A 72089-nucleotide genomic window follows, 5' to 3' on the forward strand; every position below is an offset into this window, starting at 1 on the left:
CCAACTTCAAAGCCAGCTTTAATTTTTAACTGAATTGGGACTACAAAACTATTTGCCTTAACTATCTGTAGATAACAGCAGAAACAAACATTTAGGAAGACTTATGAAATTCTGTCCTGTTGGAAATGTGGTATACCATTACGCCATTTTATTCTTTTTCTTCAGAGATTTTTTCTCTTGATGATTTGTCCTTCTTCAGATGTCTCATTTGTCCAGTAATCTTCAGGTTCCTTAGTTTGATAATTTTATTCTCCTAGAAAGAAAAAAACAAAACCCTGCCCCAACCCTAACTTTGGATGGTTTCTCTTTGAGGCAGGTTATGTTTGATCAAATGAAAGGCATTTGTTAGTCTTATAAGTTAGTTTAGATTGGATGACTACCCTGTCACTTCTCCTAATCAAGAGGTCTCTCCATTTCAAATCTAATCTTTATCAGTCTTGATGGTATCCATACATTTTCTTCTCCCATGGAAACAACAGTAAAACCTCTTCCCCAGTGTAACACATATCCTGATTTCCATTCTGAGGTCAACACATCTTTAAAATATCCTGGCTGATTTAATTCAACCATTTTTTTTCTATTATCCACTGACTCTCCATAGCTGTCATGCATTGCTCATTAGCATTTAAAAATCTAAGGTTAATAAAGCATTGTGTAATCTATTTCTGGCTGTCTTTATTACCCCTTAAGTATATCTTTTTAAAGTATATCTTTCTATAACTGCTTCTCCTGTAGGGATTGTATGGTATATCTGCAACTGTTTTATGTTGTAATATTCAAAAGGCTGCTTCATTTTACTAGCGACATATGCTGGTGCATTGTCAGTCTTAATTTGTACAGGTATTCCTATAATGACCATAACTTCTATTAAATGTTTAAGTACAGAATCAGACTTTTGAGAACTCAAAGCTGTTGCCTAATGAAATCATGAATATGTGTCAATGGTATAGTGCATATACTTCATTTTTACAATCCCTACAAAATGAAACACTTCTGTTTGCAAAATTTTATTTCTTTCAGTACCTTTAGGGTTACTTTCTATAGGTAATAGAATTTGGTTTTACAAAGAACAAGTAGGACATTTCCTTATCATTTCCTTGGCTTGTTACCAAGTAAAAGAAAAAATCTTTCTTCAACCCTTTGCTAGTAATATTGTGTTTCTTATGGAGTTCTGAGGCTTCTAGGAAATTTCCTACCAATAACTGATCAATTTCATCATTAGCTTGTGCTAGAGAGCGTAGAAGATCCATTAGGGATCTCATATGTGTTATATACAGGGGATGATTTCTATTTCTGATTATTTTTTGTAATTGAATAAATAACAAAGTTAATTCTGAGTCATCTGAAATAATCTCAGTGGTTTCAATCTATAAAACAACTCTTTCTGCATATTGAGAGTCAGTAAGTATAATCTCTCCCAAAAAATTACTGAAAGCTCTTTGCCAATATTCATTTTCTGTTCATGAGACAATTTCACATTAGAAAAGGGTACCACAATTTCTGTTGTGTTATAATATTGTTCCCCATTCTAATTGAGGGAAAACCTTTTATTTATAAAACTAGTTCCCCCCCTTAAGAATTCTCAGATGTCTCACCAGATCTGCTAATGAAGACAGTGTAGGTTAAGTTATGTGAGGGGAGCTAGCTGTAAGAGCATCACTCAGCTATGGGGAAGGGAGTGTTGCCCAGCCAACCAGGCTAGTGTGGCAGGAGATGAGGTCACAGTGGGCTGCCAGTGTGCTGCATAGTTGAACTGAGGGCACTTGCATCTGCTTGCATGTAGCTGTGGGCTGAGGGTGTGTAGTAGTGGCAGCAGCAGTAGAAAACGGGGTGTAAGCAGTTGTCAAGGCCTCCAAGCTGAAGCTATGATGGCCCAGGGAGGATGTCCAAGGAAAGCCCACAACCCATGCAGAGAGGGAGAAAGTTGCCTCAAATGAAGACACATGGAGGTGCAGAAAAAAACCCATATGATAGGAAGTGAGGGCATGGGGCCACCTGAACAACAGAGATGGCAGTAAGTGATGACTCAGTGGCAGCAAAGCAAGTGGTCATTGGGTGTTAGAATATAAATATAAATATAAGATTACTTATATTGTTCTCTTATTAAATAAAACTCAAGAATCAGATATTGGGGTAAAGTTCTGTTTGATCAGAGAAGTGGCAAGAAGTGACCAGTGACCTGCTCTTTCTGTCCTTCCTCAATCCAAAGGGGATTGAAAATCTTTCTAAGCCCCTTCTACTACTCCTTGTGTCTCTCAATATGCCCTACATCCTCCAAAACCTCCATGACTAATTCTGATCAACTAGCAGCTATCTCTGCCCTCTGATTCACAGTAAACTTTATTGTCAGTCTCAGGAGTGTCAGAGTGCAATCAAAATATACCACAACAGGGGGTGAACATTATTTTAAGTGGTTCCTCTTTTGGTAGTTTTCTGTTTAGCACTGTACCCCACTTTTTAAAATAGATTATTTAGTTTGTTCATATCTAGTTTCTTAAGTTCTTACATATTTTGGCAATTAGCCCTCTGACAGATGTGGAGTTAAAAATATTTTCTCATTCTGTGAGCTGCTGTTTTGTCCTACTAGTGCTGTCCTTTACCTTACAGAAGCTTTTCAGTTTCATCAGGTCCCATTTATGAATTGTCATCTTCACGTTTGAACTATTGGTTCAGGAAGTTGTCTCCTGTGCCAAATCTTTCAAGGCTTTTCCCCACTTCCTTTTGTATCAGATTCAATGTATGTGGTTTTATGCAGAGGTCTTTGATGCAAATGGAATTGAATTTTGTGCAGGTTGATATATATGAATCTATTTGCATTCATCTACATACAGATACCCAGTTAGACCAGCACCATTTCTGAAGATTATTTCTTTGTTCTATTTTATACTCCTGGATCCTTTATCTAAAAATCAGGTGTCCATAGGTGTCTGGACTTATGTCAGTGTCTTGGATTCAATTTTATTGATCAACCTGTTTGTTTTTATGCCAAATATCACTCAGTTTTTTATTAGTATAGCTTTGTAGTACAACTTGAAATCAGGGATGATAATACCTCCAGAAGTTCTTTTATTGTATAAGATTGTTTTAAATGTCCCAGGTTTTTGTTTTCCCATATGAACTTGAGTGTTGTTCTTTCAAGGTCTGTAAAAATTGTGTTGGAATTCTGATAAGGATTACAATGAATCTGTAGATTGCTTTTGATAGGATGGCCATTTTTCCTATATTAATCATACCAATCTATGAGCATGGGAGATCATTCCATCTCCTGGTATCTTCTCAGGTCACTTATGGAGTTGAAAATAGTTATAGTTACAGTTTTTCTGGTTACTAAATTCAAAAAGTAAACTCACAAAAGAGGTGTGAAGTTTATAAGTTTGAGAAACATAGAGCTTAACTCATTTATCTAAGAAAATGTTTTGAGGTCTAAAAAGATAGTTTTAGGTTGGTAATAACACAAGTTAGGATAGAAAGTGAGGATAGAATCCAGGTACAAAACTCTGGATTCACCAAGATAGGACAGATAATGGAGTATTTTCTCTGAATTTGCCAAATGCAAATGGACTAGACATTGTGAATATAATTCTTACCTGGTAATTGTTCTCATTGTATATAATTTTACTGTGTTAGAATGAAAACTTTCCAATTTTATTTAGGCAAAAATGAGATAAGATTTGGGATTTTTTTTTTTTTTTTTGGTTTTTCGAGACAGGGTTTCTCTGTGTAGCTTTGCACCTTTCCTGGAGCTCACTTGGTAGCCCAGGCTGGCCTCGAACTCACAGAGATCCGCCTGGCTCTGCCTCCCGAGTGCTGGGATTAAAGGCGTGCGCCATCAACGCCCGGCAAGATTTGGGATATTTTGATTGCAAACTAATGCTGCACCTGAGACTGACAATAAAGTTTGCTTTGAAGCAGAGTGCAGAGCTAGCTATTTGCTGACCAAATTATCCATAAAGGTTTTGGAGGACTGAGGAAAGATAGAGAGACACAGGAAGTAGTTGAGCAGGGCTTAGAGAGAGTCTCAGCCTTTTCTGGATCAAGAAATGAGACAGTGTAGATGGAAGTTTTTCTGTGCCCCTCCCAGTCTGGAACCACTCACACTCAAATAAACACTCAATCCTCAGGGGAGTCTTTGCCCTGGAGGAGATGGGAATGGGGGGTTGCCTGAGGGGAAGGCAGGGAGTGAGGGATTCAGGGGGTTGGAGGGAAGGGGAGAACAAGGGAATTCATGGCTGATATGTAAAATTAAATTTAATAAATAAAATTTAAAAATGAAAAAAAAGAAAAGTTGGTTATAATTTTAATAGGTCTGATTTTATATGTTGCTTGTATTTTTTCCTTGCAGCTTTTAGTATTCTTTCTTTGTTTTGTATGTTTAGTGTTTTGAATATTATGTGGTGAGGGGCTTTCTTTTCTGGGCCCATCTATTTGTTGTTCTGTAAGCTTCTTGTACCATTACATGCATCTCTTTTTCTGGTTCAGGAAAATTTTCTTCTATGATTTTGTTGAAAATATTTTCAGTGCCTTTGAGCTGGTAATCTTCTCCATTTCTATTATTCTTAGATGTGGTCATTTTATACTTTCCCAGATTTCCAGGATGTTTTGTGTCAGAACCTTTTTAGATTTAAAGTTTTCTTTTACTGATGTACCTATTTCTTCTACAATATCTCAACACCAAAGATTCTCTCTTCCATCTGTTGTATTCTGTTGGTAATGTTTGCATTTGTGGTTCCAGTTAACTTACCTAGATTTTTCATTTTCAGAATTCCCTCATTTTATGTTTTCTTTATTGCTTCTATTTCCATTTTCGGGTCTTGAATAGTTTTACTTTTTTTCCTTCAACTGTTTTTTTTAATTGACTTTCTTTAAAAGATATATTAATTTTCTCTTTAAGGACCTCACTAATCTTCATAAAGCTGGTTTTAAGGTTTTTCTTTCTTTCTTATGATTCTGTTGTGTTGGAATATTCAAGGTTTGCTCTATTTAAATATTTGTGTTCTGGTGGTGACATATTGCCTTGGCTACTATTGAGTGTGTTTTAATACTGGCCTCTAGGCATCTAGGTTTGGGGTAATTTTAGGTCGAGGTACCAATTTCTGAGAGTTTGTCTTCGTTGAATGAGTGTTTTATTTCTTGGCTTCTTTTTGCTCTCTGGTTTTCTGTTCTGTGTCCAGGGCTCTTCACAGTCTGTGTGGTCTGTGGTAGAGCAGGGAGTCTTTACCAAATTTGGAGGCTGGGACAAGGCAACTAAGAGCATGAAGGACAGGAGATAGTGGGGGGGGGGAGATAATGAGAGAGTGGGGGAATTTGGTGTGCGGGCAGTCTATCTAGACTACTCCCAGTCTGCTTGGTCTCTGGTAGGGTAGAGAGTGTCTGCTCCAGTTGGAAGCTGAGGCATAGCAAGTAGGAGGGAGTGGGGCTGGGTAGAGGGTAGGAAGAGGCTGAGATATTGAGAAAATGGGGAGTTTGGTAGGTGGACAGCCTACCTGAATTTTTCCCAGTCTGTGCAGTCTCTGTAGAGTGAAGAGTCTCCACCCCAGTTTGGGCCTGGGCTTTTGTTGGTCAGGGTGGTCCCTGATAGAGCGGAGTGTCTTCTCCCCAGTTGAGGGCTAAAGTGTGGTGAGTAGGAGGTTGGGAGACTGGGGATAAGGTGGGCAGAGGCCAAGAGAGTAGGGGAGTTTGCTGGGTGGGAATTTATCGGACTTTGCTGTCTGTGTGGTTTCTATGCAATTTTAAAGAAAGCCTTAAGTTAGAACTCATTTATAACGAGGCAACAGTGCCATCTACAGGCCTCTGATAAGCACTTCATGCACAATTTGACTTTGCTCAGTATTTTTAGGTTTATAGGGTAAAATTAATCAAAATTTAACGAGTAAATTTTCAAGTACATCCATTCCTTTGTTAGGCAATTTTTAACCACTGATCTCGTATCAATTGTCATGTACACATGTATCGTAAAAATATTAACCATAACATACAGTTTGCAGAATAGACATGGAATGAACACGGATGTCAAATCAAACAGAAGTAGATTTAAATTGAGACATCACTAACCAGTCATTGTAAGGCCATAAATAACTGCCTCAATTAGGAATAGTAGTATAGTCTATAATCTCAGCAATCATGAGTTAGAATCAAGAGGACAGCCACAAGTTTAAGACCATCTCAGGAAGCAGAGGCTGAGTGAAATATGTTTACCTGCTATACCAGTTATACATAATAGACAGTGGTTTTATTCACAGAATTTTCTATAAGGAGTTTAGAAAAATTTCTGTCTTGGGGGAGCTATCTGAAAAGCTACCTATATGGAAAGCAAACCTAAGTACAGCTGAATTGATAAATGAAAGACAAAGCCTTGACCTCCCTACTAAATCAATTAAAACTTGTTTTATGCCTCAATTACACTATGATCATAAACAGTACAGGCTGAGCTAGATAATATGTGATAAATGTGTTCTTTGTGAAAAATAATGGCAAGAAAATTGACAATTATATTGCCTACTGTTTCCAAAGAGTCCTGAATCAAATTAGCTTTTGCTAGCAATACACTCTGTTGATATGTATTCTTCATAGCAATATTGTCCAATGCCTCTATGCTACACATCAGACCACTTACTCAGTCCTTAGCTGAGAAATTACTAGCCCTATTTAGTAGATCTCCTGTGTGTACCCCTAAAGAGATCCCATATCTATGTCCATTACTGTTGAAATTATTTCCCCAGTTGTACCACAGAGCTATAATAATAAAATTAGCATGATATAGACACAAAATAGACATAATGGTCAATGAAATCAAATTAAAGAACCATACATAAATCTGAACACATGTGGACACCTGATTTCTTATATAAGGAAGTCAGAAATAGACCCTGGCAAAATAAGACAGCATCTTCAACAAATGATGCAGGTCAACCAGGATAGCTGTATATAGAATAATCCAAAAACATCCATACTTATCCCCCTGGAAAACCTCAACTGCAAATGTATCAAAGACCTCAATGTAAAACCAGATACACTGAACCTGATAGAAAAAAAGTGGGGAATATCCTTAAACTCATTGGCACAGGAAAATAACTTCTGAACAGAACATTTCTAGCACAGGCACTAAGATCAAAAATTAATAAATGGGACCTCATGAAATTGAAAGGCTCCTGCACAGCAAAAGACACCATTATTCAGACATAATGATAGCCTACAGAATGGGAAATATTGTTTTTAAAAACTACACAGCCAGTAGAAGGATAATATACAAAATATATAAAGAAATAAAAAACTAGATATTAAGTAAACAAATAACCCAGTTAAAATGGGGTACAGATTAAATAGAGAATGGTCAATAGAGGAAACTCAAATGGCACCTAAAGAAATATTCAACATCTTTAGACATCAAATCAAAACTATTTTGAGATTTTATCTTATAGCTGGCAAAGACACTTGTTCAACCATGTTCATTGCTGCTCTATTCATACTATACGGAAATTGGAAACAACCTAGATGTCCCTCAACAAAAGAGTGGATAAGTAAATGTAATACAATGCAGTATACTCAAACATTAAAAAATGAAATCCTGAAATTCTTAGACAAATACGGTATGCATTCACTTATATGTAAATATTAGCTGTTAAGTCAATAATAACCAAGCTACACTCTGTAGAACCACAGAAACTAGGCATACTGGGGAGTGGGAGTGACAGATATCCCTAGGAAAGGGAAATAGAATAAATAGTAACCAATGAGTGCAGGGGCTGGAACAAGAGAAACACATGGAGAGGAGGAAAAAGAGAGGGGTATGAATGGTGGAATATGGAGAGAGAAAGCTAAAATTAATGGCCTTTTGAAGGATAGTATGGAAACCTAATATAGTGCAAGCTTCTGAAAATGTACACATATACCAAGGTGATCTAAGTGAAATCACCAAAAACTTGGGGAGACAGAGCCCCAACTGGCCATCTCTTGTCGCCAAATGCATGTTTCAATACCAGGATTGGGTTACATCTAATTGAGTTGGCCAAAGAAGCCTTATGGAAATCCTCAAACAAACTATACTGTGGCCAAGATTATAGGCTGCTTTCTACAAACTGATGGCAAGGCCCCATGGTTGAAGACAATACCTACCCCACTCATTGAACATGGAGAAGTCAAGCCAGTGCCTACATAAAACTTTTACCCATATATTCTAGCATCTTTGGTACAGAAAGATATTCTGTATGTTACCAAAGAAGAAACATAAACACCAAGCCAGACCTAAACCATTTGATCTACAGTGGTGTTCTGCATGAAAAAAAAAATGCCAATGCAATGGTGGCATAATGCTTGTGGTAGTAACCAACCAATATCTGATTTTTCTGAAGGCCCACTACACTAGAGGGAGCTCATACCCAACACTGCTTGGGTGACCAAGTGACCAAGAACCTGAGATTTGGTAGCTCAGGGACCTAGCGTAAAACCAAATACTGTGTTAAAAAATAACAACATAAACCATAGCAATAAACTGACTCTTAATTTCATTCTGTTATACTTATAGATCATTGATCATTGTCTTCCTCAGCCATCATCAGAGAGCTTCCTCCTACAGCTTTTGGGAACAAATACAGATAAATTATATTTACTCATTAATTGCTCATTAGTATTAGCCATGAGATTAATGTTAGTGACTCAACAATGTGTACAGATCTATAGTAAATAAGGTATTTTTAAATGGAAACATACACAAAGCACTGTTACATATCTGTTGCTTCATAGAGATTATGTAACCACAGATTCACAGGCTAACCCTGTACTTCACTTGGGAACAAAAGTTTGGTTTTTTAGAACTCAGTGCTCATTGTGACTCTATATAATATTACTGTGAACAATGAGAGTCATTTTTCTTGCTACATTTACAAGAAAGGGAAATATTATGATTGGGTTTTTCTCTTTGAAATTTCCATATTTCTGTGGTATAGTCACAGTATTTGTGAGGCTTCAGCACAAGGATTGCTATAGGTTCATGGTCATTTGGGCTACACAGTAAATGCCTGCTGTGGAATAATGCTCTTGTACACTGTAAAGATTTGTCACTCGTATTGGTTTAATAAAATGTTGATTGGCCAGTAACCAGACAGGAAGTATATGCAGGGTGACCAGAGTAGGAGAATTCTGAGAGGAAGAAGGGCAGAGTTAGGAGTCACCAGCCAAATGGTGTTGTATTTGAATTGATTGACTGCTGGGGAAGGAGCAACAGCTATTAAGAAACATTTGATTATAAGTGTTGATGGATTAATCCAACCTATATATTTTGAAAATGCCTTGCTTCAAAATTTAAGTCAAAAGATATGTTACTTTGGAGAAGAAGTTATACTTTTATTTCGAAAGGAAATGAGAAGCTTTGGATTCATTCTGTGTTAAGAAAAATCAGATTTTATCCACCTGTCTGTTTTTATTTCAATACCATGCTGTTTTTATTAATATAGCTCTATAGTAGAGCTTGAAGTCAGGGATGGTGATACCTCCAGAGGTTCTTTTCTTGGATGGGATTGTTTTAGATATTCTGACTTTTTGTTTTTCCATGCGAACTTGAGTATTGTTATTTTGAGGTCTGGGAAGAATTGTGTTGGGATATTAATGATGATTGCACTGAACCTATAGATTGCTTTTAGTAAAATTGACATTTTTACTATGTTAAACCTACCAATCTAAGAGCATGGGAGATCTTTCCATCTTCTGATATCTTCAGTTACTTTCTTCAAAAAATTAAAGTTCTTGTCATACAAATCTTTCACTTGTTTGATTAGAGTTACCCCAAGATATTTTATATTATTCATGGTTATTGTAAAAGGTATTGTTTCCATGATTATTTTCTCATCCCATTTACCATTTATATATAGGAGGAATACTGATTTTTTTTTTAGTTAATCTTGTATCAAGCCATATCACTAAAGGATTTTCATCAGATGTAGGAGATTCCTGGTAGAATTTTGGGGTTATTTATAGATACTATCATATCATCTGCAAATAGCAAAAGTTTGACTTCTTCCCTTCAATTTGTAGTGCCTTGATCTCCTTCTCTTGTCTTATTGCTCTAGCTAGAACTTTGAGTACTATATTGAATAGATACAGAGAGAGTGGACAGCATTGTCTTGATCCTGATTTGCTTTGAATTTCTCTCCATTTAATTTGATGTTAGTTGTCACCTTGCTTTATATTGCTTTTTATTATGTTTAGGTATGTTCCTTGTATCCCTGATCTCTCCAAGACCTTTATCATGAAGGGGTGCTAGATTTTTGTCATAGGCTTTTCAGCATCTAATGAGATAATCATGTGGCGGGTTTTCTTTCAGTTTGTTTATATGGTGAATTACATTGACAGATTTTCATATGTTGACTCATATCTACATCTCTGGAATGAAGCCTTCTTGGTCATGGTGGATGCTTTTTTGATTTGTCCTTGGATTCAATTTGCCAGTATTTTATTGAGTATTTTTTGTGTTAATATTCATAAGGGAGCTTGCTCTATAATTCTCTTTCTTTGCTGCATCTTTGTGTTTGGGTATCAGAACAACTGTAGCATCATAAAAAGAATTTGGAAATATTCCTTCTTTTTCTATTGTGTGGAACAGTTTGAGAAGCATTGGTATTAGCTCTTCTTTAAAATTCTGGTAGAAATCTGCACAGCAACCATCTGGCCTTGGACTTTTTTTGGTTAGGAGACTTTTAATGACTGCTTCTATTTCCTTAAGGGTTATAGGTCTATTTAAATTGTTTATCTGGTCTTGATTTAATTTTGGTATGTGGTACCTATAAAGAAAATTGTTCATTTCTTTTAGATGTTCTAATTTTGTGGAGTACAGGTTTTTGAAGTATGACTTAATGATTGTCTGGATTTCCTCATTGTCTGTTGTTATGTGCCCCTTTTTGTTTCTGATTTTGTTAATTTGTATATTTTCTCTCTTTCTTTTAGTTAGTTTGAATAAGTGTTTTTTGTTTGTTTGTTTGTTTGTTTTCTTTGTTTCTATTTTATTGATTTCAGCCCTCTGGCTATTTCCTGCTATCTACTCCTCTTAAGAATGTATGCTTCTTTTTGTTCTAGAGCTTTCAGGTGTGCTATTATGTCACAAATTTCTTAAAATTCTTTATGTAGGCACTTAGTATTAAGAGCTTTCCTCTTACCACTGCTTTGACGGTGTCCCGTAAGTTTGGACATGTTTATGCATTCATTTTCATTAAATTCTAAGAAGTCTTTAATTTCTTTCTTAATTTCTTGCTTGACCCAGTGGTAATTCAGTTAAGAGCTGTTCAATTTCTATGACATTGTAGGCTTTTTATAGTTTGTGTTGTTGTTGAACTCTTAATTTTGACCCATGGTGATCTGATAAGACACAGGGGGTTGTTCCAATTTTTTGTGTCTGTTGAGATTTGCTTTGTGACCTAGTATGTGGTCAGATTTAGAGAAGGTTCCATGAGGTGCTAAGAAGGAGGTATATTCTTTTGTGTCTGGATGAAATGTTTTGTAGATGTCTGTTTAGTCCATTTGAATCATAACATCTGTTAGTTCCCTTATTTCTCTGTTAAATTTCTGTCTGGCAGACCTGTCCATTGGTGATAGTGGAGTGTTGAAGTCTTCCACTATTAATTTATGGGGTTTGATGTGTGATTTAAGCTTTGGTAATGTTTCTTTTACAAATGTGGGTACCTACAGGACAGAGGTGGTGCACGCCTTTAATCCCAATACTCAGGAGGCAGAGCCAGGCAGATCTTTATGAGTTTGTGTGGTGGTATTGTGTTCCCCAAAATATTGTGTACCTTAATAAACTTATCTGGGGTCAGAGAACAGAAAAGCCACTAGTTAGGCAGTGATAGTACACGCCTTTAATCCTAGCATTCCAGAGACAGAAATCCCTCTGGATCTCTGTGAATTCAAGGCCACATTGGAAACAGCCAGGCATGGTGACTCACACCTTTAATCCCAGGAAGCAAGCCTTTAATCCTAGGGAGTGATGGTAGAAAGCAGAAAGGTATATAAGGTGTGAGGACCAGAAACTAGAAGCATTTGGCTGGTTAAGCATTTGACTGGTTAAGCATTCAGGCTTTTGAGCAGTAATTCAGCTGAGACCCATTCCGGAGGAGGACTCAGAGGCCTCCAGGCTGAGGAAACAAGACCAACTGAGAAGTTGACCAGAACTTTTAAGATTCCTGCTACAAGTGTGAGGTCAGCCTGGTTTACAGAGTGAGATCCAGGCCAGGCACCAAAGCTACACAGAGAAACCCTGTCTTGAGAAACAAAACAACAACAACAAAAAATGTGGGTGCCTTTGTGTTTGGGGCATAAATGTTCAGAACTGAGACTTCATCTTAATGGATTTTTTTCTGTGATAAATAAGAAATGTCTGTTTCCATCTCTTTTTATTAACTTTAGCTTGAAGTCTATTTTGTTAGGTATTAGGATAGCTACCCTGGTTTGCTTCTTAGGTCTATTTAATTGGAAAATCTTCTCCCAAACCTCTACTCTGAGGTAATGTCTGTCTTTGAAGTTGAGGTGTTTCTTGTATTCAGCAGAAGAATGGATCCTGTTTTCATTCCAATACTGTTAGCCTGTGTCTTTTTATTGGCAAATAGAGTCCATTGATACTAAGAGATATTAATGACCAGTGATTGTCAATTCCTGTTATTTTTTGGTTTTGGTGGTGGTGGTGGTGGTGGTGGTAGTGTGTGTGTGTGTGTGTGTGTGTGTGTGTGTGTGTGTGTGTGTGTGTATGTGTCCCTTCTTTGAGTTTTGCTGCTGTGAGATTATCTATTGCCTGTGTTTTCATGGGTGCAGCTAACTTTCTTGGGTTGGAGTTTTCCTTCTAGTTCTTTCTGTAGGACTGAATTCATGGATAGTATTGTTTAAATCTGATTTTGTCATGAAATATCTTGTTTTCTATGTCTATGGTGACTGAATGTTTTGCTGGTTATAATAGTCTGGGCTGGCAACTGAGGTCTCTTAGTGTCTGCAATACATCTGTCCAGGACCTTCCAGCTTTTAAAGTCTCTGTTGAAAAGCTGGGTATAGTTCTGATAGGTCTGCCTTTATAGGATACTTAGCCTTTTTCCTTTATAGCTCTTAATATTCTTTCTTTATTCTGTATGTTTAGTGTTTTGATTATTAGGTGGTGAAGGAACTTTTTTTTGGTCCAGGATATTTGGTGTTCTATAAGCTTCTTGTACCTTTATAGATATGTCCTTCTTTAGATTGGGAAATTTTTCTACTATGACATTTTTGAATATATTTTCTGTGCCTTTGATCTGGAATTCTTCTCCTTCTTCTGTCTCTGTTATTTTTGGGTTTAGTCCTTTCATGGTGTCCCAGATTTTCTGATTGTTTTGTGTTAGGAATCTTTTGAATTTAACATTTTCTTTGAACTATGAAACTATTTTCTTTATCATATCTTCAGTGCTTGTGATTCTGTCTTCCATCTCTTATACTCTGTTGGTGATGCTTCCATTGTAGTTCTTGTTTGCTTACCCAGATTTCCCATTTCTAAAATTCCTTCTGTTTGTGTTTTCTCTATTGCCTCTATTTCAATTTTCAAATCTTGAACTATTTTCTTCACCTGTTTGACTGTATTTTCTTGGCTTTCTTAAAGAAATTTATTGATTTCTTCCAATTTTTTGTTTGTCTTTTCCTCAACTTCTTTAAGGGAATTTTTCATTTCCTCTTTAAGGCCTCTATCATCTTCATATAGTTATTTTTTTTTAGTAAAACCAAAATTTATTATAAGCCACAGTCGTCCAAGGGGCCTCCATGCTATATATATAGCCTCCATGGTTCTATGGGTTATAGTCTGATTGTTCTTTACTTTATATCTAGAATCCACTTATGAATGAGTACATACCATAACTGTCTTTCTGGGTTTAGGTTACTTCACTCAGGATGATTTTTTTCTAGTTCCATCCATTTGCCTGCAAATTTCATGCTTTCGTTGTTTTTCTCTGCTGAGTAGTACTCCATTGTGCATATGTACCACATTTTTTTTTCATCCATTCTTCCATTCACAGGCATCTAGGTTGTTTCCAGGTTCTGACTATTACAAATAGTGCTGCTATGAATATAGCTGAGCATGTATCTTTATGGTATGAATCAGCATTCCTTAGGTATATGCCCAAGAGTGGGATGGCTGGATCTTGAGGTAGTTCGATTCCTAATTTTCTGAGAAACCACCATACTGATTTCCACAGTGGTTGTACAAGCTTACATTCCCACCAACATTGGAGGAGTGTTCCCTTTGCTCCACATCCTCTCCAACATTGACTGTCATTGGTTTTTTTTTTTTAAGGTATTTTTTTTAATTTATTTTACAACACCATTCAGTTCAACATAATAGCCACAGATTCCCCTGTTCTCCCCCTCTCACCCCCCTCCCCCTCCCCCCAGCCCACCCCCCATTCCCACCTCCTCCAGATCAAGGTCTCCCCGAGGACTGGGATCGACCTGGTAGACTCAGTCCAGGCAGGTCCAGTCCCCTCCTCCCAGACCGAGCCAAGCATCCCTGCATAAGTCCCAGGATTCAAACAGCCAACTCATGCAACTAGCCCAGGATCCGGCACCAACGCACAGCTGCCTCCCAAACAGATCAAGCCAATCGACTGTCTCACACATTCAGGGGGCCTGATCCAGTTGGGGGCCCCTCAGCCTTTGGTTCATAGATCCTGTGCTTCCATTCATTTGGTTATTTGTCCCTGTGCTTTATCCAACCTTGGCCTCAACAATTCTCGCTCATATAAACCCTCTTCTTTCTCACTAATTAGACTCCCAGTGCTCCACCAGGGGCCCAGCTGTGGATGTCTGCATCCAGATTCCTCAGTCCTTGGATGGGGTTTATGGCACAACTATCAGGGTGTCTGGCCATCCCATCACCAGAGTAGGTCAGTTCCTGCTGTCTCTCAACCATTGCCAGCAGTCTTTTGCAGGGGTATCTTTGTGGATCTCCATGGGTCTCCCTAGCTCTCTGCTTCCTCCCCTTCTCATGTGGTTTTCATTTACCATGGTCTCCTATTCCTTGTTCTCCCTCTTATTTCTTCATCCAGCTAGGATCTCCCACTCTCTTTCCCTCGACTGTCGCCCTTCATTGTTCCCACTCATGACCAGGCTGTTCATATAGATCTCATCCATTTCTCCGTGTCTTTTTTGGGGTCCCGTTTTCCAGGTAGCCTCACTGGTGATGTGAGTAGCAGTCCAGTCATCCTTGTTCCACATCTAGCATCTTCCTATGAGTGAGTACATACCATATTTGTCATTCTGAGTCTGGGTTACCTCACTCAGGATGATTTTTTCTAGATCCATCCATTTGCCTGCAAACCGTATGATGTCATTGTTTTTCTCTGCTGAGTAGTATTCCACTGTGTATATGTGCCACAATTTATTTATCCATTCTTCAGTTGAAGGGCATCTAGGTTGTTTCCAGGTTTTGGCTATTACAAACAATGCTGATATGAACATAGCTGAGCAAGTGCTCTTGTGGTATGATTGAGCATTTCTTGGGTATATGCCCAGGAGTGGTATAGCTGGATCTTGGGGGAGATTGATCCCCAATTTTCTAAAAAAGCACCATATTGATTTCCAAAGTGGTTGTATAAGCTTGCATTCCCACCAGCAGTGGAGGAGAGTTCCCCTAGTTCCACATCCTCTCCAGCATAAAGTGTTTTCAGTGTTTTTGATCTTAGCCACTCTGACAGGTGTAAGGTGGTATCTCAGAGTTGTTTTGATTTGCATTTCCCTGATGATTAGGGATGTTGAGCAATTCCTTAAATGTCTTTCAGCCATTTGGGTTTCCTCTGTTGAGAATTCTCTGTTTAGTTCTAAAGCCCATTTCTTAATTGGACTGTTGGTCGTTTTGATGTCTAATTTCTTGAGTTTCTTATATATTCTGGATATCAGTCCTCTGTCACATGTGGGGTTGGTGAAGATCTTTTCCCATTCTGTAGGTTGTCGCTTTGCCTTGTTGACCATATCCTTTGCTCTATAAAAGCTTCTCAGTTTCAAGAGGTCCCATTGATTGATTGTTTGTCTCAGTGTCTGCGCTACTGGTGTTATATTTAGGAAGTGATCTCCTATGCCAATGCGTTCAAGACTACTTCCTACTTTCTCTTCTAGCAGGTTCATGGATTTATGTTGAGGTCTTTGATCCACTTGCACTTAAGTTTTGTGCACGGTGACAGATATGGATCTATTTGCAGCCTTCTACATGTTGATATCCAGTTATGCCAGCACCAATTGTTGAAGATGCTTTCTTTCTTCCATTGTACACTTTTGGCTTCTTTGTCAAAAATTATATGTCCATAGGCGTGTGGGTTAATGTCAGGGTCTTCAATTTGATTCCATTGGTCCACATGTCAGTTTTTATGCCAATACCAAGCTGTTTTTATTACTGTAGCTCTATAGTAGAGCTTGAAGTCAGGGATTGTGATGCCTCCAGAAGAAGCAAAGTCTCCCGGGAAGAATAGATGCCAGGAAATTATCAAAGTGAGAGGTGAAATTAATAAATTAGAAACTAAGAGAATAATACAAAAAATTAATGAAACAAAGAGTTGGTTCTTTGAGAAAATCAACAAGATAGACAAGCCCTTATCCAAACTAACCAAAAGACAGAGAGAGAGAATCCAAATCAACAAAATCAGAAATGAAAAGGGGGACATAACAACAGACATTGAGGAAATCCAGAGAATTATCAGGTCATATTTCAAAAACCTCTACTCCACAAAACTGGAAAACCTAAAAGAAATGGATAATTTTCTGGGTAGGTACCACATACCTAAGTTAAATCAAGACCAGATAAACTATTTAAATAGCCCAATAACCCCTAAGGAAATAGAAACAGTCATTAAAAGTCTCCCAACCCAAAAAAGCCCAGGACCAGATGGTTTCAGCACAGAATTCTACCAGATCTTCAAAGAAGAGTTAATACCAATACTCTCTAAATTGTTCCACATAATAGAAACAGAAGGAACATTACCAAACTCCTTCTATGAGGCTACAATTACCCTGATTCCTAAACCAAACAAGGATGCAACAAAGAAAGAGAACTACAGACCGATCTCCCTCATGAACATTGAAGCAAAAATACTCAATAAAATACTGGCAAACAGACTCCAAGAACACATCAGAGCAATTATCCACCATGATCAAGTAGGCTTCATCCCAGGGATGCAAGGGTGGTTCAACATACGAAAGTCCATCAATGTAATACACCATATAAACAAACTCAAAGAAAAAAACCACATGATCATCTCACTAGATGCAGAAAAGGCATTTGACAAAATCCAACACCCCTTCATGATAAAAGTCTTGGAGCGATCAGGAATACAGGGAACATACCTAAACATAATAAAGGCAATATATAGCAAACCAACAGCCAACATCAAATTAAATGGAGAGAAACTCAAAGCAATTCCACTAAAATCAGGAATGAAGCAAGGCTGTCCACTCTCCCATACTTATTCAATATAGTACTTGAAGTTCTAGCCAGAGCAATAAGACAACATAAGGAGATTAAGGGGATACAAATTGGAAAGGAAGAAGTCAAGCTTTCCCTATTTGCAGATGACATGATAGTATACTTGAGTGACCCCAAAGATTCCACCAAGGAATTGATAAAGCTTATAAACACCTTCAGCAACATAGCAGGATACAAGATCAACTCAAAAAAATCAGTAGCCCTCCTATATACAATGGACAAAGAAGCTGAGAAGGCAATTAGAGATACATCACCCTTTACAATAGCCAAAAATGACATAAAATACCTTGGGGTAACACTAACCAAGCAAGTGAAGGACCTATATGACAAGAACTTTAAGTCCCTGAAAAAAGAAATTGAAGAAGATGTCAGAAAATGGAAAGATCTCCCATGCTCATGGATAGGCAGGGTTAACATAGTAAAAATGACAATCTTACCAAAAGCATTTTACAGATTCAATGCAATCCTCATCAAAATACCAACACAATTCTTCACAGACCTGGAAAGAATAATACTCAACTTCATATGGAAAAACAAAAAACCCAGGATAGCTAAAAGAAACCTGTACAATAAAACAACATCTGGAGGCATCATAATCATTGGTGGTTTTGATCATAGCCATTCTGACAGGTGTAAGGTGGTATCTCAGAGTAGTTTTGATTTGCATTTCTCTGATGATTAAGGATGTTGAGCATTTCTTTAAATGTCTTTCAGCCAATTTTGATTCTTGTTTTGTGAATTCTCTGTTTAGCTCTTTAGCCGACTTTTTTATTGGACTATTTAGTAGTTTGATGTCTAGTTTCTTGAGTTCTTTATATACTGTGGAGATCAATCCTCTGTCAGATGTGGGGTTGGTGAAGATCTTTTCACATTCTGTTGGCTGTCTTTTTGTCTTATTGACTATGTCTTTTGCCCTGGAAAAGCTTCTCAATTTCGAGAGGTCCCATTTATTAATTGTTGTGTTCAGGGTCTGTGCTGTTGGTGTTTTATTTAGGAAATGGTCTCCAGTGCCAATGCATTCAAGAGTGCTTCCTACTTTCTTTTCTATTAAGTTTAGTGTAACTGGATTTATGTTCAGGTCTTTGGTCCACTTGGACTTGAGTTTTGTGCATGGTGAAAGATATGGATCTATTTGTAATCTTTTACATATTGACATCAAGTTATGCCAGCACCATTTGTTGAAGATACTTTCTTTTTTCCATTGTATAGTTTTGGGTCCTTTGTCAAAAACCAGGTGTTCGTATGTTCATGGATTAATGTCAGGGTCTTCGATTCAATTCCATTGGTCCATATGTCGGTTTTTATACCAGTACCAAGCTGTTTTTATTACTATAGCTCTATAGTAGAGTTTGAGGTCAGGGATGGTGATGCCTCCAAAGGTTGCTTTATCATATAGGATTCTTTTAGCTATCCTGGGTCTTTCGTTTTTCCATATGAAGTTGAGTATTTTTCTTTCCAAGTCTGTGAAGAATTGTGTTGGGATTTTGATGGGGATTGCATTGAATCTGTAGATTGCTTTTGGTAAGATTGCCAATTTTACTATGTTAATCCTACCTATCCATGATCATGGGAGATCCTTCCATTTTCTGATATCTTCTTCAATTTCTTTCTTTAGAGATTTAAAGTTCTTATCAAAAAGGTCCTTCATTTGTTTAGTTAGTGTTATCCCAAGGTATTTTATATTATTTGTGGCTATTGTAAAGGGTGATGTTCTTCTGACTTCTTTCTCAGCCCTTTTATCATTTTGTGTATAGGGGGGCTACTGATTTTTTTGAGTTGATCTTGTATCCTGCCACTTTGCTGAAGGAGTTTATCAACTGTAGGAGTTCCCTGGTAGAGTTTTTGGGGGCACTTATGTATACTATCATATCATCTGCAAATAGTGAAAGTTTGTCTTCTTCCTTGCCAATTTGTATCTCTTTGATCTCCTTTTGTTGTCTTATTGCTCTAGCTAGAACTTCTAGTACTATATTGAATAAATATGGGGAGAGTGGATAGCCTTGTCTTGTTCCTGAACTTAGTGGTATCGCTTTGAGTTTCTCTCTGTTTAATTTGATGTTTGCTGTTGGCTTGCTACAAATTGCCTTTATTATGTTTAGAAATGTCCCTTGTATTCCTGATCTTTCTAAGACCATTATCATGAAGGGGTGTTGGATTTTATCAAAGGCTTTTTCAGCATCTAATGAGATGATCATGTGGTTTTTTTCTTTCAGTTTGTTTATATGGTGTATTACATTGACTGATTTTCGTATGTTGAACCATCCTCGCATCCCTGGGATGAATCCTACTTGGTCGTGATGGATAATTGTTTTGATGTATTCTTGAATTCGGTTTGCCAATATTTTGTTGAGTATTTTTGTATCAATATTCATAAGGGAGATTGGTCTGTAGTTTTCTTTCTTTGTTGCATCTTTGTGTGGTTTGGGTATCAGAGTAATTGTAGCCTCATAAAAAGAGTTTGGTAGTGTTCCTTCTGTTTCTATTGTGTGGAACACTTTGAAGAGAATTGGTATTAGTTCTTCTTTGAAAGTCTGGTAGAATTCTGCACTGAATCCATCTGGTCCTGGGCTTTTTTTTGGTTTGGAGACTTTTGATGACTAGTTCTATTTCTTTAGGGGTTATTGGTCTATTTAAGTGGTTTATCTGGTCTTGATTTAATTTTGATATGTGGTATTTATCCAGAAAATTGTCCATTTCTTCCTGGTTTTCCATTTTTGTGGAGTACAGGTTTTTTAAGTATGATCTGATGATTCTCTGGATTTCTTCGTTGTCTGTTGTTATGTCTCCCTTTTCATTTCTGATTTTGTTAATTTTGGTGCTCTCTCTTTGCCTTTTGGTTAATTTGGCTAGGGGTTTGTCTATCTTGGTGATTTTTTCAAAGAACCAACTCTTTGTTTCATTGATTTTTTTGTATTTTTCTCGTTTTTCTATTTCATTGATTTCAGCCCTCAATTTGATTATTTCCTGGCATCTATTTCTCCTGGGTGAGTTTGTTCTTTTTGTTCTGGAGCTTTCAGTTGTGCTGTTAATTCCTTGGTATGGGATTTCTCCATCTTCTTTATGTGTGCATTTAGAGCTATGAATTTTCTTCTTAGCACTGCTTTCATAGTGTCCCATAAGTTTGGGTATGTTGTACTTTCATTTTCATTGAATTTGAGGAAATCTTTAATTTCTTTCTTTATTTCTTCCTTGACCCATTGATGTTTCAGGTGGGCATTATTCAGTTTCCATGAGTTTGTGGGTTTTCTATAATTTTTGTTGTTGTTGAAGTCTAACTTTAAGGCATGGTGGTCTGATAAGATACAGGAGGTTATTCCAATTTTTTGTATCTGTTGAGATTTGTTTTGTGGCCAAGCGTGTGGTCAATTTTTGAGAAGGTTCCATGGGGTGCTGAGAAGAAGCACCCCATGTGCTTAGGATGGAATGTTCTGTAGATGTCTATTAATTCCATTTGAGTCGTAACATCTGTTAGGTCCTTTATTTCTTTGTTAAGTTTCAGTTTGGTAGATCTGTCTTTTGATGAGTGTGGTGTGTTAAAATCTCCCACTACTAATGTGTGTGGTTTGATGTGCGTTTTAAACTTTAGTAGTGTTTCTTTTATGAATGTGGGTGCTTTTGTATTTGGAGCATAAATGTTTAGAATCGAGACTTCCTCTTGGTGGATTTTTCCTGTGATAAATATGTAATGTCCATCCTGATCTCTTTTGATTGATTTTAGTTTGAAGTCTATTTTATTAGATATTAGGATAGCTACACCAGGTTGTGTCTTATGTCCATTTGCTTGGAAAGCCTTTTCCCAGTCCTTTACTCAGAGTTATTGTCTGTCTTTGAAGTTAAGGTGTGTTTCTTGTATGCAGCAGATGGATGGGTCCTGTTTTCTTATCCATTCTGTTACCCTGTGTCTTTTTATAGGTGAGTTGAGACCATTGATATTGATGGATATTAATGACCAGTGATTGTTAATTCCTGTTATTTTTTGTGGTTGTGTTGTGTTGTCCTTCTTTGGTGTATGTTGCTGTGGGATGATCTATTGCTTGATTTTTCATGGATATGTTTAGCTTCTTTGGATTGGATTTTCCCTTCTAGTGCTTTCATATAGTTATTTTTAAAGTCATTTTCTTGTGCTTCAGTTTTGTGAAAATGTTCAGGTCTTGCTGTTGTAGAATCATTGGATTCTGATGGTGATATGTTGCCCTTTCTGTTGTTGAATGTATTCTTACAGTGGCGTTAGGCATCTAGGTTTGGGATGATTATAGGTACAGGTGTCGATTCTTGTGTTGTCTTTGTTGAGTGGGTGTTTTGTTCCTTTATTATTTTTTTCCTTTATTATCTTCCTGAATGACCAAGTGTTCTGATGGTTGACAAATCTTCAGGTCCAATAGGGTTGTCTCACCTGAGTTTTGTGGGGGTTTGGGTGCCTAGATCCAGCATATCCTTCTATTCTTCTGGCTGGTATGGGCTGTACCTGTGCCTATGGAGTCTGTTCTTCCAATTGGTATGGGTTGTGCTTATGCCTGTAGAATCTTTTGAAGTTGTGGGGAATGGCTGGCCATAGAAAGGATGATGAGGTAGGTGGGGTTGGGCAGCAGATTGGGTCTTGGGGGAACAGAATCCATTGTGTGGCAGCACTGGTGATACACCCTGGAGGCAGATCTCTCACCTGGTAGGGACTGCACAGGGGAGAATTCCACTGCCCTGGAGCAGGGCCCAGCTGCCTTGCTGGGGCTCAGATGGAGGAGGAGGGGGCATAGATGTGACCTGGGGCTTAAGGTCTGGAGATTGGGGCATTTCAGCTGGGAGGCCAATGACTGAAATTTTTATTGACTTATATATTGTTACTATATTATTGGTTAATTCAATCAATTTGTTTTTTTCAACTCAACTACTGATTTCCATTTAATGAGAGTTTGGATATTGGAGAAAGATGCTAGAACTTATGCTCTGTTCTTTGGTTCTCTTCCTAGATACTCTAGAGTCTAGTGATCTAGTAACTGCATGAATGTTTTTTTAACTTGTTTAACTACCAACACTGATGTAATATTTCTTCAAAGAAATCTTATTTCTGTTACATTTACTCCATTTCTTAACTTTATTGATTATTTCTAAGGTAGATCTTTTGAAAATAACAGTTAAAATGCAGAATCAGTGCAATTGAAAGTCTCTAAGTCTAGTTTTGAAAAGAAATTCTTGTTAAAGTATCTTTAAATAATGAATGTGATAATAATACATTAAAATCTCAGAAACTTATTCTCAAAATAATAAAATGGCAGTTGACTCAACAGGAGAAACATCATATAAAAATATTTATTTAGAAGTACAAACACAATAGATCAAAGTGCTTTTAGGGACAAGATTCTTTGGATAGATGCCTAACTAAATAATCCCTGAGCAGTTTTCATTAACTAAAGCAAAGTAAGATATGTAGGATTTACAAAACAAAGAAATACTATAATTCTGATTTAATGTGAATTTATCCATAGAGGGATAGATGCCAGAAACAGACATTACAGCAGTTACTTGGAATGTCTTGCAGCTTAAAAGCCATTTTGTGCTATTTTCAGCAGTTGGGCACTAATCAACAAGTTTTCTTGGTAAGCTATTAAAACCTACTAATCTGTTTTCCCCTCTCAGGTTTTTCTTTTTTTTTTTTTTTTTTTTGTATGCATGGTAAACAGATTCTAAAGTCAACTAATTCAACAAGTCTGACTTGAGTCTGGGCTATTTCTGCTATTTTAGTTTTTCATAATTACATTTGCAAATTTAACAAATATTTGATTAGATGTTTAATTATAAAATAGCAATAAATTCCTATAACTTATACATGATTTTCTCTCCTCTCCTAAGTAGTGTTGCACTGTTGTACTGATTACAGCTAAGAAGGAACTTACTTTTGCCGAGTTTTCCAAACTAAATTCTTTGGGAAACCTGTTTAGAATTCTGTGTACTGAATCATGGTTTGAATAGCTTGGCCTGAGCAAAAGATATTCCACATAACCTTAAAAAAAAAGTTCTTGAGCATTCTCTATGCATCAAGTCTAAAATGTTATAAACTGCCCACAACTTTTTTATCAACCATAATAATATTACCTTCATATGATATAGGTGGTATCATAAAAATAGTTTATCTTTTCTTTCTCCCAGTTATATTCTCATTGTTTTGCTCACAGTGAATTAACATTAAGAAGGATATAGAAGGTGTTAACTCATCTATTTTTTCACTTCCAGGCAGTTATAGATACTAGAAGAATAGGCAAGGACCTTGTTGTCATCATTGTCCACAATAGTTGTTACTGAGTTTTATTTCACCATGCCATAACTATATTGTAACATGCTACACATATGGACACACAATTAACCTTTCTGTGTAAATTTAGGAAATTCTGCTTTTCACTTCTATAAATGTAAAATTAGTAAATTTAAAAAAGTTTGAAGTCATCATTATAAGGTTAATATTGAAACTTGAGGAAACAACTTTCCCCAGCTGTGACAAAATGCTGAGAAAATCAACTTTAAGGAAGAAAGATTTATTTTGCTTCACTGTTTCAGAGGTCTATCATAACTTGACTCTGGTGCTTTTAGACCTTTGGTAAGGCAGAACCATCATGACAGAAGAGCATAGAGCCTAAAAGCTGTTCATGTCATGGCAGCCAGAAAGAGATGTCCAAAGAGTCCAGAGACAATATAACACGCAAAAGCACTCCTCCAGTGACCTACTTCCTCAGACTAAGTTTTGCCTCCTGACAGCTCATTAAATTTGGACTCATCAATGATTTAAATAATTTATAAAAGTAGTACCTTCAGTATCCAATCACCTCTAAACTGTGCTACCAGTATAACTAAGCCTTCAACATGAGCATTTGGAGATCACTTTACAGCAAAACATATACAAAATTGCTATGGGATGATGCTTTTGTACACTGGTTTAATAAAATGGTGATTGCCAGTAACTAGGCAGGAAGTAGAGGTGGGGAGAGCAGACTAAAGGAATGCTGGGAAGAGGAAGAACAGAGTCAGTAGTCACCAGCCAGACACAGAGGAAGCAAGATGACAAGGTAGTACTGAGAAAAGGTACCAAGCCATGTGGCTAAACATAGATAAGAATTATGAGTTAATTTAAGTGTAAGAGCTAATCAGTAATAAGCCGAGCTAATGGCCAAACAGTAATAAATAATATAAGCCTCTATGTGTTTACTTGGGGGACACAAGTGGGAGAGATTTGTCCCTACCACTGGCCGGCTGGGACACAGGAAAACTTCCAACTATGCTAACTACTACACTAATTATTATTATTATATACCACCCTCTGTTAGAATTGAGAATATGTTGACTACTCAATCCAAAATAACTCTCTTGACAATTATTCTTAGAACAAAAGATACAAACTACTTATCATTCATTTATTTATTCATTCACTGATCCATCTATATGCTTTGTACTGTGCTAGACAATGCAGATGAAAGGCTAAATAAGAACCCCTAGCTCTTCTCCTACAAAAGTTGCCAGACTGTTTGGAGAAGACAAATCAATCACTTAGAATAATATAGCAAGTATTGTAACAGTGAAACAATGCATAATGTAACATATATCATATGTTGTATTTTTTGGTTACCTGGCTTTATTTTCTATCCCCTTACTAGGAAAATATTTGATGAAGGGAGGGACTTTATTATTCACCTCTCCCTCCCTCCCCTCTCTGTCTTCCTACCCTTGTGTGTATATGTGGGTTTTTTTTTTGTGTGTGTGTGATCATTTGTAGTTTACAAGTCTAATGATCATTCTTAGTTGATTTTTTGCTTTGTTTTCTTTTGTTTTTCTATACTGTAGAAATTCTGCTAGCACTGAATCACACCTAATGACTTCAGTCATGAAACTCCATAATCTCAATTCCCACTTCCAAAGATGGTCAAAATACTTTCTGCCAATAACAGTGACAGCAAAAACCTATTCTGTATAAATCTGGGAGCTCATACAGATCTCCAAATGTATTTTTTTAAAAAAAAAATCCTATTAATTGGAAAATTTAAGGCTCTACCATGACACCATACCCATTCTCTTGTCTGAAACACTTTAAAAGAATGACAGTGGTCTTCAATGTACTATTCATGAGCTCATAAATAACTATGATCACCAAACGAAGTAAATTCCTCAATGAGATAATCATATTTCTTGTCTACCTTTGGTGAGACATGACCTCACAATATAATCCTGGCTAGTTTCAAACATTCGATATAACTCAGACTAGCCTGAAACTCATAATGTTCCAGCTTCAGCTTCCTGAGTCCTAGAATTACACATATGCCTATCATTCCTATTTGAGTTTTGACACATTAGTAACAGGAAAGCATTTGGATGATAGGCTCAGAAAGGAATAGACTCTCTGAGATGAGGAAATGGATTTAAAATCTGCAGGAAAAAACTATAAGAAATTATTGAAAAGACTACAATAGAGAGCAAACCTTTAGAGATCTTATACAGTGTACCACTTGATAGTACCTGTTTCCATTAGCAAGAAAGAAAAAGAACAAAAGGAAAATATTTTTAATATTTATTAAAAGTTATTCATCTTTTATCTTATAAATGAATGTTTTCTTGAATGTATGTATATGTACCATATTTGTGCCTGGATCCCATAGACTTTAGAAGAGGAAATTAGATCCCCCAGAACTGGAGTTACAGATGGTTGTGAACCACCACATGTAGGCTGGGAATTGAACTCAGGTCCTCTTGAAAAGGAATAAGTCCTCTTAACTGCTGACCTATCTCTCCAGTCCTGATTTTTTTTTTAAAGAACAAAAGCTCCATGTTTCATGGACAATTTGGTTGAGTACACAAGAATCTCAGGAGAAATACAGTATTAGGAAAATTAATATTATGAGGACTACTCTATTTCCACCTAACAAATTGTTAAAGTAAAAGCCTTAAAGTTCAAACTGTTTTAAATAACACAAAGTCCCTGATAGAAGCACAGACCTATTTAAGGATTACAGATTAAACTCATAAACTAATGAAGTAAAAAATGAAATATCTGTCATCCAACCAAAACTTCTTAAACATATAAAGAACCGATAAAAATCAATAAATGGCGACCTAGAATTAATATGTTAATATTAGCATCTGGATACACTAAAATATTTACTATAATTGTATTTTATATACTCAAAAAAAAAAGAATTAGAGCATATATTCCTGATTAAAAATCCTCAATAGGGAGAAAAAATTCTTTAACTTGTAGAGCATATCTAGAAAAGAACAAGCTGACATTAGATATAGTGATGGAAGACTCAGTGCTTTGACCTTAAGGTCAAGAATAAAAAAGGGATGTCCTTTCTCATCACTATACTAGAGTTTCCAGTCAGTGCAATAAGACAATGAAACAAAAGGAATAAAAGACATTTGTAATGGAAAAGAAAAAGTAAATCTGTCTTTGTTTATAGAACAAGACTATCTGTGTGTACTCTGATGGAATCTACAAAAAGGGAATAAAAACTAATAAAATAGTTTCTAAAGAGTACAGGTCAAAAGATGAATACTTAAAAGTCAACTTTATTTCAGTACACTAGTATCCAATAAGCATAAATTCAAAATAAAAAGCAAGGTCATCTATAGTGTCCTAAAATATCTAGTAATTATTATTAAGTAATGCAGTTTTTGCTACAGTGACATATAGCAGGGCCACTGTCATCAGGAAAATTTCTAAGTGAAGAAACAAACAACAAATAATGAACATACACAAATCTGTTAACTTCTGTCTTCTGTTTGGTAATCCAGTTTTCTACTTGTAAGAAAGAGCTATCAATACAAAATTCTATAAACTGTATCAGCACCACCAAGATTTTTAATGCTACCAGAATAACTCTTTGATGCCTCCAGAAGAAAATTTTATTAGTTAAGTAATTTTAATCCGTATTTAAAATTCTTTCATATTATGAACCAGTTCTGTCACCCAGTTGGCAGGACCTGAAAACTTATAAGAGTACCACAGGCTTTTCATGGCTGAGCCACCATTAATCCAACAAGGCTGACTCAGAATCCGTTTTTAGTGATTTTCATGAATGTGACTCAAGAGCTGATTAATTAAAATCAAAGTATAATCAACACTTTAAGTAAGATATTTCAAATTCTTTAGTAGAAGAAAGCCAAATTCTTGAGCACTCATTTATAAACAAATTTTTTTCTTGCCTACTTAGTTTGTGAAAGCAATATTTCAGAGGCCTCTACTAACTACATTCAACAAACAAGTTTTGAGTACTTGAGGTAATGCTCTAAACACAACACTGCCTACATGAATGGATCTTTTCTGAGCCTAGATCTTAAATGATATTTTTGTGTTTCCATTCATTTTATCTCTACTAGGCAAGAATAAATAGGCTGGCCTCTTGCAGTGGAGACACACTTAGTAAAGTGGAGTCACACCATTTATTTCACTAAGACCCTGATCAATCAACAGCTGATCACAAATTCTGATTCTAAGAGCAAGTCCAACTATGTCAGCAGATCCACACAGCCAACTGCCCCTCTTACTGTTAGATGACACTGACATTTGATATTTAACTTGTGCTAAAGTATTGACAACAGAGAAATCATATGTCGTTCACCCCATTTTTCTAAAACTCATAGAGTGATCTACACTGCAATGTCTGAAAAGCATCTCAATTCCACCAGCTTGTTTCCTATGTGAATTGTTTCATTGTAGTCTGATGCTTTTATTTCTCTTCAGATACAAATATTTGTGAGTGGCTTGTTCACAAATCAAAGACTGCCTCAGTCATTATACTTAACACCCTCTAGCATCATTCCTGCTTTCAGAGTACAGTCTTCACTCCCCACTACGGGTCACAGTGAAGTAGGTCTGGAGCCAAGACAAAGTAGCAATTTCAATTGCACTTGTAATAATGACTTCTTCCAGGAAGTATAGAAACATCTTTCATGGAAATGCTTTTCTACTTTAATTCAGGGAATGTTGTTTTAGTAAATGTACCAAAGTGTATCAAAATGAAATAGTTCATATAGTTGAACATGAATATCTGGTTTTACCAAGTGATAAAAAGTTAAGAGAGCTAACAAGAGAAGAAGATGGGTAGAAATAATAGTAATTCATTGGCGAAAGATCAACTTAGGTCTTCAGAGAAGTCTGCATCTGGGTATTATGGACAAAGAGGCCAAAATGACATTGTGAAAGGGTGAGTCCACCTGACCTTTAACTTTACACCAATGACAAAATAGGTGTACTTGGATCATCAACAAAATACTAGATATAAAATCAAATCTCCTGAAAGTGGAGATTAGCAGGTATTACTTGATCTTTATGTTATCACTTTTGGCTAAAAAAACTAAATAAAAAGTACATTTGAAGATCTGGGGATGGGGACATAACTTAGTGGTAAGTTCTTGTCTAGAATCCACAAGGCCCTAGTTCAATCTCCAGTGTTGGGTGAGCGCTTTAAATATTTCCATGCTTACACCCAGTTGACTCAGGATTCAATGCAGTATCCCCAGAAATTGGAAGTAATTGATGTTTCTGTTCTTGTTCTCCTGTTTTTGTTTGTTTTTTTGGTGGTGGTGGTTGCATGTGTATATATTTGTTTTCATTTATTAGTTATTTGTTTGAGGTACTGAGGATTAAAGTTAGGGTCTCACACATACTAGACAAGCAATCTACCACTAAGCTACATCCCCAGTCCCTTTTACTTTATAATTTGAGTTTGGGTGTCGCACTAAGTTGGCTTACTTGAATTTAGGATCCTCCTGCCTCAGTCTCTTGAGTGCCTGATATTATAGACCTACACCACCAGCCCTGGTCAGAAACCAATTTTCATCTAGATTTTATCGAAGCATACTAACTTAACATACATGAGCTCTTAACCTTCAAACCTTCCATAAATGACTTACCATGATTTTTAATTTTGAAAACACATTCTTCAAGGTGCTAATTTCTAGAGTCTATGCACCTAAAAATAAGAACAACAAATGTTCAAAACAGCATACAAACACACATACACACTGAAAAAAAAAGTCTAGTTCTTGTTTTTAAAGACATGGTTTCAATCCTAAGACAACAAAGGCAACCCAGAACTACCAAAGAAAGACATTTGGGGCAGGGAGGAGCACCAGGAATACTAAAATTTTTATTTCCTGGGAAGTTGGGAAGTGTACAGTGTTAAGATATAAACCATACATCTACACCCAAGGAAAAACTCAGGAGAAAAATATATCCAATAAAAGTAATAGTCTTGAAACCTGTCCTTCCAACTTCTTACTACCTTACCTTCTGTTATACTACCATCATCTTCCCTGTCTTATATCTCTCTCCAATAGGCCATCAAACTAATCTGTTTCCATGTAGTGCCCTTGAGTGATCTCTCAGTGGTCTGTTTTTATCAAATAAACCCAAACCATTCTTGGCCTGTCTGTCTGTCTACCTGCCTGCCTGCCTGCCCCCCCTCCTCTTTCTCTTGCTCTTTCTTTGCCCCAATGAATTATACTAGTGCTCATCTCTTTGGCCTTTTATTTTGCCAGAACATGTACTAATCACAAAGCTTGTTCAGGCCTCCTCTAAAACAACTCTTTAAATTGACCATGTATACCCATCACCAGTGTATCCTTCCATGAGAGCCATTTTCCTTTGTTTGATATCTTCCTCCCTTTGATTTATCTATCCAAAATTCCCATTCTAGTATCACAACCATAATATAAATAGCCTTTAAAAATGCAAAGTAGACCATGTTATTCTTCAGTGAAGCCTTTTCCCATGACAAACTATTGATATTCTTACATGAGACAATATTCTACAAAGCTTGACCTACCATTATTTCTAGACCAGTATCTTAGTTAGGTTTCTATTTCTAGGATGAAACATCATAACAACAACAACAAAACCTTGGGGAGAAAGGGGTTATTTACTCTTACAGCTCTCAGGTCACATTCCATCACTGAAGTAAATCAGGGCAGGAAATCAAGGCAGGAATCTGGAGGCAAGGAACTAAAGTGGAGGACATGAAGGAGAGCTGCTCACTAGCTTGCTCCCCATGGTTCATTCAGCTTGCTTTCTTATAGCACCCAAGACCACCTACATACCCATGGATGGTACAACCCACAATGGATTAGGCTCATCCATCACAGAAAATGCCCCACAGACTTGACTACAGGCCAGTCTTATTGATGCCTTTTCTCAGTTGTGGTTTCCTCTTTTCAGATAACTCTAACTTATATCAAGTTGACACACAGACACACACACACAAAAAGAAACCCACCCGGAAAGCCAGTTATACCTCTTTCTAGTTCACTGTATTACATTCACATCTAAACTTTATAAATATTCTAAGCTTGGCCTGAACTCTGTATTGCTTGTACTTTAATTGGCTTATATAGTCTTCCTAGTTCAGATTGCTCTTTTACTTCTAGGACTTCCTAAAACAAATAGAGACATTCTTCCTGAGTACCACCATAATTTTATAGAAACTGGACACTTAGTTGCAAATAGTGAAACCAACTTTAACTATGTACATGTAGGTTAAATATTAGGTAGCTCGAGGCCAGCCTGGGCTACCAAGTGAGTCCCAGGAAAGGCGCAAAGCTACACAGAGAAACCCTGTCTCGAAAAACAAAAAAAAAAAAAAAAAAAAAAAAAATGTTAGGTAGCTAGCATAATCTATAGAATATTTAAAAGATGGAACTTGGAGATTTAACTGTCCAGTTATTACCTAAGCTCCTCTACACAGTGTCTTAAGTTGTCTAATGACTATTATGGATGAGCAGAACCTCCAGTGAGACCAAGCACTGGGTGATACCACTACCTCCTCATTTTGCCTCTTATTGGGCCAGAGTCCATGCTGCAAGCAAGCTGGGAAAGTTCCTAGTATCTTTCTGAGTAGTCAGATTGACTGTTCTACAGCTTTGTTGTGGAAGGGTGGGTAGTCATAACCATTTGTTAAATTTAAATTAATTTCTCAGTTTTCCTGAAAAAAAAATGCTATTGTTGCTCTCTCTATCTTATCTGTTTTCCTAGGGCTCCAATAAACAGTACATGTCTGTCCTTAATAATAACAGTAACTTAATATGAACGTGTACATGTGAATAAAACAGCATTGTTTAGTTTCTGAGTACAGAAAAAAGAGTAATAGTCAGGACAGACAGTGATGGGCAACAGGTAAGTAGTGGTGATAAGCAAGAGCATGTAGTGTTTCCTCCTCAACTATAAATAATAGTTAAAGTCCTCAGCCTTGTTGAAAGGACCTGGGTACTGAAATGTGCTAAAGAAGGATATAACATGTGATGATAGCACCCCATACACGTCCAATGTTAGCACTAGCAAATTTTATTAAACCGTACCTGGTCACCATGACAATTACAACACGAGGATAATGACTGTGCTGTCTCTAACAAGTTCTGGATCATATACAAAAGATTTTTTTTTAATAATTGAGTAAATGAATGAGGGTGAAGATGATAGCAAAGAGTTAGTGGACAGAGGTGGACACCAAAAAAAGTGTGGTGACTGAAGTAAGCTCAGGACTGTCATGTCATTCCCACACAGCTCCTTTCTATCCAACCCACTTCTCATTGTCCTTGGGAAGGATCCAGGTCTGTGGAAAACAGCCAAAACACTGTTATGGAAACACCAAGTCCAAATAATGTGCAAGTATCTAAAGTGCTGAAAGCCACTTCTGTTACCCTGTATCAGCTGAGGGGTTGAGAGGATTCCCAGAGCTACTGGCACTTCCGGGGATTAGATGGAATACAAAAAAAGTCCTGGCTAAGGACTTGTTTCCTTGTCCTAAAGCTGGTGCCAGAACTCTCTAGTCTTCACTGAGAGAAAATGTCTATCCAGTAAGTATCTCTGAGAGAGCTTGTATTGTGCCTTTGTGGTAGTAAATGGAGTATTCAGGTTGTTTTAGAGAGATAGTATTGGGTGGTGGATTGCTTAAGAAGGCCCTTGGGCCTAGCTGGAGACACTTTTTCCTGCAGTGAACTGAATATACAAAGTTCACATTCAGATGGTGGTAAGATCTGTACAAATTGCAATGGGCCTGGAAGGCAGTTGTGAACACAGAGATAAGCTTTGTGTCTTGTCTGGCCATTTTATACCTGTGTGTCTTTGCCAAATTACATGTGCTTTTAAGTCTAAATTACTTAATTCTTAAAAATTTTTCCAACTTCAGAAGTAATATCATAATGCTACTTACCCTACTGTAGTGTTGAAAGATTTAAATGCTCAAGTACAATATGAAATTCTTTTTGTAAAATGTTTAATGATAAGTGATTGATAAAAAGTAGTTATAATTAGGAGGTCTAGTCAGGACTGCACTTTAAGAAGTTATAAAACAGAAGCAAAGATAAGACATAAGAAATAGGCCCACACAAAACAGTACAGGACCTGAATCTTTTGATCTACTTTTTGAAAGTACTACAGCTCTTGAGAATTGGTAGAGACATGAGATGTTGGGAAGAACTAATAGCATAGTATGATAAATAACTAAGGGTGGTGCACTTGACCCTAAATGAGTCCATGAGAAGGTCAGAGATGCCTCAGTTGTGTGTCTCTAAATTCTTGAGAAGAACCTTGTGGGTGTCACAATTCAGGAAGAGAAGTGAGCACAGCAAGACTAGTTGATATGTCTTCAGGAGCATGAAAAACTGCAGAAAGTAGGATTAGAACCATATGACCACTGTTATTAAAAGTGAGGATATTCTCCTTGACATGAAAGGAAGGGCCAGAGGGGCATCTCATAAAACCCTAAATAGGCTGGGCTGCAGCCAAACTGGAAATTGTCCTTAAAGCACTATTCTCCAAGAGACCCCTGGGACTCTTTGAGAATAAACCTAGGCTTCTTTCTATTACCCCCACATTTCAGAATTGAACATCCTGCTGGTGGCTATAAGAAGCTATTTGAAACTGTGGAGGAACTGTCATCACCACTAACAGCTCATGTCACAGGTTAGTTTCATTGATCTTTGCTTTTTTGTTGTGTTTTCTAAACTGTAGTCTTGCTGTATAGCCTAGGTTGGTGTAAAACATGACACCCTCTTGCTTTAGCCTCTGAGTACTGGGTTCAGGCCACCACAGTTTAGCTCTTCTGAAATCTTTCTATTCCGTCAAGATCATTTTTCTCAGGTTTCATATTCATTCAGGTCTCTCATTGCTGGTTGTTTCCACAATACAGGAAAGGGAATATGGAACTCATTTGTTTTGTTTTTCTCTAAAATGTTTTACTAAGTAAAAGCAAATCAAATAAACCTGAATACCACTCTAGTGTAACTAGTGAGTTCTTACTGGCCCAAGACTTGTTAATTCATTAGAAAAAAATTAGACATGAGGCAGGTAAGACAGTTCATCAGGTAAAGTTAAAGGTCTTTGCCAGCAAACTAGATAAACCTGAGTTTGACTCCAAACCCACATGTAGAAAGCCAACTCCAAGTTGCCTTCTGACCTCCAAATACTTGCTTTGGCACATGCCCATACACATATACACAGAGTGAATAATTTTTTTTAAAAATCGGAGGGATCTGAACCTGGAAGAAAAATGAAGAGTAAAATGGAAAGAACAAATTTAAGACATTCAGGGCTTTGAGGATAGCTTCTGATGTTGTTTTTGAACTTCAGGTTTTAATAATAAGAATTCCTCTTCTCTCATTTACCTCCACTCTACTTCCGCAGTGTAGATAGTTGTTATTTAACTGAAATTCCTTGAGAATGAAGACTATATCTTTGTCATCTTCAATCTAACAGTCCCTTGTTCGATGCTCACCATATAAAAAATGTTTTCTAAGTGTCTGTCCAACAAAGGTCTTAAATGAGAGTCTAGTGACAAGTGTCTGATAGTTTTTCATTGAAAGGAAGTGGTGTCATGCCTATTACATCAGAAGCACTTGCAGGTGGCAGTGTTGTTACAACCCTATTATTTCACCATCTGAGGTTCCTATCAGTGGCTTAATTATTTTTACCTCAATTCCTTCACTTTCTAAAGACCAACATTTATTTTGTGGGGATATTGTGAAGACTAAGAGGTAATTTAAGTAGAATTACTAACCCAGTATTAGACACCAAGTAAGCAATAGACAGCAGTCACTGTTACTATTGTCAACTCTGTCTGAAGACCCCATGTGACTCATCGAGGCCTTGCTGATTATAACAGGATGCTAGGGGAAATGTCAGTGCTTGAGCAAATCTTGTCTCTGCTTCCTGCTCTATGAAAGAGAAGTCTGTGCTCCTCAGCTGGATGGTTGTGCCAACAATCTAGCTCTGGTATCAAAATGTACATGCTTTCAGTTTTTAATCTGATGTCCTGTAGGCTAGTGACCTTGATTTGTAGTCTTCATTCTTACTTGTTTGAAAATAAAGACATGGTAAGAAATGAGCAAACATGTACTTTTTCTAGTGATAAGAGGGACTGACCAAACCTCACTGTGGAAGATGGAAATCCCCAGGATTGTTTCTCATCTGAGTTCAGACCCTACACCTAGCCTTGTACCTTTTCTGCCACAGAGGATGAATTTCATCAAGGGTGCTGATTCACACCCCAAGAGAAATGGGAGTTTTAGATTTTAAAAATTCAGCATTCATGTTGCTTCATTTAAAAGGTTTTTCTACATAGGTACAGTGGTGCACACCTTTATTCTCAGCTCTCAAGACATAGAGGCAGATGAATCTGAGTTTGAGGCCAGCTTGGTCTATAAACTGTATACAGGCCATCAAAGGTGCCACAGTGGAATCCTGTCTCAAAATGAAAAAAAAAACAAAAAACTTTTCCTGTCACCATATAAACATTCCTAGTTATAATATTTTGGCCCTTACTCCCTCTACTTTTCAATCCACCAAACTGCATAAGAAAGCCTGATGTTCCATCCAAAGGTAAGCTGAGAAATGACAAATGGACAGGCACCTGGGGAATCTAGTAAGTGGCATCACTTGCTATCTCACTTTGCTGCAGGTATAATTCCCCTCTGGCTTGCTGGCAGTCTCCTTCGATGTGGGCCAGGGCTCTTTGAAGTTGGATCCGAGCCCTTCTATCACCTGTTTGATGGACAAGCTCTTTTGCATAAGTTTGACTTTAAGGAGGGCCAAGTCACATACCATAGGAGGTAAGTCAGCACTGTTTCATGGCTGTCCTCACCAGAGTGGAGCCTGTCTTAGTGGAGCCTTTCCCCTTGTGTGAACTTTCATCTTCCTGAACACAGAGCAAACCTCCAAACTCATTTCTTTCTTCTTTCTTTATGGTCTGTGGATGTCTGTATATCTGCAAGGTCCATATATATGCTAAAACAAGATAGGCTCAAGAGCTCAGAGCCAAACATGTCTGTTTTCAAATTCTGAATCCACCAGGCACTGCTTGTCTTCACTGATGACTTCTGGCAAGAAATTGGCTTTTAATTCTTTTATTTGTCATCTATAAAATGAAAGAAATAGTAGAATCTACTCATGACTAAATGAGTAGCAAGAATGTAGTAGAAGCAAAAGCTGCTATTACTGTTGTAATTATTAGACTACTGTTTATCTTGGGTTTTTTTTAATCATCAGAAAGATATGAGAAAGTGGCCTGTGAGATGGTTCAGTAGGTAAGCCTTACATGCCACTAAGTCTGACCACCTGAGTTTAGTTCCTACATAGTAGAAGAAAACTGACTCCAGCAAGTTGTCTCTGAACTCTGTATGCATTCAGTGGCACATGCATATGTTCCAGTGTACATGTACACACACACACACACACACACACACACACACACACACACACACACCAGTGTTTAAAATTTTTAAGAACTGAGAAAGAGAAAGGGTGCCACAAAGGAAGAAGGGACCAAGTATATCACAGAAATACCAGAAATAGAGACAGAGAAGAGACATGCAAGGGGTAGAGAGAGGAGCAACACGGAGAAAGACAGAGACAGAAAAATTTTTAACAAGAGTTATTGGCTAGAGGGCTAAAGCAATGGCTCAGCAGCCACTCTGACAGAGGACCCAGAATTCAATTCTCATACCTTAGCAGCTGCAGTTCACACTGTCTGAAGCAAACCCAGACCAAGGAGATCTGATGCCCCTGTCTGCCCTCTGTAGGTAACAGGCATGTATGTAGTACACAGACATACATGCAAGCCTAATATAATACACATAATTGTAGCTGGAGTTTTCTCCAGTCCTGCCCAGCACCACGGAGCCCACACCACTTATAAAATAATCACTCAGAAACATATATTAATTAAACTGCTGGGTCATTAGCTCAGGCTTACCACTGACTAGCTCTTACACTTAACTCAGCCCATTTCTGTTAACCTATATGTTGCCACATATTCCGTGGCTTTACCTGTTGCCTTTATATGTTGCTCCCTGGATGGCAGGCTGGCGTCTCCCTGACTCCACCTTCCTATTCCCCCAATTCTCCTCTCTGCTAGTCCCGCCTATACTTCCTGCCTGGCTACTGGCCAATCAGCGTTTATTTATCAATCAATCATAGCAACATATTTTTACAGCATACAGGACATCCCACAGCATGAATAATAATAGAAATAATAATTTTAATAATAATAACAACAATAGTTATTGCTAAAGCCATCATTCCAAAAAGCCCCCACACCAACACAGTAAATACCCTGATTCCTATTTGAATGTTTCAGCCTGCTAGTGGTATGGTCACCATGAATTTCAAGCATTTTGAAGAGACATCAAAGGAAGAGTAAGGGGAAACTGAAAATAGGATATGAACAGTGACAAAAATGAAGCAGGACCTGCCAAGCATAAATTTTTCTAGCAAAGCAATTTTGGACTTCAGGCAAAGCTTTCATATACCTTCTAGTGTATACATTCATATATACTTCTTGTCATAAACACACAAAATCAGAACTTACTTTGCCCTCATGTGATAAACCTTAGGCAGCATTTGCCAGGTAGTCTGGGGAATGGCTCAGCCAATCAGCTTGTGGAAGAGATAAAATTCAATAATAACTAAGTTTTAAAGTATACAATAAATTCTAAAATTAAAGAGAAACACAAAGTCAGAGGGATAATGAAAGGAACATAACCCAGCACACTGTGTCCTATAATGTGATGAGTAACATGTGTGAAGTGCCCGTGTGTCCTAGTTTGTTTTCTATTTCTGTAATAAAAACAAATATGGCCAAAAGCAACTTGGGAAGGAAAGGGTTTATTTCATCTTACACTTTACGGTTTGTCAGAATGTGAAGCCAAGTCAGGAATAATTGAGGAAATGGAGCAAAGATCGTGGAAGAATACTGCCTATTGGTTTGCATATCTCTCTCTCTCTCTCTCTCTCTCTCTCTCTCTCTCTCTCTCTCTCTCTCTCTCTCTCTCTCCTCTCCTTCCCTGTCTTTTTCAACTCTCTCTTTTCCTCTTCCTCCTCTTTGCCCCTCCCTCTGCTTTCTTTCTAAAAAAGTTTTTGGAAATTTTATTTCATGTTTATGTTTGCCTGCTTGTATATCTATGTGCTACATTCATGCATTGTCTGCAGAAGCCAGAAGAGGGTGTCAGATCCCCTGGAATTACAGTTGTGAGCCATCACATGGGTCCTGGGAATTGAATCCAAGTCCTCTGGAAGAGTGACCAATGATCTTAATGACTAAACCTTCATTCCAGCCTTCAGCCTTTCTATTACCACTTATTCAGTGGTGATACCACCAAGTGTGGGCTGGAATCTTCTACATCAATCATTAATAAAAAATTAATGTCCCACGTATTTCTATAGGCAATTTGGAGGGTTGGAGGAAGATGGAGGCATCTTCTCAATTAAACTTCACTTTTTCCCAAAAACTCTAGTTTATGTCAAGTTGATGAAAACTATCCACCACATTGTGGGTTTCTGGTATGATATGACACATTCACTTTTTCTAACTCTGGCCATGGTTGTAATCACATATATCAGCCACTTAACTTTTGGCAACTCAGTTTCCTATCAATCACAGTTAGGTTTAGAGGACTCAATTTAATTAAGCTCATTCCTTTGTTGGTTATCCCAATAAAAGGAGCTGATGGTTCTCCCTATTCTTTTTGAGTTTATGTTTCCAATTAGATGAAAACACATTGAGTATTTTCACGTGTCCTGTATGAATGTATCCTTTCCTCGTTTCTCATTGTCCTTCAGATTCATCCGCACTGATGCTTATGTTCGGGCAATGACTGAGAAGAGGATTGTTATAACAGAATTTGGCACCTGTGCTTTCCCAGACCCCTGCAAGAATATATTTTCCAGGTTAATAAAACCAAATTGCATTTTATATCAGCCCTTTTTTGTTCATGTAGCTTAAAAGTTATTGAACTGGAAAAATCATTTACTTCTGTAGGTTTTTTTCTTACTTTCGAGGAGTGGAGGTTACTGACAATGCCCTTGTAAATATCTACCCAGTGGGAGAAGATTACTATGCCTGTACAGAGACTAACTTTATCACAAAAATTAACCCAGAGACCCTGGAGACAATTAAGAAGGTAGGAGACTGTGCTCAAGGAATATTGCTCAAGCACATAAAACTGGGAACTGGGAATTAAAACATTAGGATAAATTCAACAGAAAGAACATGAGGCATATTAAGTTTCAACTTCTTGCTGGTCACCAACTGCTAGACATATAACATATGTATGGTAAAATTTACTTCTTAATCTATGACATTTTAAATACTTACATAGATGGGAGGAAACCACTTAAAACAGCTAACATTCATTCAGTTGTAACACAAATATTTTCTGAGACTTTTCCATGTATCAAAAACTTTTGTAAGATACAAGGAATATATCAATGAGTAACACAGTTCTGTCTCTGACCTATAAGATATAAATACCAGTGTTCAAAATTATAGCTTTTAATATTGAAAACCTGCCACTGATGGTTCTAGGCAACTGTGTTGCACCAGTTTGTCCTTTTAGACACTTTTTATTAGAAATAAAGTTGTATTTTAAATGGAATAGTATAAACCAAAATATTAGAAAATGACACACTTTGCTGAGAACTTATTCAGTCTTCATGACTATTTCTTAAAATAGACACACAGTCTCAACCAGTATGTGTTAACATATTTTGCAAGGTGCTTGTCTTTAGCAAGCTTAACCTCTAGATGGGGAAATCAAAGAGGGACCCAATAGAAGGATTCATAATGTGGTGAATCTTTTAAGTAAATGTAAACCTAAGGAAAGCAGATACAGAAATATGTCTCGAGGTACTTGTTTAGGGTGGAGAAAGAGATCAAAGTTTGAACTTATATACTTTCTGAATACATGTAGCTTCAGTAAATTTGATCAAAAAACATTCTAGAATAAGGGGTTGTGTTATCAAAGATACAGAGATGGAAAAATAAGGCATATGTTTGCAGAGACTGCAAATAATCTTTTTAAACTAGACCTGTCACAGTTCTCTGTGGAAGCTTTGGGCAGGAGATGGCCCTTCACTGTAGGGCTGTCCCATACACTGTAGAGGCTTGATGGTCCTGACCTTGTCTGCTAAATACAAGAAATGTCTTTAGGTCTGAGCCAAAAATGGCTCAGATATTTCAGGTAGGGGCAATATTTAAACTGAGAACTAGTCATCTTGAAGTATAAGTAGTTTCAAATGAGCCGTGGCATGCTGTTGGGTAAATCTGAAAGGTTAAATAATAGGCTATAAATTTGAAATGAACTGTTTTCCTGATGAAAAGTTACTGAAAGTCTTTGCTAAAAGAAATTATATAAGCAGATACACTTTAAAATGTTTATTTGGAAATGGGAGTACAAAGGAGATAAGGGCTGTCTAGGAGATCAGTCATGGAATTCAGGACTATAAATAACATTAATGTATTTTTTTTTCAAAGAGATAGAAGAAAGGAGTTTGGATATCCTGCCATTAGTTTACTGACAACCTCAATGCCAATACTATACCCAGTACCCTGCTCATAGTGTACAACTGAAGCTGACAGGACCCCCAAGACTTATTTCTCATTCCACAGGTTGATCTTTGCAACTATGTCTCAGTCAATGGCGCCACTGCTCATCCACATATTGAAAGTGATGGAACTGTTTACAATATTGGCAACTGCTTTGGGAAAAATTTTTCAGTTGCCTACAACATTGTTAAGATTCCTCCACTGCAAGCAAGTAAGTCACTCAAAAATGCTAGAAATATAGGATACAGATTATAGTATCAGGATTATTATTGGGCTTGATAAGACTCGCTCTCATTCCTATCCTAGATGACTAATGTCCAGAAGCAGGACAATAGACAATGATGGCTTCAAAATCCAGAAAACAAGGGGCTAAGTTCTATTCTACAATATTTCAAGATCTAGTGCATATGTGTATTTAAATGTAATTTGAATTTATATTTATGAAACATTTATTGAGCACTTACTCATATACCAAGCAAAATATTGAGTTACTCTTTGGTTAGACTGAGAAATTTTGGGAGTGAGTTCATTGCCATGATTTAAGAAGTCATTTGTATTATTTTCTCGTGCATAAACTTTAGTATGCATAATACTTATTGGACAAAACTGTTGATATTGCTCATCCATACTATGGTTTTAAGGAATTTTGCAATACCATGAGGGGGTTTTGCCCACACTAAAACACTAATTTACTTCTCTGTACTTAAACCTGACTTCCACTTGTTCTAAGATGTGACTCCACAGTACTCTTCCTTATGCGTTTAACAAATTTGCTGCTCTTAGGATTTTCCTAGGTTAGGGTATCTTCACAGTGAAGGGAAGTGAGCAGAACATGAATGGATCTGAGAAACAAGATGGGCCTCTCAAAGAAGAGCAACTTGGTGCTTCCAGGGTGGGAGAAGCTCCCCCTCCCTGGAAGAGACAGAAACTGTTTCTGACTGTAAATGACAGGCCAAAGGAAAAGAGCCTATTGAAGGGAGGATACCTGGGCTAGGACCAATCAGAAAAGAGAGGGAAGCCTGAGGGAAGGAGACCCCCAAGAGCTTATAAAAAGTAAACTTCTCCTGCACCCTCAATAGGAGAAATTTTGTCTTTTAATATTAAGTTTGGGATATTTGTTCTTTAATTCAATCTGTGGCTGGTGTATCTTTGTTTTCTTGTCAATCTATAACTTACTTCCATCCCATCAGATGCCCTCAGGTCTGTACCTGTGACTTTCTGTCCAGGACCCTCAGCTGCCACTTTCTTGTCCTCTGCTTCAGTTCTTTATCTAACCATATGTCAAATGGCTCCTTGCTCTCCAACTTTCACTTCACTTTCTTGAGTAAATCTTCTTTGTAAGATGTACAAATTTTTGTGTTTACCCCAAAAGGAACTTAGTGGGACCTTGAGATAACCTTACTCAAGACCCCCTTAACAACATAAAATTCCACTAAGATAGCCCAGTGACTGAGGAGATGAAAACAAGCTCTGAAAAAAGATCCACATCTGAAAATGTATTTTTGCTTGTATAAGCTGTTTTAAATATGATGATGATGATGATGCAGAAGATGATGATGATGATCGAAAGCCTTAAAAACCACTTTATTTCAGACAAGGAAGACCCAATAAACAAGTCAGAGATTGTTGTACAGTTCCCCTGCAGTGATCGGTTCAAGCCATCTTATGTACACAGGTAATTTAAAGAACGGCTCAAATTTAAATTTATCCTTTGTCTACATGATCAGGACAGTTTCTTGTAGAAAACTAAGTTTAAAGCTAATTATTTCATATAAGAATTGTAGATCTGAGTAACTAAATATACTTTGTATAGACCTATTTCTTTGTAACCAAGAACTGACCCTCTCATTTACAAGCCCATTTGTGTTTTTGAACAGTTTTGGTCTGACTCCAAACTATATTGTTTTTGTGGAGACTCCAGTCAAAATTAATCTTTTCAAGTTTCTTTCTTCGTGGAGTCTTTGGGGAGCGAACTACATGGATTGTTTTGAGTCCAATGAAAGCATGGGGGTATGTCTGATTCATTTATTCATTTGTTAAATTGTGATACTGAGGAAAATATTTTATTTTTTATAAATTTATTAAAATATTTTCCTACTTTTCTAGGTTTGGCTTCATGTTGCTGACAAAAAAAGAAGAAAATACTTCAATAATAAATACAGGACCTCCCCTTTCAATCTCTTTCATCATATCAATACTTATGAAGACAATGGGTTTCTGATTGTGGATCTCTGTTGCTGGAAAGGGTAAGAAAATGTGTTGGATAAATGCCCTATGTCCAGTTTCTTCTGGAAACAAAATACTTTAATAGAGGTGCAAGCCCTTGTTGTTTAATATGAAAGGGGGCAAAGGGGAGTGGTATGAAATAGTAAAAAGTGTAACTGATAATGATCAGAATTTAGAAAATTAGAAATAGACTGAACATCAGAACTGTACTAAATAATAAAAACCAACTGGATCTGAACCAGATCTGAAAATAGAAGGTTCTGTGACTTGGAAAGTACCTTTAAACTGCACAAGGCCTATAAGATGCCTTGAACCCTCCCTCCGTCATTCTGAATAAGAGAAGCAGACATGCTATTCTCAGGATAGAGAATAAATTAAAAATGCATTGATTCCTGAAGACACAGAGTGGAGACAATGAAGCAGAACAACAATTATATAGGCTGCTGTTACTGCAACATATTCATGAGGCAGACCTCTTAATTTTCCCCTCAGTGAATAGGAGAAGGAAGTGGTTCTGAAACTCTTTTTATCTATAGCAGTCTGGGTTGTGGCCTTAATAACAATCAGATATATGTGCTTTCAAAGTCATGAATTACCTCTAAAATTGTTTGTAATTGGCTAGATGTGGTGGTACATGCCTTAAATCCCAGCATTTAGCAGGAAGAGACAGGAAGATCTTAGGTTCAAGGCCAGCCTGTATTACATTGGACCCTGCTTCAAAACAAAACAAGACAAATTATTTGTAATTGTGTTCATGCTGATTTCTTGTTTTCACAGGTTTGAATTTGTTTATAATTACTTATATTTAGCCAATTTGCGTGAGAACTGGGAAGAAGTGAAAAGAAATGCCATGAAGGCACCTCAGCCTGAAGTGAGGAGATATGTACTTCCTTTGACAATAAACAAGGTAACTTCCTTTACAAGGATTTCACATATCAAGTGTGTTTTATCTCTCTTGGAAACTGTCATGTTTATACATATAATCTTGAAATTTCAGCCATAAATCAAACAGTTTGGAATTAATATTAAGCTTCTGACTGGTTATTTGGGTATCAGTGGGCGGGGAGAAAAACTTCCAGTTATAAGCTGGAAAGATGGATTGGAGTGAGACTGTACAGGGGCTTTATCAGACTCTGGGTAGCATATAATTGGTAAGGGCTCACTTAGGGAGTTCAAGGGTGTGAGATGTGTATATGACATGGGCCCCTCTGGCAATGGCATGGAGAACAGATTGGGCAGTAGACAGTCTGAAGCTATAATCCCTTTTAGAGTATGAATGCTCTTCTGCAATGTCAATGCTTTTTCAATCCCATTCATTCCATGCTCTAGCTGTACCTTTTATATTTTAATATTACCTGCCCTGCTACCTATCACTTCTACTATAAATTTTCTTTCATTGAACATATCACTTACTATCCTTTATTACCCTGAAAATGTCACTTTCCCATTTCACTCGATTTATCTTTCATGGTCAATGATTATGAACATCCTTGTAGATTATCATTTATTTCACCTCTTTATAAAAAATCATACTGTAGTTCAATTAGATTATCTATCCTCTCTGTATTTGTACCTCTGAGTTTAAATTTAAGTGCTGCAAACACACAATCATGTTAATTGGTTCAACTTTAAATGTCTGACCACAAATCTTACTGCTTCGCTTCCTAACTTCACATATCATTTTACTTTGCTAGTTAAATATTCCACCTCCTCTCCTCACTTTTATACCTCCCACCCCACTTTCATGTGGAATATTGATGGTGCTTTTTCTTTATCCGAAACAAATTAACCAGAAAAGAATCACAGATTCCTGCTGCCTCATATACTACCCACCAGCACCATACCTATATCCTGAATATCTATCTTCCTAACCAGAAATAATCTTACTTATCCTTGCAGTAGATACATCATTCCAGCAATTCTCCTCCTCCCTCTCTCCCTCTCAGTTATCCTTCACTGCTAGTCTTAATGAACCATAATTAATACCGGGTCCTCTTAACATATTTTACCTCAACAAGCTACCACTATACCTTCCTTTTGCTAGAAGCCCCTATAATTCAGTCTTTGGCTCCCATACTATCTTTTTGTGTTCTCACTTCTTTGACATATTATTTTAATTTTAAAGTAGTCTGCATAACATTTCTCCCTGTTTCTGAATCTCAAGATTCAAGATAACCACCACCTCTACTTTGCCATTTAATATTCAGAAACAAAACCTGAATTTCTTATCTGCCCCCACCAAAAAGTGCACCAGCCTATAACAATTTCACACATACTGAGACAATACCAACCTTTAATTGTTCAGACTAGATACCAAGGTGCTGAGCTCAATGCCTCTCTCACTTTCAAACACCATTCACCAGAAAACTGTCAACTCCATATACCCTGTCTCACTGACTCCAATGTTACCAGTCTAGCTAGAATCATTTTCTCTAAATTGGACTACTATAAAACAAACTGGTTTTGCTGAGTCCAATCTTTCACTGTTACCCACATTTACAAAACAAGTACCCGACTCTACACTCAGCATAGTAACCAGAGGGATTTCTTTAAGAATAAATCACAGTGTGTTCCTTGTCTACTCAAAACTCTCTGTAGCTTCCCCTCATTTATCCACAGTGAAAGTCCAGGTCCTCACTATAACCCATGTGCCTTACACAATCTAAACTCACTAGCTCCCCACAAAGCTCTCTTAATTACCACCATGCTGATCTCTGGTGCTTCTGGAACATACTCAGCATCATTCTTCTCCAAGATTTCCTCCTCCATTTCCTCATCTAAGAGTTTTGTATCAAATGCCACTTTTACAAAGAGGCCTACTCAGATTATGTGTTAAAATTTCAACCCACAAATTCCCTCACACATTGGATCCCTCTTCTATTTTTTGTTCCTAAACTCATGCTACACTGTATACCTTAAGTATATTTGTTAATCTCCAAATAGAACACAAGCTTCACTGCTCCTGGGAAATTCCCCTCAATACCTAGAAGAGAGTGTAAAATACCATCCAAGAGTGTTTCCCACTGTTTTCATGCAATCATTTAAAGAGCTGTGTACATATGTTTGCATATCACTATATGCACATGTGAAGAGATAAATGTCTTTTTAAAAATCAGGCCTAGTAGTTTTTCTATTTGACAATATAACTACATGTCATTTTCTTGTATCCTAGCTAGAAGATAATAATTGTCTTTATCCTCGAGAAGCTGACATCTTGGTTGTTCTTCAGAAACTATATATTTTTTTAATCTACTTTTTCACAGCAGTCCTTCCTCAAAACCCTTAATTTTCTCTGAGGACAGCTTCATCTCACTGATGAACAAATTGAGTCCCTAAGATCCTGTGTGACTTCTCCATGGGTCTGGGATCCTAAGTCATCTTGTGGCCAAGCAGGTGGTTTAAAATTGGGATGGAGGCACACCCTAGCTCTGTGCTCTTGCCATAGGCCTTCATCTGAGGCTCAATTTCCTCATATGTAAAATGGGGTAAAGATAGGACTTACCTGCTGTGAGGACTAAATGTATATGATCCATGCCAAATGCATTGCATAGTGTCGGGCATCTATATAAAAACTGTTGATATTGTTCATTAACATTGTCATGGTGATGTATCAGTGTTCTGTGTTCAGATCAGTGGTAAAAGGAGATGTGAGAGACTATTTGGCTGCTTTTCTAGCCCCTTTGACAGTGTATGTCAGATGTGATTATGATAGTTCTGTGTATGGTGTCATCACTTTCCTATTGCCTTTCCTTCATGTTCTCAGTCTCATTTTCCTTTACACTCAGTTTAGCTTTACCATTGTATATATAGTATCTTTTCAGCCATTTCTGAGCTGACCTTTCCTCAATTGCTCTCTTCCTCATTCTTCTCCTGTATGGAGCCATGTCACCTTTCCTAAACTTCCGAGCCTTCAGAAACTTTGAGTGGGTAGAAGCAGGAAGCCATCTCAGTGCTTCCAGACTGTGACTCCAGCCCCACAGTCTGGCTTTCTCTGGTTTAGGTTCCAGTCTTACCAGGGTTGCAAAACTTCTGCTTCTCACTGGCACAGGTACAATCTTCTAGCCATACCTGCTTATTCACAATTCCCTAGCATGCTAACTAGCTCTATATCACCCTTACTCCCTGGACAATCCTTGTTTCTTCCTGAGTTTTAAAGTCATGTTCTTGTTTTAATCTGAAGTCAAATTTCAACTTCAGGTTGTTCTTAGGCCTTGTCTTTTTGACTCCTTAAAACAGACAAAAAGTTTCCTCCACCCATTTGTCCGTGGGACACACTAACTGCCTTATGTTCTGAACCCACTGTAATGTCCTGTCCTTCCTACCCACAAGCAAGTGCTACCTATGTTCTCCTTTGTCCTAGAGCATTACAAAAGTCCTGGATTGTAATGCTTTCATGTGTTTTCTCAAATTCTATATTCACATGCCATGTGGCCATTTCAGCCCTTCTTATAGCTGTCTCCCCAAAACCTAATATAATCCATGTTCTACAGGAGATGCTTAATAAGTGCTCATGGAGTAATCAAATGACCAAGATGTTTTCAGTCATGCTAATTGCATTTGTAATAGAGAATTTATTTGGAGAATCCCTAAATAACCTTTGCCCTCCTAGCACCTAGCATGGTACCTAGCACACAGTGTGGGAGCCCACAAAGGTTTTCTAGTGAGTTCTTAGCTTGCTTTATGCAGCAGGGCTGCATTTGGGGATGGCTTGACCACATGCATAGTTACCAGGTGTTTGGGATGGTCTGCACTTGGCTCTGCTGGGAGGAGGTCTTTTGCTCCACCCCTTGGCATTCCTTTAAAAGCCCTTTAGAAGAGACAGAAGGGGCTGGTGGGTTTTGACCCAGGCCCTCCCGAGGCTATCCTGTGCTTCTGTCTCTCTCCTCTATATTTCTATCTCTTATTCCTCACTCCTCAAGAGTCCATGGGGTAAATAAATGTGGAAGCTGGACCTCCAAACAGAAGTAAGTTGTTAAGAAACAGATTTGCCTGATTGATTGGCTACATAGAAGAATGGAGTTTTAGGAAAGGACAGTGTCACATGGCACCTTTTCTGAAGTCTATGACCATTATCCAGGATTTTAAGCTAATCAATATGGCTATCACGTTCAAGTAGAGGCAAACATTTAACCCTAAACAGCATGTTTCCAGTGGGTTACTTATAACCTACCAATATGGTATCTGAGAGATTTTAAAATCTGATACAGTAGCCAGGCTCCTAGACTGCTTTTTGTTTTGTTATTACTCTCCACATGATGAGCCCTGAAAGAGGAGGCAAAATTTAAGAAGTCTGCATTTACAGATGCTTGGGTTTTCTTCCCTGCTCACTGAAGTCTCTGTTATCTTCTTCCTAAGGCTGACACAGGCAGGAATTTAGTCACACTTGCCCACACAACTGCCACAGCAATTCTGTGCAGTGATGAGACCATCTGGCTGGAACCTGAGGTTCTCTTTTCAGGGCCCCGTCAAGGTAAGTAATATAGAGAAAACATCACTGAGAAGGGAACAGATGTCCCACTTAAAGAGACTGAGTTTTCCTATGTCTGTGTTCTGTTTTGAAGCCTTTGAATTTCCTCAAATCAACTATCAGAAATATGGAGGAAAACCTTATACCTATGCATATGGACTTGGGTTGAATCACTTTGTACCAGACAAGGTAATGAAACACCTTACTAACACCCAATAGAACTTTGAGTCATGTGCTAGTCAAGTAAAGCAGCTCATTAATTAACCAATTGCTTTTTCTTGGGCACAAGCAGCTCTGTAAGCTGAATGTCAAAACTAAAGAAATCTGGATGTGGCAAGAACCAGAATCTTACCCATCTGAACCCATCTTTGTTTCTCATCCAGAAGCCCTGGAAGAGGATGATGGTAATGAAATCAATTCATGTGTCTGAACTTCTCTTTGTGCTGAAACACATGTGTTTGATATTAGGAAAGGGGTTAGGCTGATTATTCGCTAATTTTCAAAAGTGATTCTTAAACTTTTGAATTCCTTTGAAAGTGACTTTCATCTGTGGTCAGGTCTTGTTGATTGCTAATATTAAAAAACAAACAAACAACAACAACAACAACCACAGCAAAATACCTTCTGTGTCATGGTGGAGCTCTGAATGGAAGGGATGAGAAAAGGGTGTGACTGCAAGAATTCTAGGTATTTGCTTTTCCTGACCAAAATATATTTCTAAAAAAAAGCAGATAGAGTTCTAATAAGAGAAATAGAATATTCTAGCAGATCAATGAATGTGCAGCTCTGGAACTCTAGTGTTTGTTTGTTTCTTTGTTTTAATAAGTCGGGGCTAAGAAAGAATTCAGAGCCTCAACATATAATTGAAAAACTGCATTACATAGCATCAGTCTCAATTAAGCATTAATGATAGGGAGTGTGGAGAGCTGAATCAGTGTTTAAGAGCACTGTTCTTGTTGAAGACTGGGTTCAATTCCCAGTGCCCACATTATAGATCGCAACCAGCTGTAACTCAGGTGATCCAGCACCCTCTACTGGCCTCTATGAGTACCAGACATACAGTTCTACAAAACATTCATGCAGGCAAAACACTCATACACATAAAAATAACAAAATAACTTTTAAAAATCAATGCAAGGAAGGATAGGGAAATATTATAGTCTGAATGATTAATTTAATAAAATATGGGAAACTGTAGAAGAATGAAATAATTATGGGGCCATTTTCTGACATAAAATTTTTACATTCATATCACTTATTCAATGTGGAGGCCCACAAAGGTTTCCTAGTGAGATCTGAGCTTGCTTTACCCAGCAGAGCTGCATTAGAAGATTACTTGACCATGTGCATGATTACCAGTGATTGGAAAGGGTCTGCACTTGGCTGTGCTGGGAGGAGGTCTTTTGCTTCACCCCTTGGCATTCTTATAAATAGCCCTTTAGAAGAGACAGAAGGGGCTGGTGGATAGGGATCCAGTCTCTCCCAAGGCTATCCTGTGTTTCTGTTTCTCTCCCCTCTATCCTTCTATCTAAATCTCTTATCCCTGGGGTAAAATGTGGGAGCTAGTCTCCCAGCTGGCCTCCCACAATTCAAAAGTGTAAAAGGTATGTTTTCATTTTGTCTGAAAGAAGTAAACTTACATATAGGTCTTGAAAATTATAATTATAACAGACTCTTCTGCTTTAAAAGTTTTAAAGTATACATTTTTACTTTATCATAACTTTTTTCTAGTAAATAGAGCAAAGACTATGTTCTTATACTACAGATAAGAACATAGATCCACTAACTTAGTCAACATTGAGTTTGTACTTTGGTCATTGTACTAAGATACTGTGGTTGCAGCTGTAAGAGACAAAGACAAGGTCAGCCCCTTCCTGGGGCAGTGCTAATCAGGAAGAAAGAGTTTAGATCTAGTACTCCTTCAAGTGGTCATACAGACAGGTGATTGAAGAGCCAGAACTAGCTAAGTCACATGGTTTTCTATATTTAATGTAATACCACCTTACTATCTATATAATCTCAATGCCAAATAATATTAAGATCTGATTTCAAAATTTCAAAACTGCCTTAATTAACAGGTGTGGTTCTGAGCGTGGTGGTGAGCCCCGGAGCTGGACAAAAGCCTGCATACCTCCTGATTCTAAATGCCAAAGACTTGAGTGAAGTTGCCAGGGCTGAAGTGGAGACTAATATCCCTGTTACCTTCCATGGACTGTTCAAAAGATCATGAACATATTCCAGATCAGCAAAAAATGACTCCATGGGTAAAGTTACTTGTTGCCAGGCCTGGAAACCTGAGTTCAATCTTTGGGATCCACATAGTGAAAGGATAAAACTTACTGAAATTTTTACTTTGACCTCTACACACACACACCATGGCACCTACATGTCCACGTGTAAGAAATAAAAGTAATTTTTAATTAAAAATTAAATAAAATCATCAACATGTTTCTAATTACAAAACCAAGAAGGCCAACTAGCCCCCAATCTACAATCAAATTTTGCCTATTTTAGCTTGCTGTCTTGCTGGTTTTAAGATGGAGATGGGGCCGGGCGTTGGTGGCGCACGCCTTTAATCCCAGCATTCGGGAGGCAGAGCCAGGCAGATCTCTGTGAGTTCGAGGCCAGCCTGGGCTACCAAGTGAGCTCCAGGAAAGGCGCAAAGCTACACAGAGAAACCCTGTCTCGAAAAAAAAAAAAAAAAGATGGAGATGAACACAATTTTGCAGTGCTTTTCAGAAATCACTGAGTTGAACAAGTAGTTCCTATTAAAACTTAAGTACTTATTTATATGATAATACCTTTTCTGTGAGATAGATATAAACTGAAAATAACTGCATTATTTAAGGCATTTAGTAATCAAATGAGAAAGGAATGTAGACTTTCAAAACTTCCTTTTCTATAATAAAAGTTTTTTTAGTAAGCTATCTGCCTATATAGTTCATATTACTCTTTAACATTTAAGAAACAAAGTCTTATATACTTCATTTGTATATAGCATTACTCTGTCAAGGAAGAGAAAGTACACTTACTGTCAAAGCAAACATTTTTCTTAGACCTGAGAATGTCATCCAGGACCACATAGTAATTAGTGTGTCTGTGTGTGTGTGTGTGTGTGTGTGTGTGTGTGTGTGTGTGTGTAGTTGCTAAAGAAATCTCAAGCTTATAAACTTTAACTTTCTTATTTTATATTTCCATACTATATTTTATTCAATTTAATGTAATCAATTATTATTTTTGATTTTTCAATTAGAAAACCTGTGTATCAATGACTAAGGCCTCCCATCAAATAATGTATCAAAGATTAAATTAACTATTAAAGGCTTATGTCATTAGAGAAAGTTTATATGATAGTATGTAGTATATTAGGGTCCTCTAAAGGAACAGCATTTATAGAAGTAACCAAAGGGAATTAACACATAAATTCATAATAAATTAATTAAAGAAACTTCTTTTTAAGAAAAAGCTACCTACTTGAGAGACTGAGAGAACCATGACATTTCTAGAAACAAATGAATCTGTTTTAAGGAGGAAATTTTCAGTTGACTTAGTGTAACTCTGCCTGATAATGAACGGTTATATTTAAAATAACATCTGCTGATAGGAAGGGTCTTTTTTTCTATTTTGAGTATCTTATGGCTCACCTTAGCCAATGGGGAAAAGACAATAAAACTTCTGATGTTCAAGAGGTTATTTGATGGCTGAGTATAAACCTGTAATCATAACACTTAGGAAGCCGAGGCAGATGGATCACAAATTCAAGTCCAACCTGGCATACACAGTGAATTTGAGGGCAGCTAGCCTATATAGGAAGACCATATATAAAATAAAAACCAAGAGAGACAGAGAGAGAGAGAGGTGGGGGAGGGAGAGAGGAAGGAAGGAAGGAAGGATGGGGATAAAGGAAGGAAGAGGTAATTAGTAACTGATAACTGTCTCATAAACAATCTTGACAAAAATCTATTATACTACGTTATAAGATAGAAAATACAAACAGATATCAGAGAGAATCCATCTTCTAAAATCCTATTGCAGTATGACTCCAGTATTCCACAATTTAACTAAGGAATAAAACACCATATTTTTTTTAGTGGCCTGACAGGAAGTGTAGTGGTTGGAATAGGAATGGCTCCCATTGGCTCCAATATGAGTGCTTGGTCATTAGGGAGTGGTGGGACTTGAGAGAGAATAGGAAGTGTGGCTTTGACAGAGTGGGTATGGCATTTTTGGCATAGTTATGGCCTTGTTGATTTCAGAAGCCCAAGCCAGGTCCAGCTGCTCACTCTCTCTCTCTCTCTCTCTCTCTCTCTCTCTCTCTCTCTCTCTCTCTCTCTCTCTGTCTCTGTCTCTCTCTCTCTCTGTGTCTCTGTCTCTGTCTCTCTCTCTCTCTCTCTCTCTCTCTCTCTCTCTCTCTCTCTCTCTCCTTCTCCCCCAGCTACCTGTAGATCCAGATGAAGAATTCTCAGCTATCTCTTCAGCACCAAGTACTGTGCCTGTGTACCACCACACTTCCCTCCCATCATGATAATAATGAACTAAACCTCTGAAACTGTAAGCCAGCACCAATTAAATGTTTTCTTTATAAGAGTTGCTGTGGTCATGGTGTATCTTCACAGTAATAAAATATTGACTAAGACAGGAATAATCTAGACACATCCTCTAAATAACACAAAATCTATTAAAATTCAGTGTTGATGGGAAATCTCTGAAAGCAGCCACAAAGAAATTAACACTTATGCGGTACCTACTATGAACTAAGCTCTTTCATTCCTACACTTATGGTATAAAGATGAGACAGTGATGCCTAGGTACTCTCTTAAAGAGTAATAAAGCATTGGCTAAAGTCTACATTGAAATAAAACACATTCTCCTAGAATATTTGGTTTCTGATAACACTCAAAATATTCTGATTAATTTAAATTTCACTTCAAATAAAACCACTGTCATACTACTTAGTCACCAAGTCTGAGTACAGATAAAAATGTTAGCTGCTCATTAAATCCTACAACTGACTTATGAGTCCAAACTATCCTTGAATAATAGCTTCCCTGCTCCAAGTATTTTATTATGTTGGGTCTCTACAAAGTCCTGCTCTTAAACTCTGTGCCTTTATTTTGAAGGAAAGTTTGAAGCTCAGCAAAATTAAATAGATTAGCTAAGTTTCTACATCACACAAATGATATTTAAATCCATGATACAAAATGAGGCAGGACAAAAATAAACTAAAACTTTTGAAATCTGAGCACAATCCCTCCACCCTTATCCCTGACTCCCCAACACATGTAAAAACATAGTAGGGCAAGCCAGGGATATGGGTAGCAGTTCACAAAGAAGAGCAGACATTTGTAAGCAGAAAAAAAATCAAAGTAAAAGTTATGGAGCCAACACATTTTTTTAAATGTGTTCAATTATGTCAAAAGATATAATAAGCCAAATGAGAGGAGGACTAATAATAGGTCCAAGAAAGAAAGTAATTGCAAGATAGAATGTCTGAATCTCATAGGGTTTGTAGATCAAGGCAAGGACACAGAAATGCATGGCCAACAAAGAGTAGAAAATAGAAAGTCAATTTATCACAATGGAGGATATGCAATTGTTTAAATAAATTCTGAGTGTCTCTAGAATTCCATAGGTACTATCACACGGATACCAGTAATCAATCTCTCTCTCTCTCTCTCTCTCTCTCTCTCTCTCTCTCTCTCTCTCTCTCACACACACACACACACACACAGAGAGAGAGAGAGAGAGAGAGAGAGAGAGAGAGAGAGAGAGAGAGAGAGAGAGAGGTGGTTTGAAAGAAATGGTCCCCAAAGGGACTGGCAGTATTAGGAGATGTGGCTTTGTTAGAGTAGGTGTGGCCTTGTTAGATGAAGTGTGTGACTGTGGAGATGAACTTTAAGGACTCCTATGCTCAAGATACTCCTAGTGATACAGACCACTTCCTGTTGCCTGCAAGTCAAGATGTAGGACACTTGGCTGCTTCTCCAGGACCATGTCTACCTGCACACCACCATGTCACACCATGATGATAATGGACTTAACCTCTGAAAATGAAAGTCACACCAATTGAATACCTTTACTTTATAAGAGTTGCTGTGGTCATTTTGTCTTTTCATAGCAATAGAAACACTAAGATTGGGAGGAAGGGAGGGAGGGAGGGAGGAAAGAAGAGAGAGAGAGAGAGAGAGAGAGAGAGAGAGAGAGAGAGAGAGAGAGAGAGAGAGAGAGAGAGGAGAGAGAGAGAGAGAATAAAAAGTCTGAGACACTGAGATTAGAACTGAATGTTTTCCTAAAAGAGAAAAAAATATGGCAGGGAAAAAATGGCCAGTCCCCATAATATAAGGGATTCAGAAAAAGAAACAATCACTAATTTCAAAAGGCTTTAAAGATGTAATATTATCAGGATATAGCTAAAGAAAATAAAAATCAAAAATGGAAGGGGTTTTTCTTGATGATTCTCAAGTGGGGAAAATAAAAACAAAAATGTCTAGATTCTTACAGAATTAGATACTAAAAATGAGACAGAAAAGGTAGTGTGTGCAGTTATAAAGGGCACTATGACATGATTTCTGGTACATACAAAGGATTGAACGGTAGTGAAGTTATGAGTGTTTTGGAGAGAGATACACTGTATCCTCTGGGTATCTTGCCAGAGTCAGCACTGTTCAACACCTGCCTCCCACTAATGGAAGTGAGGACCCCTGACAAAGGCAGGCTTCCTCTGAAGATCCAGAAACTATCATTCTTGCTGATAGTGGCTGCAGGAATTGTGCCAACCCTATGACTGGATGCTCTCTTGATCACTTTCACAACAGTCTGAAGAAGAGATAATATTTCTGACTTCAGTGTACCAGACCTTGTTCTACACATTCTTCATTCATTCTACTCAACTAACCCCACAACAACTCTGTGGAGTAGACTCTCTTCATTTCTATTGGACTTGGCTCCTTTGTTTAATGTGTCTGATGACTAGATTAGTGTAGAACAAGCTCCCTAAAATCCATCTATTTACTCACAGAGCCAGATCTAGGTCATAACTTCTTGGGATTCTTGACTTCACCATGTACTTCCTGATTATAATATTATTAAATCCATACCTACTTTCTTCTTTGACTGTAGCTCTATAGCTGAAAACAATGTTCCTACAGTCTCTTATGGATTGTTTCTGGGATCAAGGAATAGTTTTATACTGTTTATAGTAGGGAAATAACTAAAACTCACATTTGTGATATACCATTTAAGATATATCACAACCAAAATCATGGTATAGAATTTATTGCCAAACCACAGATGCTGAATAGTTGGGGGGAACAGCTGCATGGAGAAATGTAGTCATCACAGAGCCTGGGCTCAGCTACAGGCAAGATCTGTTGTCTGGGAGTGTTTATTTAAGATCTATGCCACATTATTTACTATTCTAGAAAACAATCACAGGAATCACCTGTTGTCCAAACACAAATATGTACATTGTAGGAGGGAATGAATATATATATATATATATATATATATATATATATATATATATATATATATATAAACAAATGCCAAAATACAATATAAGAACAAAGGAAGTAAAGAATACAATAAATCATGGTAGGGGCTAGAAATGATGAAGACAGGGAGATAATACATAATATGTGACTAAGTACCTATAGTGCCATAAATAATGACATTAACCATTTACCAAGTTCCTCCTTATTGGTTTTGCAGAAGGATTTATATCTGAATGACTGCTTAATTCTTTTGATGAGCTATGGAGGTTTCTACCATTTTTATTTTCTAATAAAGGTAACTAAGGGTCAGAAAACCTAAGCAACTTGTGAATGACAAAGGTTGCTTGGACCTATTCAGTTCTAAATCTTGCCATCTTCTTTAGCTCCATAGAAGCATAAAGAACATTCTTCAGAGGAGAAAATTAAGCTTTAACAGAAAATATTATCATGATGTTTTTCTGAACTATTCATTAGGAATAAAACATGTCCCTAAGACTAATAAGGTTATTCAAAACAAGTTATTTCTAAGATTAAATAATAAAGTTATTTGATAGTATTTCATTGTTGGAACTATTTAAAAGATATTTTTTTTAAAAAAAATAGCTTTGATTTTTGTTAAAAAAATCACTCAGAGATGTTGTTTGTAAGACTGTCTCAAAGGACATTAAATTACTCAAAGGACATTAAATAGAAGAAAGGGACAACTTTTCTGTTTGTTGTTTATGTCTTATTGATAACATAAGCTTGGTACATGAATGACATGAAATAATTACAGTATTTGTTGAAAGAACTAATGCTAGAAGATTTGACTGATACCAAGTCAAAAAGAAAACACTTATTGTTAAAAAAAAAACCCTACATGCTCTTTCAAAAACAGCACACACACACACACACACACACACACACACACACACACACACACACACACACACACCACGTGTGTGCATTTGATAACATGCAAAATAACATGATAGGCCTAGTAAATTCATGAAGATAAAGCAGAAACATAGAGAGGAAACCAAGGAGAAATTGTAGGATATTGAGAATACGATATTCAAATTGCTTTAAACCAATTCCTATGATGTGTTAGAAACACCAACCGTGAAAAATGAATGTAAGTAGCTCAAACAAAATGACCTAGTAGTGTAGGCCTGTATTGCAGCTCTTCAAGAAGCTGGGCATAAGGATCATACAAGTTCATTACTCATCTGTTCTACAGAATACACACAAAGTGACAACTTAGTGAGACTTTTTTTTTTTTTTTTTTTTTTGGTATTTTCGAGACAGGGTTTCTCTGTGTAGCTTTGCGCCTTTCCTGGGACTCACTTGGTAGTCCAGGCTGGCCTCAAACTCACAGAGATCCACCTGGCTCTGCCTCCCAAGTGCTGAGATTAAAGGCGTGCGCCACCACCGCCCGGCTTAGTGAGACTCTGTTAATCTCACTTGTCAACTTGATAAAGATCTAGAATCACCTGGGAGATTGGCCTTTTTGCATGATTTGTTGTGGTTATCTAGATTAGATTAGTTGAAGTGGATACACCTTCCTGCCCATTGTGGGTCACATTAATTCTATGGGCTGGAATCTCTGAATGAAAAGAAAAGAGCTGAGCACAAGCATGCATCATGCTCTACTTCCTGATTGTGGATTCAATGTGACTAAGCACCTCCTCTACTATAGCTACCATGCCTTACCTGTCACAATGAACTATATCCCCTGGAAATTTAAGCCAAAAATGAACTGTTTATTTCATGAATTGGGTTTATTGGGTATTTTGTTGCAGCAACAAGTCAATTAATATAGATAGCATAGAAAAGGTGAAAAGTGCTGAAGAAAGATAAGCAAAGCATCAAACATAAGCCAGACTGAACACAGACATAGCTTTATGGATACCCATTTGGGGGAAAGACATAGGACTTTATCCAAAGGTATACCAGGAAACCCTCTAGGAAAGGCTATCAGTCCTACCCTCAGGACCAGCTCAGTGCTAAAGAGCCTTAAATCCAGTTGCAAGTTTTAGTGAAACTGTGATTCTTCTAGTGGATGAATCAGCAACAAAAAATAGCATTTTCTTACTCTGTAAGACTTGAAGGACATTGAGAAGCATCTTACATTTTAAAACAGAACTACTCTGTGGTTCTGAGAAAGAGAACCAATGACAAGACAAGAAGACAGCTGTTTATCACCTGGCTGTTTGGGAGTGATAAACAGCCCAGGAATGCAGTAATGGAGAGAAGGAGGGTATGATACCAAAATTCTGAAAATGGAAGAATATGAGTCTCAGCTCAGGCAGTGAAGTGCAGATTCCTGATGTTAGTGGCCAAGACTTGTTCTTACCAACTTGAAATAACACTAGGTATTGATAACCCTGAGCCTCAGGTCAGCAGGAGATCACCTTCTGGAGCCACATACCTGAACCTAAGAACTCTGACGTATATCCCTTCAGCATGGTATTTAGGAGCTCTTGGAAGTACAGATCTCAGTATGTAGTTGCTTTCCACACTCCTAGTGTATGTGAGTAATACATCAGTTAAAATTTTAGCTACTCCAGGGAGAACAATCTAGAGATACTCAGGAGTGTTAAAGAACCCATACAACCCACAGACTTCAACGCCAATAATTTATATTTAGAAATACATATGTATATACATATATGCATGTAACAGCAATTAATGAAAAAAAATGAAGCCACAAATTTGAAAAATAGCAAGGAGGAGTATATGGGAGGGTTTGAAAGGAAAAGAGGAAAGGAGAAATGATGTAATTATATTATAATCTCAAAAATAAAATTAAAAAAATTTAGGAGATACCAGAATTATAAACACACACACACACACACACACACACACACACACACACACACACGAAGGAAAGAAAAAAGAAGGAAGGAAGGAAGGAAGGAAGGAAGGAAGGAAGGAAGGAAGGAAGAAAGAAAGAAAGAAAGAAAGAAAGAAAGAAAGAAAGAAAGAAGGAAAGAAAGAAGGAAAGAAAAAAAGAAATAGAAGCAGTGTGATCAGCAAAAAGTGCTAGATCACAAGAAAGAGAGCTACTAAAATGAAGAGAGCTCTAGTGGACAATTGCCCAATACAGGCTCAAGAAGTTTCCTTTATTGTTTTCTTCTAATTTGTTTGCCCTTTCCTCTAGTTGTTTACATCATTCTTCCTATTTTTTTGTCTTTTCCTCTACACAAGCCTCTACCTTCTTCATGCTGTTATTCATAAGGCTGTTTTCTTCTGCTTCTTCCAATTTTTGATGTTCAGGTATAGATGTTGGAGGCGGGCTAGGTTCTGGTGATGCTGTATTGCTCTTCATTTTGTTGTATGTACTTCTGCCTTGACGTCTGCCCATCTCCTTGTGGTTCGTTCTTGGTCTTATCAGTGCACTTGGTTCAGGCAGAGCTGGCAGATTCAGGAAGTCTCTCTCTCTTGTCCAGATGGGAGCTCTCTTGTCCAAATGGGAACTCCAGGGCAGGATGGAAGCTCTTATCTGGATGGGAAACTGAGGCAGGATGGGAGCTTTTGTCCAGACAGGAAGTCAGTGGTAGGATGGGTGCTCTATCCTGGAGGTGGTGGGAATGGGGGGTGGGCTGGGGGAAAGGGGAGAGGGGCAGGAAGGGGGAGAACAAGGGAATCTGTGGCTGTTATGTAGAACTGAATAGTATTGTAAAATAAAATAAATAAGGGGAAAAAACACAAAGCCTTTCATAAAGGCATTTAGGTAATTTAATTTTAGGGAAAGTTAGCAAATACAAAATTAATCAAATGCAAATATACATCAAAATGTTTGTGTGCTTATTGACACTAGGTGATTAAAAAAAATAAACCTGGAAATACGCAAAATAAAAAAAAGAAGTTTCCATTAGTTTAGCTGAATACCCACTTCTGAAAATAATTGAGCTGAAGGAAGTGCTATAGAGTTCAACTTTTTTTTTTTGTCTATGATATTAACACTTTCACCAGGGACTCTTCTCACTTACATCTTTTGTTCTCATTTATCAAGACCTAAATTCTTCTCCTACTTTTGTAAGTATCCAGGTGGATGGCTAGACTGCTCTGTCTTCTCAGAATACTCCCTTATCAGACATGTTTAATTTGTGGGCTGCAGGTTTTCATGTAGTACAATATAGCTATGAATGCAGGCCCAACACAAATTGTAGGCTTACTTGAAACAATATAAGATTATAGTTTGCCATGTTTTATGGTTTTTGTAAATAAAATGTGTGTGTTGTGTCACACTGTCAAAAGGTTGGACAGGCTCAAACCTACATAATCCTAAACAGGGTCTGGACCCTTCTCTGTGAGGCATGCATCAGTCTTCATGGTCTAATCTTTCTGATTGTTAATGTGTTACTGACCCTTCCTAGAGAAGTTTACCACCTACTCACATAAATGATGCATATATACCTATGAGCCAGAAAATCAGATTTCCCTGAAAAAATGCATTCAAGCATGCAAAGAAAAAGAAGTATGCTTAACAAAGAAAAAAATCTATGGTAAGGATTTCACAGTTTATTGAAGAAAAAGAAAATTTTTTGTTTGTATCCTAATTTTTTTTTGTAAGGGAACTGATAGTAAGACTGGAAAGCTAACAGCCAGAATACATTAAGTGGCCACATATCATACTATATTGTAATCATATTAAATGTAGTATGACAGTCCCATAGGGTAGAAGAAATTGGCTCAAACTATTTTCCAAGACATGCATATAACATACTTCCTTGTGAACCAACCTAGAGCCTCCTGAGGACCTAGCAACAGGTGCTGTTAGAGGTCTTGATAATGCCTAGCTAATGAGGGATGGCCACACAATGTCACCAGATTGGGACACAGCCTGGGTGCTGGGAGGAGGGTATATAAGGCCTTCCCTGTTATTGAATAAATGAGTTTGCTGTTTGCCTTTCATCTGACTTTCAGTGTCTGTGTCATTGACACTGTACCTTCTCACCCCCTCCCCAGAGGTAGCCATTAGGGCCCATCAACAATTACAGACAGTATGTCACTTGGTCCCTCTCCTCAGGCTTTGTTACACAGAAGAGGAAGCTGGGTGTATGAAGGGTGTCTGTGACTTGTCCAAAATAAGTTGTTGATCAGGATCTTGGACCAAGGCAGTATGTTTTTGTCTTTCAGTTATTACCAGCTCCTGAGCATCAACTACTATCACTGCAGTGCCCCTTCCAGTTGTCCTGACCTCTTACTCCTTCAGTTCCTGATTTTCCTTCCCTTCTCCTTCCCTTGTCTTCCCCTTTTTCTGTATCACATTTTGCTGTTACTTCTACAAACCACTGGTGAGTATATAATGCTAGTTAAGAACATTGCTACAGGGTAAGATTATAATTTATAGGATATTCTTTCAACAATTAACTATTCCTCTAATTCTGTAGACTCATATGATTAGAAAGTTATGATTTCCTTTTGAGAGCTAACTTCTACTTTTCCTGAATATTTAAAATTTGAATTTATTTTTACTGATACAATTAAATTTATCCCTGGTTCAATTCTGTGTCACTGCCCTAAATCTACCATCTTCTTTTTCACTTGCTTATAATTTTACTTTTTTGAATTGCAGATTACTTAGAAAATGGCTATAAAGATCTTTATAATAGTAATTTATCTCTTCATTTCCAACAGTCATCAGAGTAAAACTGGAAATGATGCTAATGAGCATTCTTTTATTCTATATCACTGTGTGGTCCTTCGACCGCTTTGTTTGCTTTGATTTGAGTAAACACTTTTTATTGGATTCATAAATTTTCCCTGCTAGTCCAGGTTTCCTCTGAGTTTTTCTTACAAATAACTTTTTTTCTTTTAATTTTTTTAAAATTTTTCTTATTTTATAATTAATTTAATTTTACATATCAGCCACAGATTCCCCTGTCCTCCCTCCTCCCAACCTCCAGCCTTCTCCCCCAATCCTCCCCCAATTCCTACCTCTTCCAAGGCAAGGTCTCCCCTGGGGATTCAGCTTGGTCTGGTAGATTCAGTTGAGGCAAATCCAGTCCTCTCCTCCCTACACCAAAGTTGATCAAAATGTCTCAGCATAGGCCCTAGGTTCCAGAAAGCCAGTTCATGCACTAAGAACAGGTCCCAATCCCACTGCCTGGGGGCCTCCTAAATAGTTCAAGCTAACCAACTGTCTCACTTATCCAAAGGGCTTGACTCAGTTCCATGGAGGCTCCTCAGCTATTGGTTGGTAGTTAATGTGTTTCCACTAGTTTGGCTATTTGTCCCTGTGCTTTTTCCAATCATGGTCTTAATATCTCTTGCTCATATAATCCCTCCTCTCTCTCACCAGTTGAACTTCTGGAGCTCCACTTGGGATTAGCCATGGATCTCTGCATCTGCTTCCATCAGTCACTGGATGAGAGTTCTATCATGACAGTTAAGGGGTTTGGTCATCAGATCACCAGAGTAGGTCAGCTTGGGCTTTCTCTTGACCATTGTCAGTAGTCTATTGCGGAGGTATCTTTGTGGATTTCTGGGTACCTCTCTAGATCTTTGTTTCTTCTTCTTCTTCTTCCCATGGAGTCTTCATTTATAACGGTATCTCTTTCCTTGTTCTCCCACACTGTTCCTGATCCAGCTGGGACCTCCCGCTCCCCTAAGCTCTCTTTTCCCTGACCCTTTCCCTCCATTACCCCCCAAATTTCCAGGTTGCTCATGTAGATCTCATCCATTTCTCTGTCGATGGGTGATCCATGTGTCTTTCTTAGGGTCCTCTTTACCAGGTAGCCTCCCTGGAGTTGTGAGTTGCAGTCTGATTATCTTTTGCTTTACATCTAATATCCACTCATGAGTGAGTACACACCATGTTTGCCTTTCTGAGTCTGGGTTACCTCACTCAGGATGATTTTTTCTAGTTCCATCTATTTGCCTGCAAACCTCATGATGTCATTGTTTTTCTCTGCGGAGTAGGACTCCATTGTGTATATGTACCACATTTTCTTTATCCATTCTTCAGTTGAAGAGCATCTAGGTTGTTTCCAGGTTCTGACTATTACAAATAATGCTGCTAAGAACATAGTTGAGCATGTATCCTTGTAGTATGTTTGAGCATTCTTTGGGTATATGCCCAAGAGTGGTATAGCTGTGTCTTAAGGGAGATTGATTCCCAATTTGCTAGGAAAGTGCCATCTTGATTTCCAAAGTGGTTGTACAAGTTTGCATTCCTACCAACAATGTAGGAGTGTTTCCCTTTCTCCACATCCTCTCCAACATAAGCTATCTTCAGTGTTTTTGATTTTAGCCATTCTGACAGGTGTAAGATGGTATCTTAGAATCATTTTTGATTTGCATTTCCCTAATGATTAAGGATGTTAAGCATGAAATGTCTTTCAGCCATTTGAGCTTCTTCTGCTGAGAATTCTGTTTAGCTCTATAGCCCATTTTTTTTAATTGGACTGTTGGTTATTTTGATGTCTAATTTCTTGAGTTTTTATATATTCTGGATATCAGCCCTCTGTCAGATGTGGGGTTGGTGAAGATCTTTTCCCATTCTGTAGGCTGTCATTTTGTCTTGTTGACCATGTCCTTAGCCCTACAAAAGCTTCTCAGTTTTAAGGGGTCCCATTTATTAATTGTTTCTCTCAGTGTCTGTGCTACTGGTGTTATTTTTAGGAAGTGATCTCCGGTGCCAATGTGTTCAAGACTTCTTCCTACTTTCTCTTCTATCAGGCTATCAGGTTCAGAGTAACTGGATTTATGTTGAGGTCTTTGATCCACTTGGACTTAAGTTTTGTGCATGGTGACAGATATGGATCTATTTGCAGTCTTCTACAAGTTGACATCCAGTTATGCCAGCACCATTTGTTGAAGATGCTTTTTTTCCATGGTAGAGTTTTGGCTTCTTTGTCAAAAATTATATGTTCATAGGTGTGCAGATTAATGTCAGGGTGTTCAGTTTGGTTCCATTGGTACACATGTCAGTTTTTATGCCAGTACCAAACTGTTATTTTATTACTGTAGCTCTATAGTAGAGCTTGAAGTCAGGGATCGTGATGCCTCCAGAGGTTGTTTTATTGTATAGGATTCTTTTGGCTATCCTGAGTTTTTTTGTTTTTCCATATGAAGTTGAGTATTGTTCTTTCCGGGTCTGTGAAGAATTGTGTTGGTATTTTGATGGGGATTGCACTGAATCTGTAGATTGCTTTTGGTAAGATTGCCATTTTTACTATGTTAATCCTACCTATCCATGAGCATGGGAGATCTTTCCATTTTCTGACATCTTCTTCAATTTCTTTTTTCAGGAACTTAAAGTTATTGTCATACAGGTCCTTTGATTGCTTAGTTAGAGTTACTCCAAGGTATTTTATATAGGTTTTGGCTATTGTAAAGGGTGATGTATCTCTGATTTCCTTCTCAGCCTGTTTATCATTTGTATATAGGAGAGCTACTGATTTTTTTTTAGTTAATCTTGTATCCTGCTACATTGCTGAAGGTGATTATAAGCTGTATGAGTTCCTTGATCAAATTTTTGGGTCACTTATGTCATCTGCAAATAGTGAAATATCATGTCATCTGCATATTGAAAATTTGAATTCTTCCTTTCCAATTTGTATCCCCTTGATTTCCTTATGTTGTCTTATTTCTCTGGCTAGAACTTCAAGTACTATATTGATTAAGTATGGAGAGAGTGGACAACCTTGCTTTGTTTCTGATTTTAGTGGAACCCTTTGAGTTTCTCTCCATTTACTTTCATGTTGCCTGTTGCCTTGCTGTAAATTGCCTTTATTATGTTTAGGTATGTTCCCTATATTCCTGATCCCTCCAGAACCTTTATCATGAAGGGGTGCTAGATTTTGTCAAAGACCTTTTCAGTATCTAGTAAGATGACAATGTGGTTTTCTTTCTTTCAGTTTGTTTATATGGTGTATTACATTGACAGACTTTCATAATTGAACCACCTCTGCATTCCTGGGATGAAGCCTGCTTGATCATGGTGGATAATTGTTTTGATGTGTTCTTGGAGTCTGTTTGGCAGTATTTCATTGAGTATTTTTGCATCAATGTTCATGAGGAAGATTGGCCTGTAGTTCTCTTTCTTTGTTGCATTTTTGTTTGGCTTGAGAATCAGGGTAATTGTAGCCTCATAGAAGGAGTTTGGTAATATTCCTTCTGTTTCTACTGTGTGGAGCACAATTTGAAGAGTATTGGTATTATCTCTTCTTTGAAGATCTGGTAGAATTCTGCATTGAATCCATCAGGTCATGGGCTTTTTTTTTTTTTTTTTTTTGGTTGGGAAACTTTTAATGATTGTTATTGGCTAGCTCAGTCGGTAGAGCATGGGACTCTTAATCCCAGGGTTGTGGGTTTGTGCCCCACGTTGGGTGCCAGATATTCGTGAAATTATTTTGGCCACTCCACGTAGTTAAAAGTATATTTATTTAATAGCATAACTCACAAATTAAGTAATAGGTAGGTCGCAGGGTCTGGGGAAGGTGTATCACAGTCCAGCGGTGTTCTCTTGAGCTCTGCTCAGTCACTCTCCACCGTTCAGCATCCCAGCACAGAGAGAGCGCACTGAGAGAGCGCTGGCCCATCCAGCTCTCGGGTCTCCAGGCGCCTCCCATGGCCCCACCTTGTAGGTGTAACAGTTGCCAGAGTCTCAATGGGGGTTGTAACTTCCAGATCCAAGCTGGAATGGCTACCCACTACAGATTGTTTCTATTTCCTTAGGGGTTATTTGTCTATTTAAATAGTTTATCTGGTCTTGATTTAACTTAGGTATGTGGTACCTATCCAGAAAATTATCCATCTCTGTAAATAGAGTTTTCCTGCCTGGCCCACAGTCAGGACAAATCTCTGTCACCTGCCAGTCCCACAACCGATCAGACCCAACCAAGTAAATACAGAGACTTATATTGCTTACAAACTGTATGGCCATGACAGGCTTCTTGCTAACTGTTCTTATAGCTTAAATTAATCCATTTCCATAAATCTATACCTTGCCATGTGGCTCCTGGCTTACCGACATCTTCACATGCTGCTTGTCATGGTGGTAGCTGGCAGTGAATTCCTTCCCCTTCCTGTTCCCTTAATTCTCCTCTCTGTTAGTCCCGCCTATACTTCCTGCCTGGCCACTGGCCAATCACTGTTTTATTTATTGACCAATCAGAGCAATTTGACCTACAGACCATCCCACAGCACTTCCCCTTTTCTTTTTTAAAAAGGAAGGTTTTAACTTTTATACATCTCCAAAGCCAGCTTGGTATATTTGGGAATTTGGGCATAGATTCTCTTACTACTTCCTGCTGGAGGGGGCCACTGTATCTTATGGGGACACAAAGAAAATTTTAGGATTATGGAGTAGTCTGTGAGGGTGTATCATCTGAACCAGTTGCCTTGAAATGATTCTGGATGTTGGATCATCTGGACCATGGTGTCATCAGAGACCTTTCAGGGGTTCTTGGCTGGTCAAACCTGATGTATCTTAATCTGGAACAAATCCATAGCCTCTGGCTTTCTGTGGAAACAAAAGCAGAGCCTCCTTTCCAAAGCAGCATATCCTTACATCCAAATTTTGAAGTCAAGGTACCTTTAAAATATACATTTTGGCATATCTCAACAGCTTTTGCAATCAAATGTTTTTCTTCAGTTACGAATATCAAAGAGAACATAATCCAGATTCTCTGTGTGTTAGCCATTTTACATGTTTTATTTTTTATATTACCTTGAACCATTGCTTTAAACTGCAGCCTTCTAAGACTGAAACAGCACTGTGGCTGCTGGCTCTGCCCACTTGAGCTTCCCAACAAGGTGGTGGTACCTTTTCTGCCAGCTCTGGGAGCAATCAACTCTCAGAAATAGTGGGTCTATTGCTTCTATCAAAGCAATGTGTAGCCCAGAAACCTCTTTTTTTGTTTTGTACAAGCAAAGGCTAAATCCACCAAGCAGCTTAATGTGCCACTTGCAGAGGCCTCATTTCTGCCATACTACAGGTCGAGCACACACGCCAGGAATCTGCCATAGTAGCTCAAACACTCAGGCTGCCGCTAACTTGAAAGAGACAACTAGGAACTGTTTTTAGCTCCATTTTAGAATCTTTTTACTCAGGTTTTAAGTAAATGGCACATTGGGTGCTATTTTTAACTAGAGTTTTCCTGCCTGGCCCACAGTCAAGACAAATCTCTGTCACCTGCCAATTCCACAGCCGCTCAGACCCAACCAAGTAAACACAGAGACTTATATTGCTAACAAACTATATGGCCATGGCAGGCTTCTTGCTAACTGTTCTTATAGCTTAAATTAATCCATTTCCATAAATCTATACCTTGCCATGTGGCTCATGGCTTACTGGCATCTTCACATGCTGCTTGTCATGGTGGTGGCTGGCAGTGACTCCCTTTCCCTTCCTGTTCCCTTAATTGTCCTCTCTGTTAGTCCCGCCTATACTTCCTGCCTGGCCCCTGGCCAATCAGTGTTTTATTTATTGACCAATCAGAGCAATTTGGCATACAGACCATCCCACAGCACATCTCATTTAGATTTTCCAGTTTTGTGGAGTACAGGTTTTTGAAGTATGACTGATGATTCTCTGGATTTCCTCTATGTTAGTTGTTATGTCTCCCTTTTCATTTCTGATTTTGCTAATTTGGATGCACTCTCTCTGCCTTTTGGTTAGTTTGGATAAGGGCTTGTCTATCTTGTTGATTTTCTCAAAGAACCAACTCTTTGTTTCATTGATTCTTTGTATTGTTCTCTTTGTTTCTATTTTATTGATTTCAGCTCTCAGTTTTATTATTTCCTGGCATCTATTCCTCCTGGGTGACTTTGCTTCTTCTTGTTCTAGAGCTTTCAGGTGTGCTGTTAAGTCACTAGTGTGAGATTTCTCCAACTTCTTTATGTGGGCATTTAGTGTTAGTAAACTGCAAAAGCTCTAGGTTTGGTGTCCCGGGTTTTGGCACCAAAATGTTAGTAAATTGATGGCTAAAACTGTGAGGAGACAGTTCAGTCCTAGAGGGTGAGGTATCCCAGACATCTCAGAGCTAAATAGGACAAGAGCTCTGCCCTGAAGGTGTCCTGGACACCTGAAGCTGCTTAGCACAGCTCTGATGGCTGAGACTGCAAAGAAACAGCCCAACCGTGGAAAGAAAGGTTTTCTGACTTCTTGGGAGCATCAAGCCTGGAACTGCTTCAGCAAGGAAGGGTATCCTGACTCTTCGGGAAGGTCAGGATATAGCTGGTATGATGGTATGATGGGGGATGGTTTCCCCACAGGACACAGCAATCCTACTCCTCTCTTGGAGAGCCACAATCTCTGGCTCAGTGTTACCAGCTCTTTCTTGCTCAGTTCACTATGGGATGTCCCAGCAAGGTTCTGCTCAGCATCCCCTTGCTCAGTCCACTATGGGATGTCGCAGCAAGGTTCATCTGTTCAGCTGTCAATGAAGGTCTTCACCCAATACTCTTTTGAGAAAGAGGTTTATTTGGGAAGGAGGAATCCAGGAGAGTAGCTGCCTCTTCCAAGGTGGAAAGAACAGCTCACAACTGACCGGGCAGGGCAGTTTATATAGAATGTCTAGGGGGGGGCAGAGTCAACTGTGATTGGTTATTTTATTTTCTGCCCAGGGATTGGCCAGTTTTGTGAGCAAGGGTAGAGATGGCTCTGAATTTTAGGGCCAAACTATGTTTCTTTAACTGGCCTTTCTTGCCTTTTTGACACTACCTCTAAGGCCAGGACACATTTCTTTCACTGACTCTGATTCTAGGGGCTGAGTGATATTTTGGTACTAGTCTCAGAGTCAGGGCATATTTCCTGGGTTCTGGGTTTGGGGATAAAGTGTTCACTTCTCTGGTTCAGGTCCCAAACACAGGCTATGTTTCTTTCCCTGGTCCTGGGCCCTAGGGCCAGGATTCTACTGTCCTGATCTGTGATTGGTTGATTTCACAAGTCAGTTGGACAGTGGCAGAGATGGCTCTTATCTGAGCTAAACTATGTTTCTCTCACTGGCCTTACTTAGCTTTCTGTCACTACCTCTAAGGCCAGGGAACATTCCATTCACTGACTCTGATTCTAGGGGCCAAGAGTGTTTCTTTGGTACTGGTTTCAGAGTCAGGGCATGTTTCCTTGGTTCATTTCTCTGGCTCAGGTCCCAAACACAGGCTGTATTTATTTCCCTTGTTCTGAGCCCTAGGGCCAGGATTCTGCTGTCCTGCTCTGTGATTGGTTAATTTCACAAGTCAGTTGGACAGGGGCAGAGATGGCTCTGATCTGAGCTCACTGGCTTTATCTGAGCCATCCTTCCCTAATTCTGGGCTCCAGGGTCAGAGTGGGTTTCTCTAGCCAGACCTTTCCCTACATTTAGTGCTATGAATTTTCCTCTTATCACTGCTTTCATAGCGTCCCATAAGTTTGGGTATGTGGCGTATTCATTTTCATTGATCACTAGAAAGTCTTTAATTTCTTTCTTATTTCTTCCTTGACCCATTGCTGATTCAGTTGAGCATTATTAAGTTTCCATGAGATAGTAGGCTTTTTGTAATTTTTGTTGTTGTTGAAGTCTAACTTTAAACCTTGGTGGTCTGATAGAACACAGGAAATTATTCTAATGTTTTTGCATCTTTTGAGCTTTGCTTTGTGGCCAAGTATGTGGTCGATTTTAGAGAAGGTTCCACGGGGTGCTGAGAAGGTATATTCTTTTTTGTTAGGATGGAATGTTCTGTAGATATTAAGTCCATTTGAGTCATACATCATTTAAGTCCTTTATTTCTCTGTTAAGTTTTGATTTGGCAGATCTGTCCAGTGGTGAGAGTGGCATGGTTTTGTTGTTGTTGTTGTTGTTGTTGTTGTTGTTGTTGTTGGGTTTTTTTGTTTTTTTTACATATGTGGGTGCCCTTGTGTTTGGGGCATAAATGTTCAGAATTGAAACTTCATCTTAGTGGATCTTTCTCGTAATGAGTATGTAATATCCTTCTTAATCTCTTTTGATTGATTTTAGTTTGAAGTCTATTTTGCTGGATATTAGGATGGCTACACCAGCTTGCTTCTTAAGACCATTTGATTGGAAAGACTTTTCCCAGCCTTTTTTTCTTATGTAGTGTCTATCTTTGAATTTGAGGTGTGTTTCTTGTATGCAACAGAAAGATGTGTCCTGCATCGATTCTGTTAGCCTGTGTCTTTTTATAGTTGAATTAAGTCCATTGATATTAAGGAATATTAATGACCAGTGATTGTTCATTCCTGCTATCTTTTGGTGGTAGTGTGTGTGTGTGTACTTCTCTTCTTTGAGGTTTACTGCTGTGGTGTTATCTATTGCCTGTGTTTTCATGGATGTATCTGACTTCCTTGGAATTTTCCTTCTAGTGCTTTCTGTAGGGCTGGATTTGTGGATAAGTATTATTTAAATCTGGTTTTGTCCTGGAATTTCTTGTTCACTCTGTCTATGATGATTGAAAGTTTTGCTGGGTATATTAGTCTAGGCTGGCATCCATGGTCTCTTAGTGTCTGCATTACATCTGTCCAGGTCCTTCTGGCCTTCAAAGTCTCCATTGAGAAATCAGGTGTTATTCTGATGGGTATGCCTTTATAAGTCACTTGGCCTTTTTCCTTTGCTGCTCTTAATATTCTTTCTTTATTCTGTACTTTTAGTTGTTTCATTATTATGGGGCAAGGGGACTCTTTGGGGGGGGTCTAGTCTGTTTGGTGTTCTATAGGCTTCTTGTATCTTCATAGGCATTTCCTTCTTTAAGTTGAGAAAGTTTTCTTCTATGGTCTTGATTAATACATTTTCTGTGTCTTTGAGTTGGTTTTCTTCTTCTTCCTCTGTCCCTGTAATCCTTAGTTTTGGTCTTTTCATGGTGTTCCAGATTTCTTGGACATTTTGTGTTATGAATTTTTTGGCTTTGGTATTTTCTTTGACAAATGAATCCATTTCTTTGAGATCCTCTCTTCCATCTCTTGTATTCTGTTGGTTATGTTTGCATCTATGTTTCCTGTTCATTTACTCAGATTTTCTATTTCCAGCATTCCCTCTGTTTATGTCTTCTTCATTGTTTCTATTTCACTTTTCTTGTCTTGAAGTGTTTCCCTCACCTGTTTTATTGCTTTTTCATGTTTTTAAGGGATTTGTTGCTTCCTTCCAATTTTTTATTTGTCTTTTCCTCTATTTCTTTATAGATTTCTTCCCATTTTTGTTTAACTTTTTCTCAATTTCTTTATTGATTTCCTCCACTTTTTTTGTTAATCTTTTCCTCAATTTCATTTTTTCTCTAAAAGCCTCTAGCAACTTCATGATGCTATTCTTTAAGGTTGCTTTCTTCTGCTTCTTCTACTTGTGATGTTCAGGTCTTGCTGTTGGAGGAGGGCTAGGTTATGGTGATGCTATATTTCTCTTTATGTTTTTGTATGTGCTTCTGCCTTGATGTTTGCCCATCTCCTCATCTAATAGGTATAATAGGTGCCTGTGTCTGAGAGAGTTGTTGTTGGTCCACTCTGTGCTTGTTGTGTCTGTGTCTCAGGGGGCCCTTCTGGGTCTAATCTTAGCTCTTGGTCTAACTGGAGCAGGTAGCTTCTATGTCTTAGAGAGAGCTAGTCTTGGTTCAACCAAAGCTAGTTGATTCTGTGACTCACAGATTCATTCTTGGTCTTATCAGGGCTCTTGGTCCAATCAGAGCTCATAGATTCTGTGTTTCAGAAAGCCTCTCTTCGTCCAATGAGAGGTTCCATATTCTACTTCTCAGAAAGCCACTCTTGGTCTAATGAGGGCTGGCAGATTCCCTGTCTCCTGAGGTTACTCTTGGTCCAATGACAGTTCTTTGTCCAATGAGAGCTCTCTCTCTCTAAGCCCAATGAGCTCTCTCTCTCTCTCTCTCTCTCTCTCTCTCTCTCTCTCTCTCTCTCTGTGTGTGTGTGTGTGTGTGTGTGTCAGGTGAGAGCTGGTGATTGGTTTCCAAGCCTCAGGAAGTGGCAGGGGTCTTGGGCAGATAGGTGTGGGGAGAGAGTGTATAGATTGCAGGGTCCACTGGGGGGGTCTTGGAGAAGGGGCCAAGTTGGGCGGCTGTTTCCTAGGAAAGGCTGGTGCCCAGGAATGGGTCCTAGGGACAGGCTTCCCTGGGTATGAACAGAGTCACTCACTTCTGGGCCAGATGGGAGCTGGGGGTTGGTTTCCAAGCCTCAGGAAGTGGCAGGGGTCTTGGTCTTACAAATAACTTTTAACTGCTATCACAATATGTTTCTGTGTCAAAATATATTGAAATATCTTTCAGATACTATGCATGTCACAAATATTTATTTTAAAATGAAAAATTAAATTTAATTATTAAAATAGCATCAGGTTAGCTTTTTTGTATAATTCTCCTCATGTGTTCATAGGCTTTCAATCATCATCTAAGAGGTTTTCTTGGGTGTCTGATGGGAGCAGATATGAGATCCATAGCCAAACATTAGGTGGAGAAAGAACCTAAATTGGACACCCAATGGTCTCTTCCCTTTGAAGCTTGGGAATCCTGCAGAAGAGGAAGAATTGTAGGAGCCAGAGGAGTCAAAGACACCAGGAGAACATGGACATGGCCCACAGAATCAACTATTCAGGGCTTGTATGAGCTGACAGATACTGAAGGCTCATACTTAATAGGCCAGAACTCTCACTGAGCTA

General features: G+C 38.0%; 1 protein-coding gene across 3 annotated transcripts; it reads left to right on the forward strand.

Annotated features, from left to right (window-relative positions):
- The first annotated feature begins 1785 nt into the window (after nucleotides 1-1785).
- Nucleotides 1786-50266, forward strand: Rpe65 (retinoid isomerohydrolase RPE65). Of its 3 annotated transcripts, none has more exons than XM_037207262.1 (14): nucleotides 1786-2014; nucleotides 33319-33401; nucleotides 35395-35545; nucleotides 38553-38660; nucleotides 38752-38893; nucleotides 40381-40528; nucleotides 41911-41992; nucleotides 42195-42327; nucleotides 42424-42563; nucleotides 43321-43450; nucleotides 47899-48013; nucleotides 48105-48199; nucleotides 48303-48414; nucleotides 50089-50266. In XM_037207262.1, exons 1-14 carry the CDS (start codon nucleotides 1944-1946, stop codon nucleotides 50238-50240), a joined length of 1662 nt encoding a protein of 553 aa, XP_037063157.1. In that variant the 5' UTR covers nucleotides 1786-1943; the 3' UTR covers nucleotides 50241-50266. The 3 variants fall into 3 exon arrangements, with proteins under 3 accessions (XP_037063157.1, XP_037063158.1, XP_028746200.1); XM_028890367.2 differs by lacking the exon at nucleotides 1786-2014 and adding an exon at nucleotides 32205-32293; XM_037207263.1 differs by lacking the exon at nucleotides 48303-48414 and having other exon boundaries at nucleotides 50089-50191.
- The last annotated feature ends 21823 nt before the right edge of the window (nucleotides 50267-72089 follow it).

Source organism: Peromyscus leucopus, chromosome 6 (assembly GCF_004664715.2).
Source record: "Peromyscus leucopus breed LL Stock chromosome 6, UCI_PerLeu_2.1, whole genome shotgun sequence".
NCBI classification, from domain to species: Eukaryota; Metazoa; Chordata; class Mammalia; order Rodentia; family Cricetidae; genus Peromyscus; species Peromyscus leucopus.

Coding starts and splice junctions, on each gene's coding strand:
- Rpe65 (XM_037207262.1), top strand. CDS start 1,944: ATGGAGGTGCAGAAAAAAACCCATATGATAGGAAGTGAGGGCATGGGG. Junction 33,402..35,394: donor ACTAACAGCTCATGTCACAG/GTTAGTTTCATT, acceptor ACTTTGCTGCAG/GTATAATTCCCCTCTGGCTT. Junction 48,415..50,088: donor AGCCCTGGAAGAGGATGATG/GTAATGAAATCA, acceptor CTTAATTAACAG/GTGTGGTTCTGAGCGTGGTG.